Source organism: Gossypium hirsutum, chromosome D12, assembly GCF_007990345.1.
Source record: "Gossypium hirsutum isolate 1008001.06 chromosome D12, Gossypium_hirsutum_v2.1, whole genome shotgun sequence".
Lineage (NCBI taxonomy): Eukaryota > Viridiplantae > Streptophyta > Magnoliopsida > Malvales > Malvaceae > Gossypium > Gossypium hirsutum.
Window position 1 is genome coordinate 44,679,361 of NC_053448.1, and position 66,886 is coordinate 44,746,246.

Genomic DNA, 66,886 nt, shown 5'->3' on the forward strand with positions numbered 1-66,886 from the left:
TAGTTTAATATTTCTAGAGTATTAATCGTGTTTGATGCGCTTAAATCGATGCTTGAATAGGCCATGTTGAATAGTAGATCTTGCGTAGTTGAGTAGAATTGCATGCAATCCTAGAAATATGACAACATAAATCTACCAGATTAGAGTCAAATCCATAGCACAAGTTAATCCGATAATAGGGGTTTTAATTAGAAAGAAATTTCAATTAATCAACCTAAAGTCAGTTGCTTTTATGCTCGAAAGAGATATTTGTATAATTTAGGGATTTCTAAAGATCAAGGTCCTAAGTAAAAAAATTGTGTAACTTAAATTAATAGTGACAGATGAAATCTAGGTGAATTCTTTCCTAGGTATTGTTTCGCTTCTTGGTTGTTACTCGATTATTTTCGTGATTTGTTCTTTGTAGTGGTCGTTAGTTAATTAATTTAATTAATTTTAGTTTTATGCCTCATTCAACATTGACTTTCCAAAAATAAGCAAAAAACAAATATGGTCAACATGGTGTCCATGTCTCCATTCCCTTTTGACCATTTTTAGGTAATGAAGCTAAATCGTCTAATCCCCAAAACCCTAACAACCCCTCATCACTAACTTCATTGCCTCTAAATTGATTTCCCATTACTTGAAATGATTGGTGCTCCTCTATTGTCCATGAAAACCTTTGTGATTATATCATTCGGACCCAACGGCAGGTACGCTGCCACTACGCACCATTTCTCCCCGAATTGTTGAACAACTTGATTGTACTTCTTCAACCAATAAGCATTCGTGGGGACCACTAAATGAGCCATTTGAGGGAAAAGTGAGAGACGGTTAAGAGTTCGCCAAGTAAAAACAGCGTATTGTTTTGCTACTACCTCATACTTATCATACATTTCCTTAGTTGTTGGTCCATACCTGGTGTAAACGTTCCTCGTGATTGACTTAGCTGCGTCTACAACCCTGACTTGTTGGACTTTTGAAGCCACAGTTCGAGCCTGGCTTGAAGCATGTTTCACGACAGATGGCACATGACACTCAAACGGGCTCAATAACTTATCCACCTATAGGCCACATGCACCCAAAGACCCTCATTAACATGCAATTTACGCTAAGATATAGTAAAGAACCTTTTTAATGCTTACTTTGCGATAAAAAATTTTGAAGAGTTCAAACAGTACATTGCGAAATTTGTCGTTAAAAAGACCGATAATAGTCTTGACGATTTCTTCAACGATTTGAACCCTTGATTTAAGTGCACTGGAGTTTTCCTTAGTATACTCATGCATTCTTGAAACACACACAACTGTATAGATTGATGCCACTTGAACAAAATATAGATGCTTAAGTTTCTTCTGAATATTTTCTAGGTTCTACATTCAAAATTAAACAAATTTAGCTTCACATCCATAAAAAGGAAAATAGAAATTATTAAAAGATTCCTAAACTTACAGCCTCTATTTCGGCAGTTAATTTCGCGGTGCTTTCAACCTCCGTCGACTGTTTGAAATTTGCATCGATGATAAACGATAAAAGTAACATATTTTAATCTCATTCTTAATGCATTTTTGGATGATTATTTGTGCAAATTGGTGAATTTGATGCTTCTAATCCTTTAAATTCATGTTTCAATACTTATGAGAGCATTTGGGAGCGAAAGGAGTGAAAAATTAGCCAAAAGTAGACAAATAGAGCTATTTTCAAGAGCCACACGGCCTGGGCCTTTCCACACAGGTTGGGCACAAGCCCGTGTGAGCCACAAGGGCTCTACACAGGGCCATGTGCTAGATTGTGTCGATTTCGCAACTTGAATCACAAACGCGCGAAAAAACGCAATTTTTAGGCTTTCTGGGCATTCTAAAGTCTATAAATACCAATTAAAAGAATAGAAGAGGGAGCCATCAGATAATATCGAAGAAAATAACTCGAAGAACACCGTTGGAGTCAACTCTAAAGCGGATTTCCATCAAGATCGAAGACCTCCTTTTAATTTCTTTTGAAGTTTTTATGAGTTTCTTTATTTCTTGTGGTTATTCTGACTTTGGGATGTTTTCATTCACAATTATGAACTAATTCCTTAGATACCTAGGGAAGATGAAACCAATGATGAATTCTATTATTTAATTTCTGTTTTATGCGATAAATACTTGATTCTTGTTCTCAATTATGTGCGCTTATCTCTTATTTTAATATTTTCGGGATATTAATTCATGTTTAATGTGCTTAATTAGAGGAGCAAAAGTCCCTGTTTAAGAGTAGATCTAGCATAATTGAGTGAAGTTGTATGCAATCTCAGAAATAGGACGACATAAGTCTACCAGATTAGAGTCAAATCTAATAGAGGAATCCATAGATCAAGTTAATGCGATAATAGGGGTTTTAATTAGAAAGAAATTTCAATTAATCAACCTAGAGTCAATTGTTATTACTCTCGAAAGAGATATTAGCATAATTTAGGGATTTCTACGGGTCAAGATACCAAGTGAATAAATCGTTTAAATCAGATTCATAATAATAGAAGAAGTCTAGGTGGATTCTTTCTTAGGTATTGTCTCTCTCATTGGTTATTATTCGATTATTTTCTTGATTCATTCTCTGTTGAGTTCTTAGTTAAATTAGTTTAGTAATTTTAGCTTAAAACACATCACTCCAATTTGTCGGCTACATAGTAAGAAAACAGTAATTACTAATACTTTTAGTCATCGTGGATACGATATCTTTACTCACCGTAACTATATTATTTATCGATAAATACGCTTACTTTTATCGTATTTTTAATTAGTCACGTGACACATCAATCAACCAATATTTTCACCAAACCACTATGAAAACCAACTGCATTAACAAAAGAGACGAGAGATAAAATAGAGCTTCCTTGAATATACCAAAAGGGATGAACTAAAGCGTTGTAACGACTCCCCATTTATATTATCAACATATAACATTGTGGATAAGGAGAATTAAATCTATGAAATTAAAAAAAAAATTTAATGAGTGGAATACTCAAGAAGACTTATTATGCTTAGCTTGATTAGGTTTTAATCATTGGTGTGATTACGTGGATCTAAATGTATAGGGAATAAATAAATAATAATCCAAAATTTTACAAAACCTAATAATATGGATAATATGTCACCAATGTAATAAAATGGGGATAAAGAAAACTTGTACCAAATTACTTTCAAATATATATTTAAAACATTCATTACATAATTATATTTTAACCAAATTCAATTTTATTTATTTTAATAAAGATAGGTACTCTAACTAGATTAAAAAAATATTTAAACATAATTTCAAACATAAAATCTGATTATTTCAAGGCTTGTATTTGAAATGTAAATTTAATTTAACCAGAACTTAAAATCAAACAAAAATTTTAAAAATTGAATACATTGTCAATATAGTGTTGGTTAAGGACTTGGGTACTCAAGTCTTACCATGATTTGAGTAAGTCATGTATGAAATTTATTCGGATTTTTCGATTTTTTCATCCGTTGTGTTTTATACTAATTTGATTATACATTGTATTAATAGAGTACATGTATTTATAATAATAAACATTTTGATATTTTAAATTTCAAAATTATTTAAGATTTTTTCCTCTCGTTTTAAATAAAAAAGCATCATTCAGCATTAAATTTTCAAACATAAGCGAAAAACAAAGAAGGTTGGCAATGGAGTTCATACCTCCATTTTCTCGTGACAGTTTTAGGTACGGAAGCTAAATCGCCTAATCCCCAAAACCCTAACAAAACCCCTATCACTGATTTCATTGCCTTAGAACTGATTCACCATTACTCGAAACGACCGGCGCTCTCCCGTCGTCTATGAAAACCTTTGCAATTCTATTTATCGGAATCAATGGGAGGTACGCTGCCACCACGTAACCATTCTCCCCGAAATGTTGAACAACCTGATTGTACTTCTCCGACCAGTAAGCAGTCGTAGGGAGCACTACCTGTGCCACTTGAGGGAAAAACGGGAGACGACTAAGAGATCGCCAAGCGAAAACAGCGTACTGTTCCGCCACCCGCTCGTACTTGTCATGCATCGCTTTAGCTGTCAGTTTATACTTGGTGTAAATGTCTCTTGTGATTGACTTAGCCACGTCTACGACCCCGACTCGTTGGACCTCTGACGCCACAGTTCGAGCCTGGCTTGAAGATTGCTTCACCATAGATGGAACGTGACGCTCCAGTTGACTCAGTGACTTGTCTACCTACAGACCACATGCAAACAAAGAACCTCATTAACATGCATTTTAAGCTAAGATATAGTAAAGAACCTCATTAATTCTTACCTTGCAATCAACAAATTTGAGGAGTTCAAACGGTACATCGCGAAATTTATCGTAAACGGGACCGATGACAGTCTTAACAGTTTCTTCGACGGTTTGAACCCCCGGTTTAAGTGGACCGGAGTTTTCCTTAGCGTACTCATAGATGCTTGAAACACACACAACCACATAGATTGACACCACTTGAATGAAATCTAGATACTTGAGTTTCTTTTGAATATTTTCTGGGTTCTGCATTCAATTTTTTTTAAACATTTAACTTCACATTCATCAAAAAAGGAAAACAGAAATTATCAAGAGATGCTTACACTTATAGCTTCTATTTGTTTGTGATTTGATTCGACCGTCGATTTCATGGTGCTTTCAGCCTCCACCGGCTGTTTGAAATCTGCATCCACCAACGTTTTCTCCATTTTTGAGACCACTATTTTGAAAAACCAACAACGTTAACAAAAGAGACGAGAGAAGGAATAGAGTTTCTTCGAATATAACGGAGGGGACGAACCAGAGCGTTGTAACAACTCCCCATTTTATAGCGATGGTTTAGTATTACTAATTTGTTACTAACATTTAAATATATATGATACTAGTTTTCGTGAATATCTCTTTTAATAACGTCATTAAATATATATGATACTAATTATATATGATATTAATTTTCGTGATTACCTCATTAAATAACGTTATATTCAAAATTTAAACCTAAATTTATGTTATATCTTAAAACAAATATATGCAGTATAATTGTATCCCATATTAATTGATTAATATGTAAACTGTAAATTTGATTTAATCAAAAATTAAAGTAAACCAAAAAACTTTAAAAATTGAATATATTGTAAATAAAGTGTTGACTTTAATAATTAAAGTGAAAACTTTATGTTCTCGATTACTTAAGTCTCACTATGATAAATTATGATGTGCTGGCCATTTAGTCAACCATTTGAGCATATCATGTGTAAAATTTGTTCGGGTTTTTTGTTTCTTCATCAGATGTTTTTTTATATTAATTTGATTTTGCATTGAACTTGTAGATTACATGTATTTATAAATAATAAAACTTTGGATATTTTAATTTTGGGGAAAAAAACATATTTCAACATTGAATTTCCAAAATAAGCAAAAAAAAAAAAAACAAAGAAGATTGGCAATGGAGTCCGTGTCTCCATTTCCCCGAGACCATTTTTAGGTAAGGAAGCTAAATTGCCTAATTCCTAAAACCCTAACAAAACCTCCTCATTGATTTCATTGCCTTTAAACTCATTGCACATTGCTCGAAATGGTCGATGCTCTTCTGTCATCCGCGAAAACTTTTGCGATTCCATCAGCCAAAATCAACGATAGGTACGGCGCCATCGCGTACCCTTTCTCCTCGGAATGTTGAACAACCTAATTGTTCTTCTCTGACCAGTAAGCAATCGTGGGGACCTCTACCTGAGCCACTTGAGGGAAAAGCAAGAGGTGGTTAAGAGACCGCTAAGCGAAAACAACATAGTGTTCCGCCACGGGCTCGTACTTGTACATCTCCTTAGCTATCGGGTCATACTTGGTGTAAATGTCCCTCGCGATTGACTTATTTGCGTCTGCAACCTCGACTCATTGGACCTCCGAAGCTACGGTTCGAGCTTGCCTCTAAGCTTGCTTCATGACAAATGACACGTTGCACTCCAACCGACTTAGTGACTCATCCACCTATAGATCACATGCGCACAAAGAACCTCATTAACTTGCAATTTAAGCTAAGGTATAGTAAAGAAGCTCATTAATGCTTACCTTGCCATCAACAAATTTGAGGAGCTCAAACGGTATATCATGGAAGTTGTAGTAAATATGAGATCAATGATGATCTAGACTGTTTTGTAGATGCTTGATACACACACAACTGCATAGATTGATGCCACTTGAACAAAATCTAGACACTTGAGTTTCTTTTGAATGTTTTTGGGTTCTACGTTCAAAATTAAACAAATTAATTTTACATGCAAAAATTATCAAGAGATGCTTACACTTACAGCATTTGCTTGTTTGGGATCCGATTGTGCTTTCAGCCTTTGTTAGCTGCTTGAAATCTGCATCAACCAATGTTTTCACCACTTTCGAGATAACCACTTAGAAAATCAACATCATTTGCTATAGAGATGAGAGATAGAATCGAGCTTCTTCCTATATAACGAAAGGGACAAACCAAAGCATTTTAACAACTTCCCCTTTTATAGCGATTTCTCTAGTTCAAACGGAGTAAAACTAAACAATTAGGAGGCTATTTACATTGTATTTTACTAACAACAATTGGGACGACGCTAATGGGGTGATGACGCACTGAGGGAAGGTTACACGTTTTTTAACACGTGGCGTGGTAATCGACAAGTAGGTGTTCTTTTGATGTCGTGAATGACTGACAAATGGTGTCAGGAGATGGGGTTTGCCATATTTACGTGTCGAGATATCATTTTTGCATGGGCATAGACGGATATGTACTCGATTGGCATACATATTAAAGTGATGCATATGTTACTCTTTACTGATTCCCACGATCTCTCCACTTCTTTTTATGGTGGAAGGGGTTCTCTACCACAACGAATATTGTGTTGTGAGTTATGGGCCAATGAGTATTTTTACCTAAATATTATAAAAATAATTTATTTAATTAAATAATATGGGTTTAAAATTATTTACCAGAAATGAACAATAGTTTGACGGAGGCACTAGATTGACACCAAATTGCCACCAATGCTGGTGACTTAGGCTAACATATAGATTAGTTTGTGCAAGAAGTCGCCACCAACTATGCTAATTTGGTTGATTTCTTAAATTTTGTTTAGGGTAAACTATAAAAATAGTCACTTTTGTTTGCCTCAGGTTTCATTTTAGTCACTTATGTTATTATTTAATTACGAAGTGATCACTCTACTATTAAGTTCCGTTATCTCCCTAATGGTAATCCTACATGGCAATCCAAATAGATTTTAAGTGTCAACTTGGATTTTCAAATGGGATAGTTCAAAAAATCGTTCATCCCCTCTATTATTTTTTTTAGTTTTCTTTTTCATTTGACTGAAAAAGCTATTATCATCAAAAAAATTTCTTCACATACAAAAACAAAAGAGGATTCAATGGAGGGTCCAGGTATGTCTTCTTTACCGACAAATTTATGTTCTAAGACTTAAAATCAAGTGGTTGTAGACAAATAAGAAGATGGTAATTGTTTTTGTTCCTAATCATTATTTTTTCCAATTCTTTACGGTTCTTGAATAATTAGTTTCTCAATCCGTTTTTTTATCTGAATCGACTTATTTGTTCAAAATCCCTTTGTGGTATTCCATATTTTTCTTTCTTACTGCTGATTTACCTTGCAACCTTTTTTTTTTAAATAGATGAAACTAATATAAAAAAAATTTACATTCACAATCATCTGTTCTGCATCTGTTTTGGCTTTCTTTGATTAATTTCATTTTAGATGGAATTATTTCACTTATTTTGCTTTTCTTGTATGTGTGAAATCTTGTATGAAAACTCGTAATCTATCACTCTATTGAGTGTACTATTGTTGTTGTTGATATAGAATGGATTCAGGTTGTATACTTTATTCAGAAAATGAAAATCTTTCTTATTAATGAATACGAGTACTATAGAGAGTTGCCAATATGGAAGATTTCATAAGTAGTTTACCAGATAAACTACCTTTCTACATAATTTCTTTACTTCCCTTTGAATCTGCTATCCAAACCATTTTCTTATCAACACGATGAAAATTTCTATGGAACTTGGCATTGGTTCACCATGGCACCAAAGAAGATGTTCCCACTGCAGTTTTTGTGTTCATTGCAAACTTTGATTAGCACAATCCAACAAGGAATACTGGAAGATTTTGGTTCTTTTGCAGCAAATACGGCCTCTTGTCAGCCATAATTGCACCTAACAACAAGCTTCACCTTCATTTCTCAGCTGAAAACATTCAAAATCCAACACATTTTGGTTGGCAAATAGAGTTGAATAACCCCAAAAATCTTAAGTCATCATCAGCCAACTCCCTCTACTTTTTTTGTTAAGACCATTAATTTGATATCAGTAAACGACCTTAGCAATGAAGCAGCTTCGTGTATGGTCTCGAAATTTGGGCTTCTTGAGAACATGAAAATCATTGCATGCTATGGATTGGAATCCATGAGAATTTCTTTTGATGCAAAGCTTTTGAGCTTCACCATCTTTGATCGTCCACACTTAAAATCTCTCCATATTATCCATGGCTTCTTCCTGAGTTTCATTTGTGCTTGTTCTTGTAAATTTGCATATCTTTCTTGTGTTCATATAAATGCATGAATATGAGTACATAAACTTTTATGGATTTAAATTTAAATTTAATATGTGTGTGTCTGTTTACATTGTTGACATGGGTCATATGTTATTTGCAATGTAATACTAGTTCAGGCTAAGATTAAGAAACATAAAAATACATGGTTTACTTAATTACATGTTATTGCTGGTGAAAATGGCCTTATTTTTTATTTTTGTAATAATCATCTTATTTTTAATATAACTTGTATAGCTTAAACTTAATCATTTATAGATATTATGGCAGCCTGATTCCTTCAATAAATTATAAATGTAGGTTTCATTACTTAATTACATGTTATAACCAACTCAGCATTTGACTTTACACCTTTAAGCCGACAGTTAAGTTTTTGAAATCTGCAATCTTCTCAGGCTTGCAGATTGATATTAAGAATTGTGATTGCTCAATTTTTGTCGTTGTCCTAGTAAAACAAACCTTATTCTTTGTCAATCATTTATGCTTGTGTCTATGTTTAGCTTTTCATTTTAACTCGGGTGTAGTTTGATGCAAATGTATAACAAATAATTGATTTAAAGATGTATATAATGTTAACTTCACTCTAATTATCCAAGTAAGGATTAAAGTTTCCCAATTTTGCCACACTGTGTTAACAATTTGCACTTTTAATTTACTGCGGCTGTCATAATGTCTCTTAAAGCACATATTTATGTTGTTAAAATGTGAATAATGACTACTGTTTTCATGTTCTAGATCATGTATTTTAATGTTGTCCAAATGTGAATATCGATTGATGTCCGAATGTTCCAAAATGTTCATGAATTCATTAGTGGTGTTGTTTGAAATTGAACTGGATTTGATATAATGTTTTTTTTAGGTTTGAATTGTTGTGCAATTTATTGATACTAATATAATGTTTTATTTTCCTTTTTTGGTTTAGGTTTTGATGTTGAACAAAATACTTTATGGGAAGATTTTGGAGGAGAAGCGTCTGACTCAGATGATAGTTCATATTATGAGTAAAATATTTCTTATTCGAATTCTTTTGAGTCTGATGGTGATAAGGTAGATGAACCAGAGGTTGAACTAGTAGGTGAAATGATACAGAAGGAGTTAGACCATTTACTGGATTCAGGTTTTTGGGGTTTAGAAGATGATTTTGATAGTAACAGTGATGATGATTTGAATAATGATGTGGATTATCATAAATATGGGAATAAAAAGTACCCTCTATTCAATCCTCAAACTGATATGAGGAACCCTATATTGATAAAGGGTTTGGTTTTCCCTAGTAGAAACATTTTAAAAAATGTAATTAAACAGTATGAGAGGATAAATACGGTAGTAACCAAACTAACTAGGAATGACAAGCTTAGGGTGAAAGCAGACTGTATACCTAGTTTTCCATGGACGTTGTGGGCATCTAAATTAAATCCCAAGGATCCAATAGATAGAAGTTGACAAATTAAGACCTTAGTCAACCACCATAAGTGTGGCAAGGTAATGAAAAATAAGAATATTACTTCAAAGTGGATGGCTAGACATTATTTACACAAATTTCAAGTTGATCCCAATTATTCATTAACATCTTTACAAAATGATATTAGGGAGGATTTTGGAACAATAGTGTCTCGGACTAAATGTATGAGGGCTAAGATTAGGCCTCTGGAACTAGTTCAAGCGAATCACAAAGCCCAATATGCCAATATATACGATTATTTACTTGAGTTAAGGAGAAGCAACCCTGGCACAACAACCATCTGTAAATTAGACTGTAGGCTATTTCAGAGGCTTAATATATGCCTTGAAGCATGCAAATTAGGTTGGTTAACTGGTTGTAGGAGAATTATAGGGTTAAATGGCTGTTGGCTGAAGGGATATTATGGTGGACATTTACTTGTTATTGTTAAGGTTGATGCCAATGATTGTATATATCTAGTGGCTTTTACTGTAGTTGACAGTGAAAACAAACAATTATGGTTTTGGTTCCTCGAGCTGTTGCAGAGGGATTTGCAGATCGACGACTCCTACAATATATGCTTCATGTTTGACAAACAAAAGGTACTATAAAATCATACTATACCCTAAATTGTTTATATAAGAATGATTGTTTATCATGTTGTTTTAATTGTTTTACAGGGTTTAATAGAAGTGATTTCTTTGTTGTTCCCTAATTATGAAGTAAGAAATTGTGCCAGACATCTTTATAACAATTTTAAAAACATGAAAGGATTTAGAGGTCAAGTTATGCGTCTCACTTACTGGAAAGCTGCTAAAGTAACCTTTTTAAGACAATCTGAAGAAGCAATTTGCTAAGGCTTGGCTACGTGACAAGGATCAAAAGACTTGGTCAAGATCCCACTTCTCAACCAGATACAAATCTGATCTACTACTGAACAACAACAGTCAATGTTTCAACAAGGTTAAAATTTATTTTTTTTAATCTGACTATTTATCACTTCATGTTGTATAATTATTGTTGGAGTTATTTAAGGACTTGCTCTCCTTGCAGATAATTTTAGAAGCTAGAGATATAGCCATCCTGACGATGTTGGAAATAATTAGAAGAAAAGTCATAACTAGGTTGGTTTCTATAAGAGAGGCTGCTAAGAAGTATCCTAGACCTTTATGTCCAATGATACAGAAGAAGTTGTCTAAAATTGTTAGTCAGCCCAATAAGTAAGTTTTGCTAACTCTTTTTTACTTAGCTTGAATTTTATTACTTGGATAGAAAAGTTTTTGACTTTAAAATGTCACTTTTTTGTAGTATATAGTCGGTATATGTTGGAAACGAGAAGTATGAAGTAGACTTTGGATTAGGCAACAAGCATGTGGTTGACCTCCTCAACTCCTGTTCATGCAGAAAATGGGACTTGTCAAAAATCTCATGTAAGTATGTTGTTTCTTGCATACAATTACCTGTTGTGAGCTCTGAAACAGATGTCAATACATGTTATACTGTCACTACCTAGTTGAATATTTACAGCCACTTGATTAACACTGTAAAAGGTAATAGCCCTAAAACCCTAAACCTTTATGAAATATTACTTATTTACAAAATGTGTTTGACATCTTTAAATTTTTATGTATAGGTTCTATGAAATGGGAACATGTGAGGGACATGGAACCCATTCTTCCTCTCATGATTAGAAGGCCCCTAGAAAGACCCAAACAAATAAGGAGGAAAAAGTAGATGAAGCAAGAAAAAGCGGACCAAAATTAAGCACAACAAGACAGCAAGCTAATTGCACCAAATGTGGCAAACCAGGCCATAATACAATGACTTGCAAAGGTATTGTTGGGGGTAACCAAATGGCAAGCCAATTATTGAGCCTACAAATTTTGAACCAAGCCACTTCAATGGATAACACATCAAGCCAACCACCCTTAACCCAACAAAGCTCAAACCTGACAGCAAATTTTAGGGCCAAATTACCTTTCAAAAGGAATGCTCCACTTAGTCAACGAACAATAGTCAGATGGATGCCAACTCAACAAATCAATGACTCCACTCCAACACAACTATCACAATCTAAAAAACGCCCAAGGATGGATCAATTACTTTAAATAAATTGGATTTCATTTTGTTGTACAATTAGGAGAATATTTTGTTGAGGGAAATTTGTTTTGTGGACAAAGAATATATGTTTTTGGAAGGGTTGTTGAATCATGTTAACAAGAGTTATATTATAATTTTTGTCTTAATTGAGGGTTTGAAACAATTTTTTTTTTTGAAATGTTAAACTATTGAACAATTACTTAAGAAACGTTAAATTATACATATTCTCTCAAAAGGGAGCAAAATAGTTTAACTCTTCTTACATCTTTTAAGGATATCATCTATCTATCATTTTTTGCCTCACTATGCATTATGTTCAACTCTTTTAAGGATCTCATTTGTATATCTCATAAGTTTATTTTCATCCTCACACTACTATATTTCGATAAACTAAAATATATGTCTTGTGGAGCAAACTTATAGAGTAAAATTTTCATAAATTATGCGTGAGGTATTCATGGTAAAGACAACCGCGTATGAAATTACAATTGATTACTTTCATTTTGCAAACCAAATCAGCAACCAATTGAAGTAAAAAAAAAGTATAAATATAGGATCAACGTGGTGCAATGCTTGTTTATTTCTTTTTCTCCTTTTTACAATGCCAATTGACTGAAATAAATAGTTAACTACGAGACAAAAGATTCTGATTTTTCTAGTATGAAATTGTTCATATTAATTGGTAATTAATTTCAAATTTACATGTCTGTTTCATACTTTATTTACTCCCATGATTCCTCAACATGTCTAACCCCTGTTTTGAAGTTTTTTATTATTATGAATTCAACCGTACTTCTGCCAACTTTGCTGGTTAATTCACTCTAATCAGCTTTAGTTTCATGGTGAAAACATCTACACATTCCAGATTTTTTCCAATGCAACCAAACAGGCAAGCATCAATCAAAGGTTTGATCAGATAAATTCATTACATGCAGACATGCAAATGAAAATAACACAAACTCAGGAATTTACATGGCATAGCATAGAATAGTAGCAAAATCTTTTTCCAAATGAAAAAGAAAGGAAAGTTGTACAAATTATGTGGCACAAATTAAATACATATAACTCTCAAATCATACACAACAATGGAAACATATCAAAATTCAAAAAGTAAAACTATAAAATGGTGATTAGGCTTAGAATTTCCAGTTCTGAGATGAAAGGGTTCGAAAATAAAGTACAAAGAAGTATTTATAAAGTGAAACTATGAAGAAAATGGAGTAGTCATCAGGGATAATAATATAGTATAATCATTTCTTCCAACTTCAACATCAGGATAAATGATCCTTCATTCCACCAACAAGCCATGTCTCTTGGGCTATATTAGATGAAATTTCATAGAAATCAAGGTCGTATTTCATCACTATTAAGCTCTCTTTCACCTTCATGTTTTTTTCTTCCATTAAAGACCTCAATTTTTTCCTTTTTTCCTCATCATTCCTCTTGCACTCTTCTTTTTCTCTTTGATCTTCCTCATCCTCTTCGACCCTGTTAGCTTCTTCTAACCAGCTTTTAGTAGGAGTGGATCGATAATGCATAAGCAAAAGAGCATTTACAGGTGGGACTGCAGCAGCTTGATCATCAACATGATTGAGGGAGCATTTACGAGCAATCACAATTCTTAATATCAATCTGTAAGCCTAACAAGGTTGTAGATTTCAAAAACTTAACTGCCGACTTACAGGTCTAAAGTCAAATGTTGAGTTGGTTATAACATGTAATTAAGTAATGAAACCTACGTTTATAATTTATTGAAGGAATCAAGTTGCCACAATATCTATAAATGATTAAGTTCAAGCTATACAAATTATATTAAAAATAAGATGATCATTATAAAAAATAAAAAGGAAGGCCATTTTCACCAGCACTAACATGTAATTAAGTAAACCATGTATTTTTATGTTTCTTAATCTTAGCCTGAACTAGTATTGCATTGCAAATAACATAATATGACCCATGTCAACAATGTAAACAGACACACACATATTAAATTTAAATTTAAATTTAAATCCATAAAAATTTATGTACTTATATTTATGCATTTATAAGAACATAAGAAAGATATGCAAATTTACAAGAACAAGCACAAATGAAACTCAAGAAGAAACCATAGATAATATGGAGAGATTTTAAGTGTGGACGATGAAATATGGTGAAGCTCAAAAGCTCTGCATCAAAAGCAATGCTCATGGATTCCAATCCATGGCATCCAATGATTTTCAGGTTCTCAAGAAGCCCAAATTTTGAGACCATACGCGAAGCTGCTTCATTGCTAAGGTGGTTTCTTGATATCAAATTAAGGGTCTTAACAAAAAAAGTACAGAGAGTTGGTTGATGATGACTTAAGATTTTTAGGGTTATTCAACTCTATTTTCCAACCAAAATGTGTTGGATTTTGCATGTTTTAAGCTGAGAAATAAAGGTGAATCTTATTGTTAGGTGCAATTATGGCTGATAAGAGGTCGTATTCGCTACAAAAGAACGAAAATCTTCTGATATTCCTTGTTGGATTGTGCTCATCAAAGTTTGCAATGAACCCAAAAACTGCAGTGGGAACATCTTCTTTGTTGCCACGGTGAACCAATGCCAGGTTCCATAGAAATTTCCATCGGGTTGATAAGAAAATGGTTTGGATAGCAGATTCAAAGGGAAGTAAAGAAATTATGTAGAAAAGTAGTTCATCTGGTAAACTACTTATGAAATCTTCCATATTGGCAACTCTCTATAGTACTCGTATTCATTAATAAGAAAGATTTTCATATTTTAAGTAAAGTGCAAAACTTGAATCCATTCTATATCAACAACAACAATAGTACACACAATAGAGTGATAGATTACGAGTTTCCATACAAGATTTCACACATACAAGAAAAGCAAAATAAGTGAAATAATTCCATCTAAAATGAAATTAATCAAAGAAAGCCAAAACAAATGCAGTAGAACAGATGATTCAAAATGTAAAATTTTTTATATTATTTTAATATGTTTTTAAAAAAAGATTGCAAGGTAAATCAGCAGTAAGAAAGAAAATTATGGAATACCCACAAAAGGATTTTGAACAAATAAGTCGATTCAGATAAAAAAATCGGATTGAGAAACCAATTCTTCAAGAACCGTGAAGAATTGGAAAAAATAATGATTACGAAAAAAACAATTACCAACTTCTCATTTGTCGACAACCACTTGATTTTACGTCTTAAAACATAAATTTGTCAGTAAAGAAGACATACTTGGACCCTCTATTGAATCCTCCTTTGTTTTTGCATGTGAATAAAATTTTTTGATGATAATAGCTTTTTTAGTCAAATGAAAAAGAAAACTAAAAAAAAATAGAGCAGATGAACGGTTTTTTCAACTAAGATTTAGGGTTTAAATTTTTTAATTAATTAATTTTATTTAATTAAAATCTATTCTCATCCCATTTGGAAATCCAAGTTGGCACTTAAAATCTAGTTGGATTGCCACGTAGGATTACCGTTAGGGAGATAACGAAACTTAATGGCAAAGTGACCACTTTGTAACAAAATAATAACATAAGTGACTAAGACGTAACATTTCAAACATAAGTGACTAAAATGTAACTTGAGGCAAAAAAAGGGACTATTTTTGTAGTCTATCATTTTCTTTATTAATTAATTAGGCACAGTCATGTTGGGTTAGGGGTAAAGATCTCCACCACCTCTGTACCCTAAGTTATCACCAACTGTAACAATTTAGTAGACAACCTCTGTCCCCTAACCCTGTCATAATCCGTGCCTGCCCCTTTTCCACCCAACACTCCTCCCTACAATATAAACCTCACCAATAAACAGAAATACATCACCAAAAATCCCCACAAATCATGGAAATATCCAAACTCTCAAAATATTTCAAAATTTTCAAAAACCCAAAACCTAAACCATTTACCACTTACAAAATCCAAAAAATCTATTTAAAAATATATTATTTATTAATTTTTAGTAATATTTTATGCGTTTTCTTATGTGCTATTTTGAGTTTATACAAGATGATCAAAAACATAAATTTTTAAGGGAAACATTTATTTTTGTGGAACATCAAGTTAGGCTTGATAAGTTACGGCTATGAGTAACTAGGAGTCATAAGGACGAGGATTGAAAATTAAATATTTTGTTAAGAGTATAGAAAGAGATGGTGTAAAGATAATTGCACAACCTTTTATGGGTAATCGCATCCGTTAAAGTATAAGAAAAATTCTGAGAATTCCATTGTCAAAAAATTTAGTTATTGACGGTTTTTCAAATGATTTTATAAAAATGATACCAATCCTAGTGAAGGAGATCAAGCAGGATATTGTAGAAGCTTAGTGTTTTTTTTCTATTATTTTAATATGTAACATATGGTTTAGAAATGTTGGTTTGTGTTTTTTATGTACAATGAAATAAATGTTAAAAGAATAGCTTTATGTTTGTTTGTAAAGTATTTAACATACATGTGTTCTCATAATTTATTCATTAAAATCCCAAACATAATCCGCAAACAAATATGAAAGATAACATTATAATAATTGATTGAACATTTTTAGGTTTTAGTTTATAAACTATAAAATATATGTTAAGTATGACTCATATTTCAGACAATTTTGAGAAATAATCTTCTACTTAAACTCTGTTTATTTGTTTCAATCAAAATATAATTAGTCTAGATTATTTTATGATTATTTGACATATGAATTTAGCCTATAAATAGGCTCTTTTACAACCATAGAAAACACACCCATTAGAGATTAGAACTCATAACACATTTAGAGAATTTTGTGTTTACATTTTGAGGGTTCTTTGTTTTCAGGTTTCTAAGGTTTAGTTTTTATCTCCATCTTTTGTACTCTTTGTTCATTCGCCACTATAGTAAAATTATCTTTCCCCGTGGTTTTTTATCCTCTTTGAAGGGGTTTTTCCACGTCAAATTTGTGTTTTCAATTTCTCAATTTCTTCTACTATTTTTACTTGTTCCTTGCTTAATCGGGTCGATCCCCAAAAAGTGGTATCAGAAATAGTTTAATTTTCTTAAATCAACCCGTTTAGAGATGGCAGCCATAAGGTTTAAAATTGAGAAGTTCAATGGTAAGACAAATTTCAACCTGTGGCAAGTTCGGATGGTGGCAATTCTAGTTCAATTCAGCTTGAAAAAGAATGTTACCGGGAAAAAGCCTTAGAATCTAGATCAAACAGAATAGGAAGAGCTTGATGAAAAGGCCTTGTCTGTAATCCAGTTATGCCTCGCGGATACAGTATTTCAGGAGGTATTGATGAAGAAGACCTTATCCGTCTTGTGGAAAAGGTTAGAAACTCTTTATGCGACTAAGTCTCTGGCTAACCATTTAGTGTTGAAATAACGTCCATTTACGTTTCGCATTACGAAGGTGAGCTTCTTAGAGATCACATCAATCAATTCATTACTCTTTTAAATAATTTAAAGAATGTTGAGGTTCAGATTGACGATGAAGATCAGGCTATGCTATTATTGTGCTATTTACCCCTTTCATACAAGTCTTTCAGGGAGACCCTGATTTATGGTATAGACAAACTCTCGTTCAAATATGTGAAGGGTCATGTGTTGAGTAGAGACAAACTCGACAATGAGTTTGGTTTGGATAACAAGGCAGATAGACAAGCTTCCATTTTGGTAGCATCAAAGAAACGAGACAAAAGATGTCGCTATTGTAAAAAATTAGGTCACATCAAAGCAGATTGTTATAAACTACAAAATAAAAGAGCTGCTAAGAGTAACGATAAAATTGTAACTGGTGCTAATTCGACCGATAAAAGCGGTGATGATTTCTTTTTAGTGTCAACGAGCGATAACTCCAAGATTACGTCTGATTGGATCCTAGATTCAGGATATTTTTTCCACATGTGTCCTAATAAAGAATGGTTCTCCACATACAGTTCGATTGAAGGTAAAGTTGTGTGCATGAGAAATGATTCATCCAATAAGGTAATTGGTATTGGTACTATTAAAATTAGGATGCGCAATGGGACCATTATGACACTCTCAGATGCTAGGTATGCACTTAATCTACGAAAAAATCTCATCTTCTTGAGTATTTTAGACTTGAAAGGATGCGGAATCAACATCGAGTCGAGCGACATTAAAGTATCTCATAGAGCTCTCATTTTGTTAAAAGGTAAAAGAACCGACAGTCTTTATATTTTGGAAGGTTCTACAATAACCGGTGAAATTAGATGTCCCTCATCCTTTACGGAGTCGAAGTCAACTCGTTTAGAGCAGATGCAACTTGGTCATAGAAGGAAAAAAGGTATGACCATTTTGTTAAAGAGAGATTCTCTTTTGGATGCAGATTTTAAAAAGTTAGGGCACTGTGTTCGTGAAAACCAGACTCGGGTTAGTTTTGATTTGGCACCATACAAGTCAAAGGCTAGAAGTCTTTTAGTTTCTAAGCACAGATTCGACTCAGTTAATTCCCTGCATAGTTCAAGATAGACTCGTGGCAAGCTTTGGCAAAGATGGCGTTATGGAAATATGAGTCAATGTGGAGATTTGTTAAGTATGAATCCTATTTCAGTCAAATTTGATAAATAATCTTCAAGTTAAACTCTGTTTATTTGTTTCAATCAAACTTTGATTAGTCTAGATTAGTTTATTATTATTTTACCTATGAATTTAGCCTATAAATAGGCCCTTTTACAACCTTAGAAAATACACCTATTAGAGATTAGAACCCATAACACATTTAGAGAATTTTGTGTTTACGTTTTGAAGGTTCTTTGTTTTCGGGTTTTCGAGTTTTCGGGGTTTAGTTTTTATCTCGATCTTTTGTACTCTTCGTTCTTTTGCCATTATAGTAAAATTATATTTGCCCGTGGTTTTTTATCCTCTTTGAAGGGTTTTTCCACGTTAATTTTGTGTGTTTAATTTCTCAGTTTCTTCTGCTATTTTTATTTATTCGTTGCTTAATCGGGTTGATCCCCAACAATATGTATCATATATTCTTTGAAATTGATTTTTTTTTGTCCTTTTTAACATCAAATATTCATCCATTAGTGTTCCATGATTGAAATTATGAATACGATAAAAAAACTTTTGAATTGAAATCAATTTAATCAATCTAGTCTATTTAATTTTACTTGAGAAGAGTAATCAAATCACTATTTACATATATTACAATGGGCACATTCACTAGACAAGCTATGGTTGTGTTTTTTAATCAAGGAATCAACTAGGCATGAGGTTTAGTACGAGCGCTACACTTGGGAAATAAAAAGGAAGAACGGTTCAAAAATCACTCAACATTGTAATTGGATATTATCGAAAATATTCTATAGATTTTCATTATCCTCAACTCATCGTACATGGAGCTTATTGAAAATAAATGCATCGAGATAATGCTATCAATACATTACTATTCTAGTAATCTTCATGCCGCAAAATTTTATGGAGTTGGATGGCGATGATCAGGGGACCGTGGTAGCTACCATGTCGTCTTCTTCAAGACATGCTATTTGGAATCCAACCCTATTAAACAAATTGTATGAAGTTCATGCCTCATATATAAGGTGCCAAATATTCTGTGGGTAAATGGTCTTTTGTATGTGGGTATGACTTCTATCTTAATGTTGCATTGTTAGATCTGTAATAGTCTATTTTTCAATGGTGACGGAAATAGTATTTCGGGACCACAATTCTAACGTATGAATCCATAAATATTAATTATTTAATATTTAATATTTACAATGTCATTTGTGTCATATTAAAATTTGATCTAGAAATTTTCTCTTTTGGCTAGTTAATTAAAGAAAAATGATCAACTTGTAAAAGCTGTCGAAGTCAATATCTATTAGTTTAAAGAGACTAATTGAGTGCAAAAGCAAACTTAAATGGATTTATATGGTAATTTAACCATAATAAAGTTGATGTACGGTTGAGCATTAACTTATATTATATTTTATATGTTTTAATTTAATTATTAAATAATTATAATAATAAAACAAAGTAAACCAAACTTCATCTTCTTCGTTTTCTATTTTTTTTCAATTGACCACCATTGTTACAACTTAAGGAAGTTTCGGCCTTGCTTATTTCCTTGCATGTAAGTTCATTTTCACCCATTTTTCATAAATTTTATATTTTTAAGATTATTGTAGCTTAATTTAACTAACCCAAGGACTATTTTGTGAATCTGTCAAAGATTTGAAAACTTGACATTGATATTCTTTAAGTTTTCTTGATGTTCATTCTTTGGTTTGAAGCTTGATGATAGATTTGAACTAATTTATAAAGTAATTTTGGTTAGTTTTGAGTTTAGGGACTAAATTGTTAAATTTTCTAAAATGACATGAATTTCTTATAAATTTTGTGACTTGAAGGTTGCTTTAGGATGATGGTGTTGGGCTTAATTATGAAAAATAAGCTTGTTTCGATTTTAGGGACTAAATGAAATTAAATGAAAAAGTTTAGGGCATTTATGAAAAAATGTCAATAAAGAAGTCATATGCATCAAATGGAATTTTATAATGTCCTTAAGACTAATAATTAAAATAAATTATCATATAGATCAAGAACCGGTAGAAAATCGTGGAAAAGATAAAATTGATGACTAGTCCCTAATATTGCTATTTTTGCAATTTAGCCTTAATAAGTTCATATGGTTTAGTTTGGTATAATTTGTAATGTTATATTGGTTTCTGGGTTGTGATATGTTTTAATATATGTATATTTGAATTGTTACAAATTGGTACAAGGTGAGAAAGTAGACTGAATTGAAAAGTGTTATGCGATCGCCTGTATCGAGCCCGAATAAACATAGGATAGGATACAATTGGCATGTCAATAGGTTATTTTGCGCACTTTACGAGATTGACTTGTGATGAGATGATGATTCTTGACTTGTTATTACACATTAAATATATCGGAGTCCAGCATTTGTTGCAGATTATCAAGTTATATTTACAGTGATTCTAGAGTGTTTCTGGGGGTGGATGTAAAGCCTATGAGCTTGGAACTTGGTGCCCAAGCATGTTACTGGAGGGGTGTTAGCCTACGGGCTAGGCACTTGGTGCCCAAGCCTTGGTTGGACTGGCTCGGTTGAGCATTCTAACGTGTCTTGGGTGGATAACCGCATATCCGTATCTGTTTATACCATTCATCGGGCTGAATTTTAATGGTTAAATGACTTAATGATGATATGTAATTGATGTTTGGTTATGATTCCATGTGAAAAACTTGTACATGTGTTTATGGTTTTTGATATTATATTGTGACTTGATAATGGTTGATATTGTGTATATGAGGTGATTAAATGACTCATAATCACGAAACTCACCAGTTGAATGGTTGTGGCTGACAGGGTACATTTTAGCAATTGATTTTGTTATTTATAAAACTGTGGATATACGGTAAGTTATAACGTTTTAACCTTTGAACTTACTAAGCTCGTAAAAGCTTACTTATGTTGTTTTCCTATTTTTTTGTAGATTTCATTTTTTGGAATCGGGCGATCGAATCAAATTGAAGATCACATTATCCAACTTTATTTTGGTAGACTTTGAAACCATTATATTTTGTTTTTGTTGCATGTAATAGGTGTGTTTGAGATATGTACATATATGTTTGTGAAAGAATATATGTTTACGCTAGTTTAAGTTATGTATATGAGTTGAATGGATAAGTGCCAAAGTTGCTATTAACTAATGCATGAAAGCTTGTATGGGAATTATGAATGGTATGAGGAAGGATGATATGAAATGTGCCTATATACGATTTGTGATAGAATGAATAACTAGTGATTTTTTGAATGGATGATGTGGAATGAAATGGTAATAACTTGTCAATTTGTATTACATGGTTAGGTAAGTTTAAATTGGATAGAAGTTACCTTGAATGTTGAATTTGACTATTGTTTGTGATGGTGTCATATGGCATACTGGTTAGAACTAGGTAATGAAATGTCTTTATGTGTTTGAATAAGTTCATGGAAAAAATTAATGATATTCTTGTTGCATAAGAAAATTTGAGGTTTATAATCTTGTGTTAAAGATGAAATATGTGTATGTTTGTATCTTTAGGAGTGATGTATGCCTTGAACATGTTTTGAACCTTTAAACCTTTGATTTTCGACCATTTTAAGAAAAGTATCGATACAAATGAATCAAGGTATCGATATCAGACTAAATGAACAATTTTAAAATTTGATAGAATGCCAATTTGGTATCGGTATTTTTTATAAGTATCGATAAATCTTTCAAAAATATCAATACCTCCAAAAAGGTATCGATAAAATCTTTTGAACCAAAATTTTTAGATTTAGCAGAATGTCAAAATGGTATCGATATTTTATTTGGTATCGATGCTGAATACAAAAATATTGATACTTATTACAAAGATATCAATACTTTGTTCAAGATTTGAAAAGTTTAAAATTTGGTCATTTTTCATCCTCGAGTCCAACCCTTTGTATCTTAAAGCTCGATTTAAGCCCGTTATTGGGTATGAATTCAATATTTAATGAATAATTGTCCACTAATAATTATTTTTAATTGTATTTTGAATTAAAGTGGCAAATGTTTTTCCTGTTATTTATTGTAGTATCCCGTAACCCTAATTTGATGACGAAGATGAGTGGGAGTGTTACATTTAGTGAAATTAGAGCTACGATTTAGTTGGTTCTCGAATTGAACATAACATTTTTGGAGTTTAGAACTTACATGCCACATAAACCTGTGATAGTGTGATGTATTTAATTTCATCTAAACCTTATTTTTCTTATAGATTTAAAGAATGTCGGCAGAATCTGATCATGCAGACACCAATGAAGTAAATAGTAATGTCCTAACTTTCAAACAGAAAGTAAGTCATAGCCTACCAGTTCTGTAATATCCGATAGTGAAGTCAGAAATGTCTTTTTCGACCTAATCGGTGAGTGATTCTCAAAATTCATGCGAGCCAATCCTAAGGCTCAGTAACCCCCACCCCTTGTTGTGCCTCCTACGAGCGTCCTCGAATGACTAAATTGAGTTGATGACTTCTTATAGATAAAATCAAAAAGTGTGGTGCCAAAGAGTTTAGAAGAAAGACAGATAACGACTTAGCAATGGCTGTGTACTAGCTTGAGAATATTGAGTAAGTTTTCGATGAAATGGCCTATTCACCTGATAATTATCTCAAATGGGTGTATGATGGTATTGGAAGGAGACAACGACATTTTTCCCAAGTAAATCGGGGTTCAGTATTTGTTGCGAACTCTCGTGTTTTACTTTCTTTTTGGCGTATTTGGTTGAATCAGCTCTTACGAGCTTCTGTTTAGCTCTTACAAGCTTCTATTCAGCTCTTACAAGCTTCTATTTAGATTTCGAGCTTCTGTTGGCGTATTTAGGAGGATCAACTCTTATGAGCTTTTGTTAACGATGTACTCTTATCCGTAAGTCGTTCTTTGAATGGAAAAAATTTGGTAAGGTGATTTATTAAATGAATTTGAAAGACATATTATTTATTTTTATATTGGATTGAATACAGATGTATTTATCAATAGAAGTTGTGAACGACAGGAAATTGACAGTGAATTACAATGAATTGACATGAATGATTTTATTTATTTGACTTGTTATAGTAGGTTCGATAAGATTTTGTTTAACTTGTCGAACTTACTAATCTTCATTAAGCTTATATGTGTTGTTTAATGTCTTTGTAGATTTGCAGAAGATTGGACGATCGGATCAGCACTCGAGTCACATTATCCAGCTTGTCTAGATAGTTTTTGAAACGTTCAATACGGTTTATATGGCATGTATAGGCTTTTGTACGGTCTTGGTTAAACTTTAACTTATGTAGATATTATAAATAATATTTTTGTTTATATAACCAACTTACATATTGGTTTAAGATTAAGGTATAATTGTGATGTTAATATGAGTGATATATGTATGTATGTATGTATGTATGTATGTATGTATGTATGTATGTATGTATATATTTGAATTATAGTGAACTTTGGTAACTTGGTTAGGTAAATTAATTAGGTAAGTTTGGATATTTGGTTGTCATGTTTTAAGTTGTCATTTGAGATACCTAAGAGTATATTGGTTGTATGTAGTCATAATACATGTTTAAAACTTGATTTTAGCTTGTTTAGAATGCCTCGTTATGGCTTGTTGATGTGTAAGTTGTGGAGGCTAGGTTGGTATCAATTTGGGTGAGAAATGTTGCTTAGAAAATGGCCTATTTTCGTCCACACGGGCAGAGACACGAGCATGTGTCTTAGTCGTGTGTGACACATGGTCCCTGTATCTTTTAAATTACTCAAGTCAGTATGCTCACACGGCCCAGCACATAGGCATGTGGTTTGGCCGTGTGACCCAAGTCAGAGAGTTACACGGGTACAGACACGAGCTGGACACGGCCATGTGTCCCTATCTTGAATGCCCACACGGCCGTGTGGGCCGTGTGACCCCCGCAGCGTAGAAAATTTTAAATATTTTTGAAAAGCTCTTTGAGTTTCTGCTTTAGTCCCAACTTGTTTCTAATATGTATTTCGGGTCTTGAGGGCTCGTTTAAGGGAAGATATATATGATTTTTATTGGTTTTATTATGAGAATTGATATGCAACGAAATGTTTGAAATTTCTATCTAATTGATCCATAAACCCTGCTAATGCTCTGTAACCCTGTCCCTACAAATCACTTCTTACAAATTTCCCGAGAAAAGCAGGGGACAATGATAAGCGGAGTGATAAACAGTTGTCTACACCTCAGAAAGGTAGACATATTGGTCAGAGCAGTAATACTGTAACTAATCGTAGTAGGACCAAAGGCACAACTGTTTGATCTGAAGCTAGAGCTCCTGCTCAACCATATGCCATCTGATTCGGGGAGGAAGCTACCGCACCTGATGTTATTACTGGTACATTCTATATATTTGATGTTACTATGTAGCACTGATTGACATTGGGTCAACTCACTTGTATATTTGCACTACATTATTAACGGATAAGAATTTACTTATTGAGTCAACTGAGTTTGATGTTCGAGTTACTAATCCACTAAGCTAGAGTGTGATAGCTAACTTAATATGTCGTAAGTGTCCGCTGAGAATACAGGGCTACGACTTTCCTGCTGATTTGATGTTGTTACGTTTTCACGAATTCGGTATCATTCTAGGAATGGATTGGCTAACGTTATATAAAGCTATGGTAAACTTTAGATTGAAACGGATTGATCTGAAATGTCAGACAGGTGAGATGATTACAGTTGTGTCCAATGGATCAAATAGTGTTACCCGAGTTATTTCAACTATCTCGGCACAGAAATTGATTCAAAAAGCCTGTGAAGCATTTTTGGTATATATGTTTGATACTCGAGAATTGGGATCAAAGATTTATCAAGTACCGATTGTTAATGAGTTTATAGACGTGTTTCCTAAAGAGTTATCGGGATTACCTCTAGAACGTGAAGTTAAATTTGTGATTGATTTGATGCTTGGGACTACTTCGATATCGATTGCACCATATAGAATAACATCAACTAAGTTCAAAGAACTTAAAACATAGTTGCAATATTTATCAGATTGAGGTTTTATTTGGTTAAGTGTATCTTCTTGAGGTGCACCTGTGTTGTTTGTGAAAAAGAAAGATAGGTCGATGAGACTATGTATCGATTATAGGCAATTGAATAAAGTTACGATAAAGAATAAATATCCTATGCCCCGTATCGATGATTTGTTTGACTAGTTGAAAGGCACAACAGCATTTTCGCAAATAAATCTCAGATCTGGTTATTACTAGTTATGAGTTAAGGATATTGACGTATCGAAAACTACTTTTTGAACTCATTACAACCATTACAAAGTTTTGGTGATGCCGTTTGAGTTAACTAATACCCCTACTGCTTTTATGGATTTGATTAATCGAATTTTTTAGCCTCACCTGGATAGATTTGTGGTTGTGTTTATTGATGATATACTGATATATTCTGAAACAGAATCCGAGCATACTCAACATTTGAGAATTGTGTTACAGACTCTGCGCAAGAAACAATTAAACGCAAAATTCATTAAATGTGAGTTTTGACTTAGAGAGGTTGGAATTCTTGGCCATGGGATTTATCTACAAAATTTAATTTAATTTAATTTAATTTAATATTAAGATAAATATTAAATTGAATTTAACACTAAATCTATTAAAATAATATTAATTTTGGAATAGTTAATCTGAAATCAAATTCTCTGGTAAAGTCCAGTAGGAGTATAATTCTTCCACTGCTCAACCACCGAAGACCGACCGCCGCCGACCATTTTCTGGCCACCAGAATACCACCGTCGTAGCCTCCGACACCCTAAGCTAGTTCAATTTCTGTTGGTTTGGTCCAGGCCAGTGACAGCCCGACCGGTCCAGTCCAACCATCAGTTTGACCGTCAGCCCGGTTTTACATACCAGGCTCAGTTCAACCAATTTTTGGATTTTGGTATCGATTTTGGGCTCCCGGGCCCAATTCATGATCTTATGTCCAATTTTCAAGTTCAATTACCCATGGGTCAATTGTCTGACTTGAAAATTAATTTCCAAAAATATTATATTAATTTTAATTAATTTGATTAATTTAATTTTACTTTATCAAAATTAATTTTCCCCAAAATCACTTAGATTTTCCAAATTAATTTTTCAAGAAAGGTCTTTAATCAAATTCTCTAGTTGAACAACTCTTATGACCGTCCAATTTAATTCCACATCGAATAAATCGACTCAATTAAATTATTTCCAAAATTATAGAATTTTCTTCTGATTCAAATGCAGTCCGCTCGAGCTTTTGTTGAGCTAGCGGAGGGACCAATCAGACATATACAATTAGGCTCTAGTAATTGCAATTATGTCCACAAGCATCGTTCTGATATTTCATAATTACTTAATCATTGAGTCAGTCCACAATAAGCACTATGATTGAAAACTCATTATTGTATACTCTTTACGAAAGTAAACCATCCAACTGCTTTGTCCAATGACCTCGTCATATGTGTGTTAACCTCATATGATATCCTTGATTCCTTTGAGTTGAATTTGTTCACTCAATACAATCCTATTTTATCTCATTGTCATCATTTTGTCTTCTTAATGATTAATATAATCACTGCCAACAAATGACTGCGATAAATTACTCGTTCAAGAACAAGCAACCCGTGGTCACGTTCCATGTTTATCAATCAACAAAATGCCAATAAGAGGATATTATTAACTCATTAATTGAGCTATGAATTCCACTGTTGCTAGTAAAGTCATGCCAAATACAAGTCATGTACCCAACATACTAGTTATCAACTCGATTATCTTTAGAGTATAAGCCTCCACTTATATCAAAGCATATGAGTTACATACGTATGGTCAATGACTAACTCAGGATTTAGGTAAATCACAACATGAATGTCACAAGTGAATTAATTCATAAACGGATTCAAAATTAATTCATCTTAGGTCCAGTCCAATGTATCATTATGCTAATTAATACATCTATGTCCCTACCCATAGAGTCAATTTCTGCGATAGTCAAGACTAGTCATCTCTTCAATTGGAATTGTAGACAACATAATAATCTTTCTCAGTATTTGAATCAAATGTTCTTGATTCTTTTACGGTATTATGGATTCGTTTAGATTATCTACTAAAGTAAGTTGTCTTTCTTGCAATGTAAATGTTCTTATAATGCCACTTATCATTAGTTTGAACTTAGATAAGCAATGAGTTAATATTTTCTTCTCCCCATTTTGCTATGCATGCAAAATATGAAAGACAGAAATACAAAAGACATAACAGTGAAATGTAAAATTTATTTATTCATCGTTCAAATACATAAAAAATAATTACATGTTTACTACAATATGGACACATTTCCCAATAGTAAGTCATATACAAGGCATAAGTTGCAGCAACCACCCTATTTGCATAAAGTAAGCATTGATTTTTGTTGCTCATATTTAGTTACAACATTATTTTACTGGATAATATTTTTGTTTCGAACATGTGGAACATGTTATTTGGTTGAAAATGTGTGGACAAATTAATGTTATTATTTATTACGATGGTGAAGTGCGTGACACCAAGAACATTATGGTTTTTTTATCAAAGAACACAACGTGGTTGCCTTTTAACCAGAACATACAATTTCCAGAACTCCAAACAAGAATTAGGCTAAAAACCATCGAATCCAACCAAATGAGAGTATCATCCCTTAAATGTCGATTTTGTACTTTGGTCAACCCCACTAGATATGACTTCTTTCGATATTAGAGATACGAGGGGGTTGAAGGTGATGGTGCAGACGCATATTGATAGTGGATCACCATTTCTTGAGTTATACGTAAAGTTTTCAAGGACAGATGAAGGCCCTCGTATGTCAACATATGTTTATGTTCGAGAGGCCAAAATGGAAGAACATGCCAATAGTCCAATGAAACAGTTGTGTGTTGGTTCACCATTTTGTTAGAAAGTTCCCATTATGATATACCAAAATCATCAATGGGAAGACACTTATTTATCTTGATCTTAGATTTTAGTCACGACAGACAGAAAAACAAACAATCAAGTTTTGGTGGTAGGACAGAATACATTACCCCTACACGACACTCGGTTAGTGGCTTTGATTTCAAATTCGTTCAACCAATGTCCAACGCTGGAAACACTTACAAGGGAATTATATCAACTTCCAGCAGTTGGTAATCAATAGGTGATTTTGGACGTTTCGACAACTACATGAGAATGGATGATATACTCCCTACGACGCCTATCGACGAGGGGACATCCAACATAATAGATGTTGGTGGGTCTGATAATGAAGAGGGCACTGAATTCAATGCCAATCCAATCCAATCTGGGAACTAGAATTGATTCCAACTGAACCAGAAGATGGAGGTTCAAATGGTGAAGGTTCTAAAGAAGATTCACAGTTCATAATAGGTTAGAGTTTGTAGAACTATCGATAGAAGATGAGTTGGAGTTTGCAGAACTACCACACAGGAGGCCGGGGCATACAAGTTCTTCATTGTATTCTGGTAATTTGGAAGTAAGGAAGGATTTTTCCAATAAAGATGATTTTTTTGCTGGTATGAAGCGATACAACATCAAGACAAAGGTAAACTTCCATGCGATTAAATCTCAATTTGACAAGTTCGACGCGAAGTGCACAATGCAAGACAATAGATGTGCATGGAAAATCATGGCTTCTGTTAAGAAAAAGACGGGATTGTGGATGATAAAAAAGTTTACTACTCTGCATACGTGTGTTATCATAGGTACTGTATCAATATCAGTATATATTACGACACAATTGAGTTGATAATTTTAACATACTCATGTTGTTGCAAGTATTTCACAAGATCATCCTAAATTAGATTCGGAGATGATCACGGACATAATACTACCTATGGTCAAAGTGAGTCCCGGGATTATTGTGCCAGTTTTATTTGCAAATATTTCATAGCCAGTTCAATTACACATCTTCGTATTGCAATGTGTGGATCGCAAAGAAAAAGATATTTGAGAAGATGCACAATGGGTAGGACGTGTCATACAACAAGGAATGACAATGGTGTCAGGTGCTGGAGAGGTACGTCCTAGGTTGCATAACCAATCCGGAAATGAGGCATGCGTACTACAATGACCAGTTGGTCCATTTCCAACATTTGTTTTGAACTTTCAAGCAATGCCGAGAGGCATTGCAATACTACAAACCACTGGTACAAATCAACGATACATTTATGTATGAGAGATATACCCATCGATTATTTTTTGCTATGGCACAGGACGACAATCGAAAAATCTTGTCGATTGTCTTTACAATAATGTCGAATGAGTTAATAAACTATTGGAATTTCTTCATGTCTAGGTTGAGGAGGCATGTTTGCCCCCAATTTGATATATACATCATCTCCAATCAAGGACCTGGAATACTAACCGCAATTAAACAACAAAGAAGCCTGTGGGACCACACACACCATAGGTATTATCTAAGGCATGTTGCATCGAACTAGTACAGCTAATACACCTCTACTGCTCAGAGAGCATATGTGATCAACATGGGTATGTAATTGCCACTATTAAATATTCTTTGATATTTAGCCGGTCAGCATATGTTAGGAATTATGGATAAACTATTCACTTCTCTCAACAGGGTACGAGCTTGTGAAAAACTGTTTCCATGAAATGTTTGAAAACTTACTAGCAATTAACGATGACGGGGCGGGCTACCTCTCTAACATACCCTTCGATCTGTGGACACAATCCTATGACAGAGGTCTATGATATAGGCACATGAAGACAAACCTGGTGAAATGCATCAATTCCATTTTGAAGGGAATGCATCATTTATCGATAATCTCGGTTGTCAAAGAGACCTTTTCGTTTGGCTAAAATTTTTCCAAAGCGAGCGACGAATTATGTTGGGTAGATGCAGGGCAGCCACATTTGGAGTGAGGACGTACTAAAAAAATTAGGAAGGCTATAGCACAAGCGAACTATACTCATCCAGTGTGTCACTCACACGAAGACCTATGGTTTTGGGTAACAGAGTTTAATAGGTCAGACTAAGGTATTACCGGGGGAGCATAATTTGTACACCTGAGACAAATGACTTACGACTGTGGGAGATTTGACGCACTTCGTTTTCCATGTGCTCATGCAATTGCAGCATGTAAGTATCAACGCTTTGATCCCATGAGCTTTGTGGACGAAGTTTGCAAACTAGAAAACATATACGACATGTGGAGAAACATATACCCACCGGTCCCAGATGAACGTAGCTGGTCACCTATATCCAGCACTCAATTTAAGTTGTTACCCGATAGATCATTGTGTCGCAAACCAAAAGGTTAACTGACATAGACTTGGATACGCAACAATATAGATATTGGGGAAAAGTCAAACCAATTGAGGTTATACGGGTGGTGTAGGAACATGGTCCATACAATATCATCATGTCCACTTCGAAGGGATGATACAAGTACAACACATCATTAACATAAATTTTATTGTAATCTGTAAACGAACATTTTTTCCATACAATACAAATCAATAAATTATACATATTTCTTCTATTTTTCACATACAATCTTGATTTAATATTATGAAATGATAACAAAGTCCAACTTTAGTGAAAAATTATATTTATTTAAAAACATAATGATATACAACATCGATAAAATAAAAGCGTTTGATATTTACTGAAATGTTAACATGAGAAGTACAATAATAAAGTAAATCAATCCAATCCTCAGTTAGAATATGTGACACATCGAGACGGTCGACAATTGCGAGCCAGATTCCTTCTTGGTTCAATCTCCGATACAGGTTGTGGTCTTGGCCTATCATATTCTTTACATTTGTCCATGGTTGATTGCGATTGGCTGCTTCTCGATTGCCATTGTGCATCCTTTGGTTTAGGAATAGGTAGTTCATAAGATGATCCACATTGGTAGAACATTGATCCTGAAGGTGTTTGCGGTACCATCGGCGTAGGGGTATAACTATATTGTGTCCCATACACAGATGACATAACGAGTGGACTCTTAGTTGATGCTCAAATTATAGACGACAAATACGCCGTCGTCAGTATCGTCAAAAATGTCAATGGCATCAGCGTGTAATACGCCAGGGACAAAGGTCCAAAAAAAAACCTGACATTGAGGTAGAAGCAAAAAAAAATGTGGTGGAATATATTGTGCTTGTGTGAAAATGACAAGGTTAGTATACACACCAGAATAAGATGAGACATATTGACCGAGGGGTAGTGTGGCCATCGATGTCGGTTCTTGCGTAGGGGTTGACGATGGACCCATCTCACTAGACCTTGGATGTATAGGCGCCCGTCGTGGCCTTCTCGTATGCGGTTGCCAACTCCTCGCCTCTTCCTCTAACAAATATGGCTTGCTATAAACCCTAAACTATTGCATGTACTCCGGATCGCAGGTTAACTCTGGAGCGACAATGCAATAGCGAGTAGGTAAAAACTCGTACATATTGTTCGACATGTAGATATATTGGGCGTGGAATACCAACCAAATTCTCATCCGTCCTTTCCCGCAAGTCAATAGGATACAGATCATCGAGGTCTTGAAATGCCACTGAAATCGATTGCCTGAACCCAAATTGTTGCAACACTCTATCCGACTTGTGCATCTCTACAGTAGCGTACACTACCAATGGCACCTTCATGTGCCAGATGTTGGGATTCACTAAAAATTTCAACGAGATGCATTCTTGAATTGTCGGATTCTCGTATGGCATCTATTCAAATTGTATTAAATAATAAAAATTTTAGTTATATATATACTACTAAATCTCAAATCAACTACGTTAATATCATATAATTCAAAATTTTTTTTAAAAATACATACCTCCACTTTTGATCATTGGTCCAACAAAAGTCATATATCTCGAAGCTCATTCGGTAGTCCCGCGTAACTCGACTCATGGTTCCACCTATTGAAATAACTTGTTAGTAGAATAATTTAAAGTTTAATTAATTTTATTATGGTAAATATATTATCTAATGAATTTTACTTTGTTATGAGTAGGAATGTATAAGGGTAGTTCACTCAAGGACGTAAAAATGGCAGTCGTACCGCATCCATGATTACAGTAGTAGCATGCAGCCACTAATTTTAATTTTCCGTGGTTGTGTCGCCTGACACGTCTCCCGATACAAGGTCGCCAACACGGCAGACCCCCAACTGAGTTCACCTGCTTTGCTAAAGTTGACGAGTTTCAGCAGTCACCTTAGATGGACGAGATTTCATGACTTATCAGCATTAAGATACCTTCGATGATATGAAGGATGTATGCCCGAGCGTGTTGTTCTCTTTGGACTTCTGTCGAATCCTCATCAAGCCCATCGAGATTTCTTCTTAACCAACCCATGAGAGTTTTTGTAGTAATTATGGGGAGAACTCTATGAGAATTAGGGTTTTGTATTTGGGTTTGCTTTATGAGAGTTAGGGTTTTGTATTCAGGGTTTTGGACAATGTACGTTTAATGCATTTAAATTTATTTTTTCCATATTATACTCTGGTTTTGTTTACTCGTTTAGTGAAAAGTCGATACATCATTTACCCGTGTGTATTCAATGTTTTCTATTTTTCTCTTTTGTTGTTTATTCGGATCTATCCTCAACAATACAAATATTTAAATTACCACAACATTAAGTAGGTATAAAATTAACTTGACATTCCCAAAGTCAAAACTTTAATTTCTCAATGCTCATGGTTATCGCAATTTTGCAAATTTGGAGAAGTAGATGAGGGGGTTAGGTCGACTTTGTTTGCAATTGAATAATGTGCTAATTTTCGAACTGAGGTACATATAGCTATGCTTTGTTTCATGAATCCATCTATTAACCAATATTTCACACCAAAATTTTCAATAAAATAATGAAAAAGGAAAATCATATTTTTAAAAATTAAAAAGAAAAAAAATCTGATGGGATCAGATCGGTTGCGTGTTAATGGCTTAATGCTTCCTCACCCATACTGTTGTTTGAAGTTGACAAAATTGTGGTTAAATAAATAAATAAATCGCTTAAATTATATGTAAACTCGTTTTACATCCCTTCTTATGCATCACATTTTATTTATACCTTTTTTTACAATGTTTTAATCTTTTATAATATCCACAAAATTGTAAATAAGTAAATAAAAGACCAAAATTAATAATTACTATTCTCGATACAATCATAAACATTCATTGCAGTAAATTTAAATATTTAAATTCAATTCCTTAATCTTATGATACCTATCCAACATCATTTTTTTCTAAAATTTTACTCCATTTAATATCGAATTTTATATCATGTCTACATTTGTGAATGATTATAAAAAATATAGAGATTCAAAAATTTCCAAACTCGTTTTCAACCCTAAAAACCTCTCCTCTCCCCTTTTTTTCTTAACCTGGCCATCCGTTTGTCAACCGGCAGAGCTGGTCATCCCTCCTTTTTTTCTTTCCCCCTCTTTTCCTCTCCTTTTGTTTTTCCCTTCTCTCTGAAAAATAGCCTTCCCTTCCTATGGTGTTTGTGGTGGTGACTATGCCGAGCGAACCTTGTGGTGGCAACTTCAGGGTTCTGATTAAGATATCATCCATAGTCGTCTCTCGCTATATGCATATGTTTCTACCAAGCCCGTTCTAGCTTATTTTCCGTTCCCTTGTTGCAAGGTTTTCGCCAAGTAGGGTCCAACATCCAGTACGGTAGCTTGTAGCCTCTCTCGCAACGCGTGGATTTTTGGCGTCAGTGGAGTGGTCTAGTTGCTGGTCTGGTGGAGCCTCTCCTTCCATGCATCCCTTTTGTTTGTGCTTAATGTTATCATCTTCACCATTTGCTCTTAGGGTCCATTAGTAAGTAGAATTAGATCCTTGAGGTAACGCATTTATACTCTCTATATGAATAACTAAAGCCTCCATACACGGTGATGATCTCTCTCACAATGTCACTTTTAGAAGGATGAATAGGACTCCTGGTGATGTTGCTGTTTGTTTCTACCCAGTTAGGCTGGGATGATGTTGTAATGGTTCTGTTTTGAACATTTTCAAAATGAACTCTTCCAAGTGACCAAAAATAATAATAATAATAATACAAAGATTCAAACAGCCTGTACATATTCTAAGGACAAACTTGGTTAATCAAACATTATCGGGCCAAAACTCCCTAAAAAATGCACGCTCAAATTCCTTCTCTTGCATTTGCTTGTCGCGTTCTTGCATCTTCCGCATCCTTTTGGAAAGTGCCTTGGTCTTCTTTGTTGTTTTCTGTTCCTGAAATTCATCGCAATTATCAATCAAAAAATGCAGCATACAGAGTTACAGACCCATCAAAACATGAATACATCACATCCACGGTTAAGGCTAATATTACGGGGTTTTGCTTGCTTAATAGCAAATAATGCTTTCTTTTTCTTTTCAATAGTTAGTATCATATCCCATTTGGTAAAGCTGGCAATCCCATGCAAGCATATGAAATAAACATAAAGACAAATTATGAAATGTATCAGCCAATGTGGGTTGATTCGGTTAGTAGAGCACTCATTAGCGCCCGGAAAAGCGCTAAGGTTCACATCTCCCCAGGATTACCATTTGGCGGGTGATCTCATACCATTTAGCCCTGATCCTGGACTAGATAATCTTTTTTAAAACTAATAAATGCAATGTACCAAAAATCTTAAGCACAAGCAAAATACGTGTATTAATCGTATTGAGTTACTCAAACTTCAAAATGGTGTATTCTGCTCATTGCACTGATTGCATGGATGTATTCCATTTTTTTATCATAGCCAAAATTTCCAAATTTACCATTTAGCTATTTTTTTATACAATACAAGTTCTAAACCCCCCCCCCCCAACTACACTACCACACAGGCAAACCTGCAAACCGAACCCTGGTCTCAAGCATAGATGAACTCACTTCAGCAAATGGGCCTACTGCTCGAGTTCATTTATCATTTAGTTAATACTACAGAAAACATTCTGAGCATATTTCCAACAAGTCATTTTTCCTATTCCTATTAAGACATAGAAGCAAAGTATGATCCTTTAAATATATAAAAAAGAACTTTAAAAAAATCATGTGGATCGTATACTTGTATTAATTCTACTAGCAACATAGCTTAAAGATAGTGGTAGTAAAAAGAATGAAGGTTACCTCATCATTTTTAGGCTTGGAATCAGGAGGATCACTGGGCTTTGGTGTCTTTCTCTTCTTCTCTGCTCCAAGGCCTTTCTTATTGTTCTTCACATATGCTTGTACGGGTTCTAATCTACCCTAATAACATAAAATAAACCAATCTAAAAAAATTCAGATGAAAACAACATTCTAAAAGAGGGCATGGAAATTTGAAAGGAAATTTCATCTTAGAATTAGGGCTTCAAAGAAGAACCTAACCTGCTCAGAAACACCAAGACCACTGCCTTCTTTCCATCCATGCTTCTTCAATAGCTGCCAAAAACACAAATCGATAACCATTAAAACACGATTATAGAAGAAAAAAGAAGTTGCAATAAAAAGCCAAGAGTTGGAGGAGATGAGAGAGATTGAATACCTGGAAGCCGATATTGGAGGAATCAATGGCGGTTGATGAACCCAACGCCTCTCCCATTGCTTTCCTCCCAAAACCAGCGAATTTGGCCTCTTTTCTCTTTCCCCCTTTTACTTCCCAATTCCTTCCGAGGTCGAGATTTGCCTAAGGCTTCCGAAGAAGAAGAAGAAGAATAGCTGAGGATTCAACGAATTCGATTTTATATTATTTTGGTTTGAGAACAAATTGTTATTTAAAAAACGCTTCTTTTTTTGTTTTCTGTTTTTTTGTCGGCGGTTTATCGAGCTTTTATTTAGCCCAACCGACAAGCCAGAGTCCACTTAACAATCACATTTGCAGCTTCTCGGCCCAAACAGTGAATTTCTTTTTAAAATAATACACTATTAATAATAAAATACATTATTTGAAATTAATTAATCAAATAGGGATGGTATTAAAATAAAAAATAGATTAAATTATAAGTAGAACAATATCATATTAAGAATATTAAATAAATACAATTACATTTTTATAATTTCTCTAATTAAATTGGTGCACAGATGACTTGTGAGATCAACTTAATCAAGGACTTAAATAGAAGTATAGATGTATCTATTATATCAATTTAGAACACTGTTTATATAAATATTTACTGAACAGTTAAAATTTTTAACCTAAATAGTTAAAAAAATTTAATATACGTTAAAGTTTACCTGCATAATCTATATAAAAAAGAATATAAAATATTACAATTAGATTATTAAAATACTAAAAATACAAAAATATACACGCCAATATGAGTACAAAAAATATATTTAAAATCCAAAACTAATATAATAACACGTTACATTCATGTATTTATTACTGGGGCTCCATGTGTAGAACAGATATCATATTAGACATTTTCTTTACACAGGTGCCATATTGTACATTAAATGAAAGTTGAGGGGCTAATTGTCATATTAACCCTTTTATTTTATAATATCAATCGAACAAGAAGTTCTAAAGGTGAAACATTGAATGTGTGTAATGAAAGCCTTCCATAAAATAAAACCGATTCGACAAGCCCAGACAGCAGTTTACAGCTTCCACTCACATATCCATTGACAATCCTTCACTTCCCACGCTCCATCGATCTGGTTTGTCTCTTTTGCTCTTTTGAAGAATCTCTGTTGTTCTGTAAAGTAAGTAATTTTTAGGATAAGTTAAGATTGAAATTCAAGAGAGAAGGGGAAACATTATTTGTAATATCAATTGCCCAGTTTTTGCTATTTCTATGAATAAAACCTTTCAATTGACAGAATGTTGATGGTAAAAATAGTCGCAGTGAATGGATTTTACATTTTTCGTTTTTCCGGTGATTAATGGTCAAATTATATACAAGGTCTGAACTATGCTTCTTTTTTTTTCTTTTTCTTTTTTTTTTTTGCAGATTTAGTTATTCTATTGTAATTTGATCAATTCTAGTCCTTCTATTTAGGCCAACTCTTTTAGTTAATTTCGACGAATAATTTGACAGTGGCTTATTCTTTTAAACATGGAATTAATGACAAGTTTACTTCTGCACATTTCAAAAAGTAGAAGATTAGAATTGATGAAATTATAGTAAATGGATAAAAGGTATCATACAGGGACCATCTATAGAATTTGACCGTGCCATTCATAAATCATCTCTGGGAATATGTTGTGACTCCACTTTCGGTGCTGCAAATGCCTAGCTCTATATCTTTTGCAGGTCTAAACTAAACTTTAGAACACTGCTTCATCAGAGTTCTTCACCGAGATCGGACTCAGGGACACAAATTGACTTCTTTTTTTTTTTGGTAACAAAATGACAGAAATTTTAAGTTATACGGCTTGCAGACAGTTATCTCAGATGTTCTTGGCCGTTGTCTTCTTTCATAGTTCAGAATACATACTGGCAGTTGCCATTCATGGGAGATCAAATGTGACTCTCAAGTCACTTCTAATCAGCAAAAATTATCTCCTTGCAATGATCTTCTCCTTGCTGGAGTACATCGTTGAAATTGTTCTATTTCCCGGGTTGAAAGAACACTGGTGGATAAGTGACACAGGTCTTGCATTGGTGGTAATAGGGGAGTTTACACGAAAATTGGCTATAATAACTGCTGGTCGAGCCTTCACGCATCTTATCAAGGTTTACCACGACGAGCATCATCTATTAATTACTCACGGCATCTATAGATTCGTCCGTCATCCCGGGTACTCTGGTTTCTTCATTTGGTCAGTTGGCACTCAAATAATGCTTTGTAATCCCATATCCACAGTTGGTTTTGCAATTGTTGTTTGGAAATTCTTTGCTGAAAGAATACCTCATGAAGAGTATTTCTTAAAGCGATTCTTTGGGTCGGAGTATGAGGAGTATGCACATCGAGTACCTTCAGGGGTGCCATTTGTAAAATGAGGATTTATGTTTTCATAGTTAGCTAGCTTTTTATCTTCCTGAAGGTCTTTTGGGCAGGGATTTGGTTTAACTTTTATGATTGAAAAGATTAGGTGCTACTGAGTACTGACTGAAGTGAGCTTTTGTTGTAGATTTTTATCTTGGTTAGGATGATAATATTAAGTTATGGTAGAAAAAGCATCCAAGAGTTAGGTGTGAATTGGTTCTTAAATACTAATTGAACTTTTTATTTTTAATTATCGAGCAAAAATTATGAGTTTGAAGTCAAGCATAGGAATCTGGCTCAACTTTACTAAGAAAATGAGCTTAATCAAGCGAATTCAAGCTTCAAGGTGCAATTCAAATGAGCTTGAACTGAATGCCTTGGATTCCAAGTTGAGCTTTAGGTTTTTACGGTTTGAACACTCTACCAACACTCCAATCTAAATGCTTGCTTAGTTACAAGCTAGCACTGGGAAAACAATATTAAACACCTAGGAAGCCTTAAGTTGTTGGTCCATCTTAAATTTATAAAACAAGATAATGCCGCATGGGATTTCAGTCATCATACAACAACACATAAGATAATGGGTTGACAACTATTTTTCTAATGCAAACCATGCAATGCACTCCATTTCCAATTCTACTCATCAAACTAGTTCCAACAGTCTATATATAGGGTTCATATGAAAAGTAAGGGATGACCCAAGTGATAAGTGTGGATGAATGCAATACTGTGCAACAAGGCAACTACATAATTTAAGAAAATATATTGGCACTTACTATTTTCTTTTTGAGAATATAAGATGAATGGTTCCGGTGAAAGTTTGTGAATTTAGAGATGAAGATAGATGAAGATAAGGCCAGGTAGAAGAAAATATCAAAGTTTTCAAGTAGTTTTGGTTGAAGTTACTGAGAAAATTAGTAATAGTAATATTTATGAAAAATTAATTAACATAGATAATTTATATATAGACACAGAGAGAGGATGTTCAAAATTTTAAGTCATTCAACGTCTTAACTTATCAATCAAGATAAATATCTCATAATTTTTTTTGTTGCATGACCCATGGGCATATAACTCCATTCGTTACATAAAATTTTTTTTAAAAAAAATCTATAATTTGAAAAAAGCAATGTCCAGTGCAAATCTACTCTTGTTTCAAGTTAATTTCCAATTGATTTTGAGACTTTCAAGTACCTGTGATCTATATTTGGGGGGGAGAGAGTTGGAAATATATTGAGATTGTAAAAAAATCAAAGGAGCGTGTAGGACGGAGATGGAGAGCAACGGTGTGATATGCAAGACAAAAGTCTCATGCACTCTCCCTAAGGCCTTCACCTACCACACTGCATGGAATGGCATGCCATGCCATGTTGAAGGAGAAGCCCTTGAGGGAGAGTGAATGTGAAACGCCTTGTTTAATTATACGTATATGTTGCTTGCCTAGCTGGAGATACACCACTTCCTTATACAGCCTCCATCAGATTCTGGGATAGATTAAAGAATAAGTTCTCTGCTTGCTTTGGTAAGTTAGGATATATATATATATATAATTAAATCATCAAGCATCTTTCTTTCTCTACTCTCTGTGAAAACTTGTTCATCACAAACTAACATCCTTTCACGTCACTTGGCTAACTGATATGCCTTTCTATTCCTATATATATAGATGCTCTACTCATTAGTCAACTGTGAATATTCCAATAATCACCACCATGAACTGAAACTAGTTATAATTAATAATGCATGCTCATATATGTTTATATCAAATAAATAATTCATTTACTTGATTTGCGAATTTCAAGTACTTAATCAGCTGGCTGTAACCCATATATCTAGTGTGATCTAAGATTTGGAAATCAAATCATCGATAAAGTAATATACCCCACTAACCAAGTAGCTAAGCTGATATTGCAAAGCTACTAGTAGCAGTCTGGGTTGTCTCTTGAATGAGTTTAAGAGCTAGGCCATGACAGAGATAGCAAAGGGAGAGGAATATATATCGGGAGGAGGTGATATAAGAATCTTTAATCCTTGGATCCTCAGTTGACATTCCATTGTACCTACAAACCATGTATATAATATAATTGAGAAATTTCCAAGGCATTGGCAATATTATGGAAGGAAAGCAACACATCTTAGCCATTGAAGGAACTATATAGTCGGACTAATCTCACCATTACTCCACATTCTACTCGTTTTGGTAAGAGCCTGGCCAAAGTAATTAAAGAGAAGATCTGTTCATCTCTAGCCATAATTGATTTTGCCTATAGCTATTAGTATTACCACGACATCTGCACAAGATGCTGCCCCACAGCACTGCAAAACCAGAGACAGAGAATGTGATGAACATTGAGATGATATTAGGTGAACTTTTATGCATAATAATATGGGATGAACTTCTTCTTTCTAAGAAAAAGTAGCAGGCACTACTACATAAGTGAGCACAAATATGGAAATGAAAATTCAAATCCGAATAATGTGATTAAGTGCATAATTTGCTAGTATCTTTGTATGAAAATTCAAATCCGAAAACTTTGAGGCGGACTAGATAAGGTTTTCATGTTATATGATGATATTAAAAATTCTGATTTCCCAGGGTCTGAAATGACCCGTAAATGTCCCATGGGTGATCTGTATCATGACTCATGGTTCCCCCAACATTGTCATTCGCCAATATTTATTAATGTCAGTATGCCGCATTATAGTAATAGGAAACAGTTTGATTCATTTATTAAAAGAAGAGGTATGAAAATGAGAACTCAATTGCTTTGATGAAGCCGTGTTGTTTCTGTTTCCAAAAGATAAAACGTGCATTTCCCATTTTGTCAGCAGGGTGCGGTCAGAGTGTGGGAAAATTGAATCAGTTGGAGCTCAGAGTCCCAGTACTTGCTATTCATAGAAACCCTTTGATTTAAAGGACCCCTGGCCAATAAAGGAGGGCAAATGGGCAATGACAGTTAGGCCTGAACCCCCATTATTAGAAACCTTTAATAAAATCGAAACCAACTTTTTTAAGATCACAAATCAGTTGGGACCCATGGATTTCCTTTTTTGCCTTTTGGCATATACTACATGAATTAGCTTAGCTAGCTAGATGGATACATGTATAGGCATTAGTCCAAATCTCCACATTTCGTAGGCCATATAGTTTCTTTTAGGTGCCATCTTTCGAAATTTCCAAAGTGACCAGAATTTCAATGGAAGGCAAGTCTATTTAGTCTTTACCATATTCCGTACGGGCACTTGGTACTCTTAAGTCCTGAACCTTGGAAAGAGTTGGGCTGGATGCAGAGTTTGAACTTCAAGTGATCTGCTAGGGGGAAAGTAATCTATAAGGGAGGCATCAAAACTTATGTTTTAGGACGGTACTTAAGTTAAATGGTGGAATTAAAGGTTTAAGCTGAGATTTATAGAGTAATTGTAAAATGCAAAGAGGACATGCATGGGTATTTATGTTGCCTTTTGCTTGAGAGTGCATGGATTGGCAGAGGCAGGCATCCTTGGCCCTATAACACTGTACCTAAAGCCTTTGGGTATTAAAGGGGGATGAAATTCGACATTTCCATGGAACATGAATTTACAAAGTTATCTCCTTCAATTATTGGAATAGATTTTATGAGACAATGGTAGTTTCATCAACATATTTAGAATATTCAAATTTAGTAGTTATTGATGACATGTCCATGTTGAAAAAAAAGGTGAAATTTTTTTTTTAGGTTTTCATGAAAGATTTCACATATACTATTTTCTCTACTTGAAAATTAGGTCTTTGTAAATCTTTGATATAAAAAAAGTAAAACTCAAATTAATTGTTTTGTTATAGTTTAAATTGAGCGCAGTATGAAAGGTGTTGAATGTTTTTCTTGTTGAGTGTGGTTTAGAGATATGTTAAGGAATATTTAAAAAATATTTTTTTTATTTTTTTAAAAATTTTTAGAATTAAAATTAAATTGACAAATTTTGTAAATGTTGCGGGCTAATTTTATTTTTTTTAGAACTTGAACTAAAATATCAAATTTTGTAAACATTGAGGACTAAATTTGTTGAATTTTTTAAGTTTATTAATAGAATGTATTGGAGGACTAAATTTATTATTAGGTCGATAAAAAACTCATCTCAGCTTTCCATCACTAGTCTAATATCTATACTAAAGGGGGAGATTAAAATATTTAACTTTGAAAAATTAAGTGATTAAATTAAAAAATTAATAATTAAATCACTAAAATAAAACCAAAAACATATTTAATAAATACTTTTATAATTTACCTTAAAAACTATTTACACAACTAAATGATGCATTGTTGTCAATATTCTCCATCATCCTTTATTGAAATTCTTTTGATTGTAATTTCTATTTTTCATATAAACTCTTAATTCTTTTTACTTTATTTTATTTTTCATATAAACTTTGTTTATGTATTTATCTATAATGTTGTTTTAAGCAACATACTCATCCTCGTATACCATATCAAAAATAAAATAAGAACACGATACAAATATTTAATTTTCTAACTTCATCTTATCAAACAAAATAAAATATTCAATATAATTGTTGTGCCTCTCAATCACTTGGACACATGTTAGCAAGATAAATATTGTTGACCTCTCCTTTGACTCTACTTGAGGCAATATCTTGATTGACCATCTGTCCTGATCAGTGGAATGACATCCTTCTGTGAACCACCATTCGGATAAGCATTCTTGACAAGCCCTCTTACTCTTTGATGATGAGATAAGCACTCGCTTCTTAGACACCCGTTTTTTAAGTGTGAACACTCTCCAAGTGCAAATAGCTCTCAAGGCAATAAAGGGTCTACTTGACCATAACACCTTGTGCTAATCAAAAGAATAACAAAATAGGTCCACCATGAATATCATTCACGTTCATAAATATCATTTACACACTTGGTGGGGCTAGATACCTATCCTACAACGGCACGCTAACGGACAAAAGGACCTCTCCTATAAATGCCTTCCCAACAATGAAAAGGGGATTGATTTCCTAACCCTTAAAGTTACTCTGAGCAATTATACTCTCTTCCAGCAACCAACTTGTCCTCTTATTCTTTTTCGATTCACCACCTAGTTAATTGAGTCAACCTCCACAAAACCGCCACTTACTCTTCCTTACTTTCCTCTTATGTTATACTTTGTATCAACAATAATTTAGAAGTATCCAAAATAACCTAACATTGATCCTCCAAAACAATTTTAATGACAAATCAAATGTGTCTTAAAATTAATTATTCATGATGTTAAATTATTTATTGTGTAATCTTTTATGTCTTATCTCTAAATATATAAAAATATTTCCTCCCATTCCTTTATATTTATTTTCTTTTTTGTTAATAGAAAAAATGAACACCACCATTAATTCTTCAATAAAATTATGGATTAAGGGTAGGTGTCATAAATCTCAAATCTTTCACTTGGAGACAGCTTTTATATACGGTATACATCTTCTTCATTTATTTAAGAATTACCTGTTGCATAAATATCTTAATTATGTTATTTTAATTAACTGGCATGTAGAGGTGCTCATGGGCCGGGCGGCTCGGCCCAGCCCGACGGTCCGTCCGAAATATGGGAGGGTTTGGGTAAAAATATAGGCCTGAAATATGGGCTTGGGTAAAAAAACGAGGCCCGTTTACAAAACGGGCCGGGCCTCGAGCACTACTTTTTTGGCCCGAGTCTGGCCCGGCCTGATATAATAAATATATTTATTTTTTAAATTTTTTTAATTTTAAAATATTTTTAAAATGCTTTTTTTATTTTTTAATTTTAAAATATTTTTAAAATACTTTTTAAAATTTTTTTAATTTTAAAATTTTTTTTAATTTTTTTTTAATTTTTAAAATAAAATTTTAGTATTTATTAAAAAATGGGCTGGGCCGGGCTTATAATTTTTTTCGGGCCGGGTCGAAATTTTTTTTATAAGCCCGGCCTGACCCATGAACACCTCTACTGGCATGTGTCATAAAAGTAAAAGTGCATACGTGTATGTATTTATTATGCAACCTTAATAATATATACATCCATGAGATTGAAAATGATGATTTTGGTACTCCACATGTTATCCATCGATCGATTTCATTAAAATTTCACTTTATTTTAAGAAATAAATATTTTTATATTCTCCAAATATTAAAAAATTTGACAATGCATGTTTTTTCTGAGTCTGAAAACAATGTAATTTATTTTACATTACTTGTAGTCTATAATGTTGTATTAAGCAATATTTATTTAATTAGAAAATAATATAAAAGTAACAAATGATTAAGAATTTCAATATTTAAAACGATATTTTTGTCAATTTGATTCTTATTTTTCTTTTAACTAAATTTGATCAGTAACCTTTCAAAATGGGTCAATTTGTTATTTTTAATGAAAATGTTGACCACAATATTAATTTTTTATGCCAACCCGCATGGCGGTCAATGTATATTTCATGCCGACATATCACTATTTATCTTATATGCCATGTCAACAAATAATTTTAAAATTATAAAATATTTAGAAAATAAAAATTTTAAAATTATAAAAGATGCCACTTCTTGTTAACATGGATCACTATACGAGTTGCCATGTTTAAAATTTTAATATTTTAGTCAACATTTTCATTTAAAGAACCATCAATATGTTAAATCAAACAATTATTTAATCGCTTATAAAATAGAGTACTTGAATAGAAATGCTTGACTGTAGTGGCCACTTCAATTACTGCTACGATAAAATAAAGAAAAACAACACAATAGATTGTTTATGCATTTCGATTTTCTTACGTCCACAAAGCCTAACTTAGTGATAATAATCCACAATCTTTAATCCCAATACAACAAGTGATCTAAGTTCTATCACAATCAGATATATCAACCTCATTTTTTTTATCTAAAAACTAGATCTCTCACTTCTAAGTTGTAAAACAAAACAACAAATTAGTTTTACTCTATCAAATGTACTCTCACAAAAATGTTCCTTGATGAACAAATAAGTGTTCTCTTAGCTTAGTTACAAAACCTAACAAGTTCTATCAATATATAAGAGTTTTCGAGACTTACTAACATACTAGATATCAATTACAACCCAACCCTATTAAACAACTAAAATAGCAAGATGCGATATACTAATAAATACCAATGTACATTGGACTATTGAAGATATGTCTTCAAGGCTATCTCGACGTATACTCCACAATTCAAGGGATTTAATATAAATGATCCCATTTGATTCGATCCTTAAGAGCGGTTTCCAAATGGATTGATTTTCATAGATGAATTTGAATACTTCCACAATATCAACAACAATTATTAACTCAAACATTTTGTTTAAAAAATTACCAACTTTCAAATATGGCAAGTAAGGCTGACGACCATAGTGACCACTTCCATTAGCACACAGTCACTTCAAAATTTTGTCTCAATAAATTCAAATATTTTTTAAATGTTGTTTTAACTCAAAATAAAACATTGGACAAAATGTCTCGAGACATAGCCTACCAATGACTATATAACGTTTATTTTTCAGCCATATCTCAAGACACCTTCCCAAGTCTCAAGACATATGTTGCAAAGACAATTTTTAAACTCGAAATTAATGTTTCCAACGGTTAGAATTCATCTTTAACAATCATAAATGTCCACAGATTTATTCATTGATATAAATACACTTCAAAAAGACTTCAAAACAGAAGAGAGAGAGAGATCCAAGCATCAAGATCAAGAGAAAAGTATTCAAATATTTATTCTTTTATTTCTCTTATAAATATTCTTTATGCTCTCATTTCATTTCTTCGAGAGCTTAATTTTTTGTAAACTCATACCTTTTAGAGGTTTCTTTGTTTACTTTCTTTCATATCATCAATTCTAAATTGGGAGGGGTTTAATTGAGCCATAAAAACTAAGAAAGGTTCTAGTTTAGCCATAAAAGCTATAGGGAAATGTTTTATCTAACCCTTAAGAAAAAGATGTTGTAAATGTTATACTTCTCATTGAAAGATATTAATTTTGATATTGAATTGAGAATTCCTTAGTGGTGGAAAGCTAATGTAATAGAAGTAGGTAATTGGGACTGAACGACTATAAACTGAAGTGTTCAAGCTTTTCTTTCATTTTCTTAGCATTCGGAACCGTTTGTAGAAATATTGAAATTACAAATTTACCCTTTTTTAGTATTTTTAGACCTAACATTTTGTTTTAGTTAAAAAAGTCGGTGTGATTCATTATTAATGTTGCTTCTCAATAGAAAAAGGTTAGCTTTCATTTAGTAAAGTGATTTGACTTGAATCCCTTTTATCTTCATTCCCATGGTTTGATTGTTTAAGGAGGAGTTTGTTCTCTACAACATTGTTATTTGGGTGGGTATGATCAAATTGTCTCCTATTATGACCAACGTACTGGCACATCCCATTGAATCTCTTGTTTGCTCCCTTGGGACCTATGAATCACTTTTTCTTCTTACTTTTAACCCATTAACGAATAGTTAGGATAAATTAAAAAAATTAATGATGGATAACACGTAAAACTTCTCAATAGTTGGGACCATGTCTTGCCAATGGTCGTGGACATGAAGATGGAAAGAATTAGGGGGAAAAAACAGAGAAATTGAAACTGTCTGCCGCCAATATTTCGGAAATAAAAGTGGCAAAATCGTCTTTTCAGCTTATAATCCTAAAACGTTAACTTATACGGTGGAATTAAAAACCTCCAAAATTCAAAATTTAAAATTTTGAGGGAAGCGTAAATTAAATTTAAGAAAACAGAGAAAAATTCCATAATTCCAAAGGATATTATTTTATTTTAATCTTTAAATCAGAGGGGAAAAAAAGAGATAGACAAGCAAAAAGCTGCATCCTTCTCCTGACACATTTGATTTTCTCTTTCCCTCTGTACTTTCTTAGAAACCAAACACGATACACCATCATTCTACTCTTTTGATAGATAAGAGTATATACATTGAGCTTCCTTTTATGGCTTTAACTTAAAAAGAGAATACTTAGCTTTTGCCCGCATTTTCATCTGCTTCTTCCCTAGTAACTTAATTATTTGGAATCTCGTACCTTTTTCTAGGGTTTTGAGATCCATTGAGGCTTCGAAGTAGTTAATTTTTTAACAAAATTTTCTTGAGGTAAGTGAAGAATGTTGATATTTCTACTTTCTTTTTCTCTTTCTTATTTGCTATTTTATTGCTTGCTTGGTTCGGCTTAGATTTGGCATATATATACATATATATATTATACATATATTCTCATGCCAATGCTTGTCTGTTTCCTGAGAAAACTGAGAAATTGATGAAAAGTTTCGAATTTATGACAATTCTTTGCTGCTACTATGAGTAGTTTTAATTATTTATTTCCTTATTATTCACATTATTTTTTTTAAGTAGCCAAATGGTAAGGTCCGTTTATGAAGAAAAAAAATATGAAATTAAATGAAGCTTGAAGGTTTGATTTAAGATTTTAAAGAAATTCTTAAGTTAATATTAGATTGTTGATTTGAAATTGCTCAAGGTTTATAGGAAGCTGTCGTGTAACGTATAGTAAATTCTAGCTGTGATAGTAAACCGTTAACCATCTTTATGCTTTGAGCTTGTTAATGGCGGCCGAGGATTGAAGAGCACTGGGGTCTGTATCTTAAATAATGGTCCCCGCCATTTGCATTGCCTGGATAAGTCTTCAAGTGGGGTCTTTTGTTAAAGTTGGATGAAACTTTTGGTGAAATCTGAAACAAAGTGTACCTTTTGATCTCACCCTTTTATATGATTACATCCTCTTAAAGCTCAAATCTCAGGGTTGATGATTGTGAAATACTTAGGAGAAAATGTCTAAGAAAACTGGGATTCCTCCTTCCCACCGGTTTACTAAATCTTTGCCGGTTGATTTTAGGTTCATGGGTTCTCCGACTCCCAATCCCATCAGATTTGCTGATGTAAATTCTGGAAATAATGGCATAGCCAGCTTGAGCGCCCCTGAAAATGGTGATTCGGGGGCAAAGGTTGTTGGGAGAGTTGAAAATGGTGTTGCTGATACTGATCAGGCACATGAGGATTCACCATATAGTGGGAACACTTTGGTAGTTGAGGACAGGCCTTCTGTGGGTGATGAGGACTTGGTCTCTGCAGCTGCACCATTGCCTTCAGTGTCAAAATCTAACATTGAGCACAGGTGGAGTGACATAACTTCCTACACTACAAAAAAGGTAATTTGTTGCTCTTGGTTTGATAATAGGTTAGCTGTTTAAGGCTTTGGAAGGATCTAGTCTTTGTCATGTTAATGGTAAACCTCTTGTTCAACTACTGAATTACGTAATCTTGATATTTCAGAAGGTTCAGTCTTGGTTTCAACTTCCAAATGGGAATTGGGAGCTGGCAAGGATAGTGAAAACTGCAGGAAGCGAGTCTGTTATTTCTCTTCCTGATGGGAAAGTAAGGAATATAAGAAATCTTGAAGTATAAGTTCTTGCATTAAGTAGACATTTGATTCATTTACTTGCATTCCAATTGTAGGTTTTAAAGGTAAATTCTGATAGTTTGATACCTGCAAATCCTGATATCCTTGATGGCGTGGATGATCTCATGCAACTTAGTTATTTAAACGAGCCATCAGTCTTGTTTGATCTCCAATATAGATACAATCGAGATATGATATATGTAAGAGCTCATACTTATTTCTATTAATTTTGAACCAGCACTGAAGTTTGGTGTTCACTAAGGCTGTTATTGTTATAATCATATTTATTTTAGACGAAGGCAGGACCAGTTTTGGTTGCTATCAATCCTTTTAAAAAGGTTCCTTTATATGGAAATAACTACATTGAAGCATACAAGAATAAATCCATTGAGAGCCCACATGTCTATGCAATTGCAGACACAGCTATCCGAGAAATGACACAAGGTACTTTCAATTTCTTGAAGTTGTTATATTGGTTTTTATTTTTATTAATTTTGATATTATAATAATTTGCGGTTGTAATATGTTTCTTTTTTTTCTTTTCTGCAGATGAAGTAAATCAGTCTATCATCATAAGGTTGCTATTTGTTCACTTTCCTTCTCTGAGTGTAATTTTACATGGATTCTACTTTTATTGAGTTAGGATGCACAACAATGAAGATGAAAAGGGGGGAGGGGGCTAGAGTTTTTGAAGGATGACCTCTAACTTTGTGCCTATTTGTAGGATGTCTAAGGTTGTTCCTAAATTAGTAAAGTATTTTTTTTTACAGTTTCATTTAACCAATTCCATCTTAATTTTGGGTGGTTCCTCTTTTTCTTCTTTAGTAAGTTTTCTAAGAGATTCTCTTTATTTCTCCTACTTTCAGTAGTCCTATTTATCTTTGAGTAAACACTTCTCTGCATGTTTTTTATAACTGGACCAGTGGTCGAACCGGTCAGACCACTGGTTCGCTGGTCCAACGGGTCTGACTGGTTCAACCGGTCCAATTAAAAATTATTAAAAATTCAAAATAAAAAAATAAAAAATCTGGTTCCCGGGTCAACTGGTTCAAAGCCCCTTTCTAGACCGGTACCCCGGCTGGTTCCCAGTCCGTCCGGCTGGTCTGGTTCGAACATCATTGGTTTTCTGTGGATGTGTAATATTTTATTCTCCGACTAGCATCCATATGTTGACTTTTGAGTAGTTGTGGTGGTGCTGCTTTGATGCAGTTCGGATTATAAGTGGTGTGGAATGTAGTCTTAAAATTCAACACTTCATATTACATTTGTAATAATTTGTATCATGAAATATCTGATTATAATCAATGAAGCGCATCTTGGGCATTTATAACTGCTGGTTTTGTTTTCATCCCATGTGTCTATGTGTGTAATGGTTGTTCTGCTATTTTCATTTTCTAGTGGTGAGAGTGGAGCAGGGAAAACTGAGACAGCAAAGATAGCAATGCAATATTTGGCAGCTCTTGGTGGTGGTAGTGGAATAGAGTATGAAATATTGAAGACCAATCCTATCTTAGAAGCATTTGGTAATGCAAAAACATTAAGAAATGACAACTCAAGCCGCTTTGTAAGTCTCCTGCCTCTCAAAAAGTTTTTCCTTGATGAGATGGCATTCTAAGAAGAATAATTTGGGTGTATATTTCTCAGGGAAAGTTGATTGAAATCCATTTTAGTGAAACTGGAAAAATATCCGGGGCCAAGATTCAAACTTGTAAGCTCATTTTTGCTACTGATGTCCTGTATTGAAATTCATTTCTTTGAGCATATTTAATTTTCCTTCTTAAAATTTGTAACTAACATCAAGTTTGAATATGTTTTCTCCTCCAAATGGGCAGTTTTACTAGAGAAGGTAGTTCTTGTAACACCTTTTTTCATTGTTTTGTGCCATTTGGTCTTCTATTTTACTATGTATGAGTTGATAATTTAATCTATTATATGAACAGTCTAGAGTGGTCCAATGTGCGGAGGGAGAAAGGTCTTACCATATTTTTTATCAGCTTTGTGCTGGTGCTCCTCGTACTCTTTGAGGTATATTTTCTCTTTGGTCTAATATGCTTTGTTTCAATAACATCTAGGGATACAAATGTGTTCTTTTTTGCTAGGTTGCATATTCTTCTCATCTTTGAGCTTAAGAGTATTTTTTTTTCTATCAATAGCAAATGTTTTCCACAATGAATGCCTCAATACATATTTTGAGTTTGACTCTCCCAAATATGGTAGTAGAAAAGTATCCATGAGATGAATAGCTTACTCTGTTTCCTTCCCTTTTATGCTGTTAATTTCTTGGAATAATCTCCTAATTATGTTATTCTAAAGAATAGTGTTCAACTTTTTGCAATATTCAATTATGCCTTTTGCCTTTGTTCATTCATTTTGGGCCTACAGAGAAGCTAAATTTGAAGGATGTGAATGAGTATAAATATTTAAATCAGAGTAATTGCTATGCTATTAGTGGGGTGGATGATGCTGAACAATTTCACATTGTTAAGGTACTTGCTTGTTTCTCATTAATTATATCTCTTCCATTCATAGTCATTTGCCACAATACATGATTTAAAATGAGAAAGTAAATGGTATATACTGTTTTATGGTCTAATTTCAGGAAGCTTTGGATATTGTCCATGTTAGTGAAGAAGACCAAGAGAGTGTCTTTGCAATGCTTGCTGCAGTACTATGGCTGGGAAATATCTCATTCAACATGATTGATAATGAAAACCATGTTGAAGCTGTGGCAGATGAAAGTGAGAAATTTCCAAAAACCACTTTGAAAAAATTCTTACTAATTGGATTACCCTCATGCTTTTCTGTTCTATTATTGTTGTTTTATACCTTGTGACCCTTCATAGATGTTAGAAAACTCTTCCATATAGCTTTTCCCGTATCCTTCCCCTTCAAATTCCTCTTCTTGGAAAGGGAAAAAGTGAAATGGAGGCTCAAGATAAATTCAAATTAAACACCATTAAGTGGTCCTACCCTGATATGAATCTTTGGAGAACCATAACCCAAAAGCTAGCTTTTGAGGTTGGAGAGCCTAGGTCCATATAAACCCCACTAGGAAATCCCATACTTTCTATGTGAGGTCCACGTCCCATACCTAACAATTGTGCACATAATGGTCCACCACGCTCTGCAGTCCCAATGCCCATGCGGGCTGGGTTTGTGTTAGCTTAATCTAGCCCTGGGCAAACACTGCAATACTGATATCACCACCCATGTTGCACGATTGCAACAGAGAGAGATGATGACTGGCTTTGATACCAACTGATATTGACTTGGAGAACCACACCCCAAAAGCCAGCTATAGAGGTTGGAGAGCCTAAGTCCATTAAACTCCACCAGGAATCCCATACTTCCAAGTCCCATACCTTTTGCAATTGTGCACATAACATTCCCCCATCGGTTAAGTTTAGAATTTTCTGTGGCCTTACACTTAAGTTATATATCTATACTTATTGCCAATTAATTTTAGGTTGGATGCCTAGAAAATGGTATTAAAGGCTAGTTTGTTAGTTAGACCCGTTTGTTGTTTTAGTGATTTTACTGGCAGATTTTTTATGGGTGAGAATACTTTGTGCCAGAGCCAAGATTCCATTATACTAGGTCTTCTTGTTTTTTAGTTTTTATTTATTTTCCTTTGTATTAGGCAGTTGCACTCTTCTTTCTTTTTAATGCTGCTGATATGCCTTCTTAAATTTCTTCCTTGGCATGATATGTAACTTGTTTTGCTTGAAAAGGGTCTTCTTACTATTTTACTTCTGCTGCTTTGCTTGAGCTTATCTGATCTCTGAAGACTATAATATTACTTCAGGTCTAATCAATGTTGCTCAGTTGATTGGCTGTGAAACTGTGGACCTGAATCTGGCTTTATCTACTCGCAAAATGAGAGTTGGTCATGATAATATTATCCAAAAACTAACACTATCACAGGTAAGAATCCTTCATTGCACAAATATTGTACTGTCTAGTTGGTCTTTAAAAGTGTAAGTGTGGTATCTAGGTTTAAGGTAGAGCATGTAAAAGATGGTTTCTTTTGATAAAAATTTTTCTATGTGGAAACATTGGTTAACATTCCTGGGACTTATTTTTCTCCCTCATGGCTTTTCCGCGTCATGTTTGAAGGTTTGCCCGTTTACTGAAGCTGGTTGGAAGAAGGCTTGAGTTGCTTTGATCTCAATATTGTTCTAGTTTTATGCTACCTGATATCCGTATCTCTCCTCTTAACCTGGAGGATATCTCTAAGATTCCATGATTATGGAAATATGTATATGACTGCTCTGCCACGTTTTGAATAATCAAATTAGAGAACTAAATATGAAAGTATTTGATGATATAACATTTTTGGGTTCACATGACTGAAGATTTGATGATACAACATCTTTGGGTTCATGTGACTGCTGCAGCGTTGTCTATGCTTATCTAAATGAAAATGGGATTTATAATTGCAAGGTTTTACTCTCTTTCGTTCAAACGGGATGAGTTAAATTATCTTATTATTACGTTTTGCTGTGTGTTTCATGCATGACACTTCAGCTTCACTAAATCTCTAAACTGCTTACTCTGACCGACTCCTATAGTCTAACCTGTTACTGTTGGAAGCATTTTTCTTGATATTCTCATTTTAAGACTTCTGACATAATAAATATACTCTTTTCATTTTTCAGGCGATCGACACAAGAGATGCGTTGGCAAAATCAATTTATGCATGTTTGTTTGAGTGGCTGGTAGAACAAATTAACAAATCACTTGCTGTTGGCAAGAGGCGAACTGGCAGATCTATCAGCATTCTTGATATTTATGGCTTTGAATCATTTGGTGTATGTTTCGCTTATGTCACACTTGTGTGTGTGTGGCTTCCTGTGTGTCCAAATTCACATTTGACATTTTTTTTTGTTATCCCTCCCTCCCTGTGTGTGTGGCCCTAATTCACATTTGACATTTTCTTGTGTTATTCATTCAACATCATATGTTTATACAGAGGAATAGTTTTGAGCAGTTCTGCATTAATTATGCAAATGAGAGATTGCAGCAGCACTTTAATCGTCATTTATTCAAGTTGGAGCAGGAGGTACCTTCTTTCTGCTTCATATGATTGGATTAAGAGTTTGATTGATTTGAATTGTCATGGCATTTATAGAATCTGACTGAAACTTGATAGATATCTGTAATGGAAAATATCTATTCACTTTCTTTGGCTGGGAGAGTTAGCGTAGTGATGAATCATTGAGTATTCAAGATAATTATTGATGATTGAAGTTATGCAGTTGAAGTGAGGGCATGTAAAAACTTTCTCCATCATGAACTAATGACAAATGCTGAAAGATAACCTTGCTCAAGAAAAGTTTTAACTCTTGAATTAATCTTTTTATAAAAGATAATAATACATTGATTTGCTTTTTCTTTGGTCAGTTAGTGTTGGTTGAGAAGTAATTTGAATTAATCCTAAGAAGACCTGTGAATTTTACAATGATTTTTGATCCTTTTTCTCCCTTTTAGGAATACATCCAAGATGGCATTGACTGGGCAAAGGTTGATTTTGATGACAACCAAGATTGTCTTAATCTTTTTGAAAAGGTAAGGAGTTCTTTTTTAATGCTTCAGCTTAACGGTATGCTTTCCATGTATGTGCTTGGTGTAGGAAACATACTTTCAAGCAAATGTTGTTACTTGAGGGTCCCGCAAAAGCATGCCTGCTTTGGTGTCATTTTGATCTTGCTATTCTTCATGTCTCATAACCTCTTCAGTTTGGTTGTATAAAAAGGGAAAAAGTTAATTTATAATTTTGAAATGAAAAAGTAGCTTTCATGGTATGTTTCCTGCACTCCTGTTATTTGGTTCAACAAAAGTTGCTTGTGTCGTACACATGATATGCTAATTATCATATTACATGGTACTAAAGCAAAGAATGTACATAAACATATTGTACATTCTACATTTCTAGTATGAAAAGCATGTATATTTCTTTCCCTATCTTTTTCATTGAGTTGAAGGTAGAAATTGTGGGAATGACAACAATAGTTGATCTGAAATTTTGAAGCTTGCCTCTATTGTTTTTATCTTTTATTCTTTGCAGCATCTAGTTATGAACTGTGCTTCTTCAAATCTTATCTTTTTTAAAAGTTATATGCAGAAACCTTTGGGATTATTGTCTCTGTTAGATGAGGAATCCACTTTTCCAAATGGCACTGACATCACGTTTGCCAACAAGCTCAAGCAGCATCTGAATTCTAATCCTTGTTTTAGGGGAGAGCGAGAAAAAGCTTTTACTGTCTCTCATTTTGCAGGAGAGGTATTTACCTTTCTAATTCATTGGTTGTTAATTCTAGTGTTCCTCCTTTTGTGTTTCAAAGGGGCTTGCATCTAGTTTCTCCTTCTCCATTTCCTCTTTGTATAAATATTGGTGGTGGATGAAAGATGTGTCACTTGCGGTTTTTATTTATTCTTGCTACGTGACCATTTGACATTTCTTCCTGGTCCCCAACTCAGGTTACATATGACACAACTGGATTTCTTGAGAAGAACAGAGACTTGCTACACCTGGATTCAATTCAACTACTGTCCTTGTGTTTGTGCCACCTTCCTCAGATATTTGCATCAAATATGCTTAACCAATCTGAAAAGACTGTAGTTGGTCCTTTACATAAAGCTGGTGGTGCAGATTCCCAGAAGCTAAGTGTTGCAACAAAATTTAAGGTTAATTCCTTTCCAAATTTCAAGTGCACCCTTGGTTCAGAATGTATATCTATCATATAATTAATAAGCATGAATATGTGAAAGAAGCTTCTATGGAATTACAAGCACAAGTATGTACATGTTAAAATTTGTATCTTCTCATTCTTTCTATTTAATAAAGGAAACAGATATTTTTGATTTTCTTATTTGTATATCAATTCAACACTTTTTCTTGGCATTTTATGAAACTCTTTAGCTTTTAGCAGAATTTGTTACTGATCAAATTGGGATGGGTGGTTCATCTCCAATGTAACTGGATCTGGTTGATCCGGTCTATATTTAGATCGTTACCACATTTTACTGTGCAGCATTTACAACCTTTTCAATTAAAATAAATCTCTTATTTTTCTGATTCATGGAAAAGACTAGTTTCATTGCTTATTGGCTGATCTTCTTTTGCTTTTGATGACTGTTTAATTATTTGTATGAGGTCCACTTGCTGTGTAGAGTGAAGAAAGTTATGCATGTTATTAATAATCATCAATAGTGGTTGGTTTGGTTTGGTTTGATTTGATTTGCCATGAAACCATTGTGCATCAATGGACAATCCCAGTGATTAGTGAAGTACTTAAGATTCAATACATGTGGAGGTTGTCATCCTAGTAGGTTAGCACTATTTCTCATGCCGTGTCCTTTGATATTATTTTCTGTGAACTTAATATAGTCTCCGTTGAATTATTGATTCAACTTTTTTATGTGCTTGGCTTTCTTGTAAAAGTAGTTCAGCCTTTTTGTGAATATGGAATATGGTTGAAGGAGTATGAAAGAGACTAGATTTCTGTCCTTAGAATGGAAATCATAGTGTTAATATAAACTCTGCTACTTTTTGAATGGTACTCTTTTGGATATCATAGTTACTTTTTTCCCCCTATAACGCAGAGTCAACTCTTCCAACTAATGCAACGTCTAGAGAGCACTACTCCACATTTCATACGGTGTATAAAGCCCAATAACTTACAGTCTCCTGGATCATATGAGCAAGGACTTGTTTTGCAGCAACTGAGATGTTGTGGAGTCCTAGAGGTGGTTCGTATTTCACGGTCTGGCTTTCCCAGCAGAATGTCTCACCAAAAGTTTGCAAGAAGGTAACGAAGAGGAAATTATTTAATATTTGTTGAAGTGAGATGCATTTACCTTCTCTTTTCTTTCTTCTCGTTTTGACTTTTAAGAGTTTGTCCATAACTGTTCAGGATTGATTCATTTTCACTTTTTCTTTGGGTTTTTAGCTGTTAATGTTTGTTTTGTACCTTTCCTCAGGTATGGTTTTCTTCTATTGGAAAATGTTGCCTCCCAAGATCCACTTAGCGTTTCAGTTGCTATTCTTCATCAGTTCAACATTTTGCCAGAGATGTACCAAGTTGGCTACACAAAATTGTTTTTCCGTACTGGGCAGGTCAGTAAAAGGATCATGATTGGTTCATCTTGTGTGGTTTACCCACTTTTTGCTCCCCCTCTTTTATGGGGCTCTTTTTAGGAAAAGGGGGAGTGGGCTTTGTGGCTTTAAACTCCCTTGGCTGCTGAATAATGCTGAGCCGGTTAAATAGAATGCATATGGTGAAAATAGTCCTTGACTGTGATTATGCACTAAAAAGTTTAAGTAGTTACCCTTTGGCATGAGTCCTTTGTTGAAACTATTTATGTAAAAGAAGATTATTGTAAGCATACTTTCATTTTGGCATTGTCTATACAAAAATAGAACAAAATAATATGGATTTCTTAAATAGAAAAATACATTCTCTTTATAATGCTGATATTGTTATTTGACTCGAGTCAAACTCAATCCCAATACCTTGGTGCTGTAACTCTTTGCCTCAGAAGATTTGAAAGGCAGGTGAATTTTGAAAACATTGATGTCAATGCTTGTAACTCAAAATAGAAATGCTTAAGAATGTCTATCTACTTCATAACCTTGAGTTTGATTGATATAAACAAGGACATTCTGAGCAGACTGAGGTTCTATCTCTTGATTGTCACAATTGTAAAATATCCCGCAGTATGTTTTATTGTGTTTTCTTGATAAGATGAACTGATATAAGATTAATAATCGATGTAGATTGGGATTCTCGAGGATACAAGGAATCATACTCTTCATGGCATTTTACGTGTTCAAAGCTGCTTCAGAGGGCATCAAGCTCAGCGCCACTTCAAGGAGCTTCAAAGAGGGATTGCTACCTTGCAGTCATGTATTCACATTTTCTGATTTTTATTGCTTTTAAGTTATATTATACAAAATAAGAAACTGTCAAGACGTGATTTTTTTATTTCTCTCACTACAGTTGTCAGAGGAGAGAAAGCCAGGCAAGAATTTGCAGTCTTACTGCAAAGACATAGAGCTGCTGTTGTTATACAAAAGTGGATTAAAGGCAGGAATGTGAAGAAAACATTCAAGAAAATTAACGATGCATCAATTGTGATACAATCAGGTTATTTTTCTCACCTTGAATTTGAAGTACAAACATGCAAAGCAATGTAATGCCTCTTTTTGTTTCCTGGCTGCCATGGTATGGCCAGTTTGAGGATAGAGATGTTTCTCTGTTTTAACCATGAGTTTATGTTAAAGATTTTCAAATACATCCAAGTGCATTTCTTATGTAATTTCCAGGAAATTTAAAAAGGATAGTTGGCAAGCATTTAATATGTATGAAATTGATGGCCCTCCATAAGAGAATTTTGATAAATTAGGTTTTGGCTGCCAAGACTAGAAAGATATATGCCAACGCAGGTTTAAGTTGGACATTTTCTTCTATTAAGTCTGTGTTTGAAAATCATGTCACTTAAAATTTCACTATTATGTCGTCTCTATGCTGTAGTTATTCGTGGCTGGTTGGTCAGAAGATGCTCTCAAGATATAGGACTAGTCAAACCTGGGGGCTCTAAGGTACATTGACCAACTTATTGTGTTCAACTCAAATTTTACTTTGTTTTGAGTTTTCATGTGATTCATTATTACTAAGATTTATCAAATACCTTAATTTATCTGGGGAATGATGCTAAATTTTCTTTTGTAACAATGCATCTTTGATCCATATATTTTTTTGAAGATGGTTCTCCATATTTTATTTACTGAAGCTTGGGGATATTATTATATTAAACACCAACACTTTTGAAAATTGGCCTTGACTCTCGCAGATCCTCCTGTCTTCTTTGGTCTCCTTGCATTTTTCTCAACTTTTCTTAGTTCAATATAGACTTGTTCGATAGTCACACTGCTTGGAAAATATGTTTGTATTGCAAAAGAACATAAAAAAATGTTCCTGAAACTGTTTGGGGGTCAGTGTGTTCTGTGATCGCTTTTTGGTTTTTGAATCTTTCTTTTGACTGTTATACAGACTAATTTTTTAGTATTCTTCTTACTGGTGGTATTTGCACTTGGCACCTTAAGTAATAATAGATTTTGATGCAGGAAAATGAATCAGATGAGGTGCTGGTCAAGTCATCATTTCTCTCTGAAGTACAGCGCCGAGTTCTCAAAGCCGAGGCTGCTCTGAGGGAGAAGGAAGAGGAAAATGATATCCTCCATCAACAGCTCCAACAATACGAAAGCCGTTGGTCTGAGTGTGAGGTAAAAATGAAGTCCATGGAAGAAGTATGGCAGAAACAAATGAGGTCCCTACAATCCAGTCTCTCGATAGCAAAGAAAAGCCTAGCAGTTGACGAGTCGGAGAGAAATTCAGATGCATCAGTTAATACAAGTGATGAAAGAGAATATTGCTGGGATACTGGAAGCAACCATAAGGGTCCGGAGAGCAACGGGTTGAGACCAATGAGTGCAGGTTTGAGTGTTATAAGTCGGCTGGCAGAGGAGTTCGAGCAGAGGAGTCAAGTTTTCGGTGATGATGCCAAGTTCTTAGTGGAAGTGAAATCAGGGCAGGGCGAAGCAAGCCTGAATCCGGATCGTGAACTTAGAAGATTGAAGCAGATGTTTGAAACATGGAAGAAGGATTATGCAGTAAGGCTACGAGAAACAAAAGTGGTGTTAAATAAACTTGGAAATGAAGAAGGTGCACTTGACAGGGTGAAAAAGAAGTGGTGGGGCAGGAGGAACAGCACAAGGGATACTTGAACAAAATATATGTTATAATATGTTTGATGTGTTGCTGCTCGCTGCATGTTGTAGGTAAGGAATTATTATTGCGATGTTAAGTGTTGGATGCAAAAATATGTCCCACATAGGAACGAGTTTTGTTATTCTAAATCAAAGTGCATACATACCCAAAGTTTAAAATATGTATATCATCATCATCATCATCATCATCATCATTATTATGTCCACGAAGTTTTAAATAAGTATTCGTGTTATTACCTAATTATTTTGCAAATATCTATCTACTAAAAAATTGAGTACTATTTTTTTATGCTTAAAAACATTGTACCAAGAAGATAAAAGATGTAGAGGGACCAATAAGCTGGTTTTTGTTTTTTGGGTAAATGTACATATGTGAAGTGTTTTTATTATAGAGATTGAATTAAATTAAATGTGTAATTTAAAATAATTAAATTAGAAGAAAATTAACATTTATTATTTTAAAAATAAATGAAAGTTATTTTTTTATTTACATTCAACTTTAAATAAAATATTTTAATTTCGAAATCATAAAAAAGTTTTAAAATATAGTTTTGTTAAATAGTAAATGGTATTTTGGAATAGTAAATATTAATTAGGTTGAAAATCAGTTTTATTGAATTCTATGGGATTAAATTGATTCATTTAACAATAAATAAAATAATTTAATTCGATCTCTATCTATAAGGTATTTTCACTTTCTTTTCTCAAGGCAGGCAGATCCTTTTATTATAACGAGAGTATAATTTTTTTTAAAATTAAATAATTATTTTTATAAGAAATAGAGGTAGAGGTACTTTAAAAGAAAAATAATAAAAAGGTGTTGGGGTTCATCCAATTGATCTGTCTTTAGTAATTTAATTATATTTAGTCCCGGGACATGTTAATTAATCTTTAAATCTAAAATACAGATAAAATCAAATTCAAGTAATAAAATACATGTAACAGCAAATATAATATTAATATATATGAACCCATAATTTTTTATTCTGAAAATAAAGTTGGAAAATAGAATCTCAATCATTACAAATAATTCTTAAGAAGATTTTGAAGTGTGGTTTTATAAATAAATAAATAAAATCAAGTAAAAAAACCTAAATGATATTCTAAATGTTGGAAAACCTACACATATAATTAAAGTTATTGAGGTTCAACCATTTGTTTGTAACAATGAATAAAAATAAAATAGTTAAAGTTTTAAATGTGGAAACTTAATATTTTTTTATTGTAAAAAAGTACTCATAAATAAAAATTTCAATACTTTCAATATAAAATTAATAATAAAATTTATTTAAAATCATTCATATCTTTTTATATCCTTAATTATTATAATAACTAGAACTTTTTGCTCACTTTCGGTGGGTTCAATTTTTTAATTTTATTTATTTATTAAATGTTTATTAAAATAAAAAAATAGTATAGTAAAGTAGAGAGATTAATACTAAAATTTTACCCTTATTTTATAGGGAAAAAGAAAAAGAAGAAAAAGGACATGTGTGATGACAAAATTGCTTGAGACTTTTTCTTTGTATAAATAATTAATGAAATTATAAACATTGAGGTACAAAATTATGTAAAAATAAAGTACGAAGATTAAATCTTAAATTCGATCGTTGTATAAGGACTAAAATTAAATTTTGATTATTTAGTAATATAAATAAAATAAAGAGATCAAAATTAAAATTTAACCATTTATACGTATAATGAAAAAAAAAACCTTGGACATGTGTCAAATAGCACCTTCCTTTGAATCCAACATTTGATCTATTGGTCAAGGGAGTGTTCATCAAATTCCTAAGGTCGTAAGATTGATCTTTAGGTCTTGTTTATGTGATAATTTAAATGAGTGCACATGTGGATGCGTGAGTTTAAGATTCTATAATTTAAATGAGTGCACATGTAGATGCGTGAGTTTAAAATTCTATCATATAAAAAGACACTTTTCTTTTATTTATATTGATTAAATAAAATTTTTATTAATATTTTATATAAATTTAAACTCTAAATAACTTTTGATATAATGCTTACAAGTAAAAGAATTTTTTGTTAACAATATTATATAAATTTAACATTTTTCCTCATGCACATACTTACTAAATTTTCCTATTTCTTTACCATATAATATTACATTCAATTATATTAAACTAGTGTTTTTATTCATGTGATGCACATGATTATTATATTTAACAATTAAAAATTATTATCGATTGAGTCAGTGATAGAGTCAAAAAAATTTTTGGGGACGGAATTAAATTGTATATTGTACGATAGTAAAAATGCAATTTCACCATTTTAATAGTCTATATCTTTATAATTTTTAAAGGATTAAATCAAAATTTTATCATTTTTGGGGGCTAAAATGAAATTTTATCATTACTAATTTAAAAATTTATAAATTATAAAGGGCATAAATGGAAAATTTTCCATTTTAAGGGGGGGCGGAGCCCTGCTTGTAACAGCCCGATTTTAGGCCTAGTCGGAACGGTGGTTTCGGGACCACAAATTCGACGAGGAAAAATATAATTATTATATTTTTATGGTCTACAATTTCACGGAAAAATTTTCTGAAAATTTCGTTCAAAAATTTCGACGTTTGGGCACTCAATTTAGCCAAAAGGACTAAATTGTAAAAAGTGAAAAAGTTGAGTTCTACATGTTAGAAGTGTCCAATTGTTATGAAATTTTAAATTGGAAGTCCTTAAATGGTAATTAGACCATTGGTTAAATTGTGGACAAAAATGGACATAAGATAAGTGAAATAGGAAATTTTTAAGTTAGGGGCATTTTGGTAATTTGGTAATTAAAAAGTATTAAAAAGAAAAAATAGGCCAAAACTCATCATCTTCAACCTCATGGCCGACATTAGCATGGGAGAAGCCATGGTTAGGGTTTTCAAGCTTCTAAGCTCGATTATTAAGAAATACGAGAAGTCAGCATTAATCGGGGAAAAGAGAAGATTGGGGATTAAATTCCAAAATCTTTACATTTTGTATCGAGGTAAGTTGTATGTAATTAATACATTTTTATAATTATTTTTGTTATATTTCGTGACAATATATGCGAAAGGGTTGGATATGAAATAATTATATTAAAGTTAGAAATTTGAAATTGATAGTTGATTTGTTTAAAATTAGCTTGGTTTATGGATATACCAACTGCAAGTAATGGTTGAAGTGATTTAAATTGAATTATTAAATTGGTTATGGAGTTGAGTGGAAAGATTGATATTATAATGTGCTATGGAGAAATTGTAAATGATTGGAAAGTAAGAATCTTTGTGGAATTGTCGGAATGGTAAAGATTTGAATAAGGTATCGATGAACACGTGTGTAGTACTGTGTGAAGGCTACTACGTGAATCGATAAATGATGGTCACATGTGTAGTACTAAGTGAAGGCTACAATGTGTATCGAGAAGCTTTGGTCACATGTGTAGTACAGTGTAAAGGCTACTACGTGAATCGATAAATGATGGTCACATGTGTAGTACTAAGTGAAGGCTACTATGTGTATCGAAAAGCTTTGGTCACGTATGTAGTACTATGTGAAGGCTACTACGTGTATCGAATGATAAAAGTAACATGGGTAGTACTGTGTGAAAAACCCCAAATATTTGTTGTTATACCGGCATGTTCAATGAGATATGAGTATGTGATTGGAACGTGATAAGTTGCGAAACATTGACTGAAGTGATGAAGTCTTGTATTGTGTTATAAAATAAATGGTTATAGTGCTATGTGAATGAGGGATGTGTGGAATTGAATTGAATATTGACTTGAAAATGGCAAAGTGAATTTTGAATTGAATAGTGATTGAAAGTGAAAAAGTGAAATTATGAAAAAGTTGAATTAGCAACAAAACAGTTTTGGACAGCAACAATCATGTGAATTTGAAAAATCACCAAAAATTGTGGAAATAGAATTAGAGAGTGAATAAGATATGAAGTGAAATATTAGTGAGTCTATTTTTACATAAAAGAAACGGAGTAAGCAAAAGAGTTATATATTTTGAGATATTTGAATTTTAGTGAGACAGGGACAAATTGATTTCAGAATCCCCTGTTCTGATTTTGGAAAATTGTTAAAAACTGTACAAAAATAATTATGAGTTATAATTTATATTATTAGAATCCTTAATTATTCTATTTTCAATAGAAACAAACGATAACACCATTTGAATTCTGTACAATTAGATAATTCATTTTTAGTGAAGAGTGGTCAGAACTATCAGACTGCGTAACAGGGTAAACTTTAAAGAATAAAATATACTAATTGGCCAAGTAAAAAATTCTGAAAATTTTATGATAAAAATATATATGAGTCTAGTTTCTAGGAAAATTAACGGATCTTAATTTTAAGCTCTGTAGCTTCGGATAAAAATTATTTAGTGACTCTAACTCAAATAGACAGCTTTGAATTTAAATATAAGTGAATAGTGAAATTATGTATAATGCTATTTAAGCATGTTTTATACATAAAGGATGTGGAATGGAGAGGAGGAGGAGGAGGAGGAGGAAAATTAATTATATATATGAATGATTTGTGTATAATTGGTTATATGCTCGATTATAATCGATAAACGTTAAAATAGAAATGATGCTTACATTTGCGTATTATTGATCATGATTTAAGCTCATATGGGAAAATAAAGTTTCATAGTATGTGAGTGTGGTATATTTGGTATATGATTTGGTATGAAGTAAGGCCATGAATGGTTTATGGATTAACTCATGTTGGTAAGTTTGATACATGAATAAATGTTGAACTCGGCCATACTTATAATGCTTACGCTATATGTTTATTTGGCTAACATGTGTAGTGTACACACTTAAGCTTTGGCCAAGTGGTGGTTGAATTATGCCACGTTAAATTTACAAGTTATGCATTGAAATGGTAAGTGCCTAGATGAGAATATGCTTGTGACCATGGAAAGGGTGGTAATGTTTAAATTATGTAAACTTACTTGAAATGGTTTATCATGTGGTTAATTCCAAAAAGAATTATGTTTAAATGTACTAGATTGTGACTATGGTTGAATGATATGTTATTGTTTTGTGTGATATTCGTAGGAAATGGTGTGGAAAGGAAATGAAATACTAAGTTCATACTTGAAGAATAAAATGACGAAAAAGGGGATGATGAGTTGATTTGATGTTGTTATTTAAGCTTAAGTGATGTTTTCATTGTAATACTATGAATTTTATAAATGTGTTAATGAATGGTATAATCGATAAATGTTGAGTTAAATGGTGAATACGTATTAGTATTGAACTTAACGATATTGAAGTGTACATGAATTAAATGGAAGTTTCTAGTGATATGATTTGAATTAAAAGAATTATTGTGGTATTGAAATATATATATTGGATTGAGAAATTGATTTGAATTGTGAACATGAAAGATTGTGAATTGAATAAAATGGAAATGAAGCATTGAATTACATGAGTAAGTATCGGGTCTCATAGGCCCTATTTGTTATGAATATAATATTTTGAGGATATGTTGTAAAGAATTATAAAAGCATGTTAAAAATTTGAAGAGTTTAAATTTGAATGAAATTTTGTAACTCGGTTTAATACATTTACATGTGTAAGTGTTCTAGTAATGCCTCATACCCTATTCTGGATTTGAATATGGGTAAGGGGTGTTACACTGCCAGCCCCCTTGGCTCTGCCACTGGATTGAGTCTTAGCTCGATTGGCATATGTGGGTTCGAGTGCGCTGAAGCGTATTATTCTTCTATTTATGGGTTCGAGAGGGGCTATAAGTATCGTCTCGAAGAGAGAAAATTAAATTAGAACCTATAATAAAATTGTTCAAAATAATTTTTAAAAATGATAAATTGACAGTAGGATAATATAATATTATTTAGAAATTAGAACCTTATTACGAATTTTAATATGAAAAATAAAAACATACATATTATTGTGAAAATAGGATTTGCTATTTCTTTTAAAAAGGAATTGTATTGTGAATTGTTTTTTAAAAAAATAAATATTTTTTAAAAATTTAAATACAATTTTTCTAAAAATTAATGAATTTATATTATTGTAAATAAATCAACGTGTATGATTTGTTTTAGAAAAAGAAATTATACCATTTTTCTCGTATATTCATCATTATTCTCTTAATTCTCGTAATGCATAAATTTGTTTTAATATATGTAGTTTTGGTAATTATTTTTTCAATGTTTATTTTAGTTGTATTATAGAAAGTTGAGGTTTAGAGATTAATCAATTTCTTTACCCTTTGTCACGCGCCATAACATATGGCCCCATTTGGGGCGGATTATTAAAAACATGAAGTCTAGTCGCACAACGTCTAACCCATTTAGTCATCGCATCAACAATCATATTCGTCGTTCTTGGCACTTGTCTTATTTCTACTTTCCAGTTCCTCTCTATCCAATATCTAGTCTCAATTTCGGTAACCCCACCCTCTTAGTCCAAGTATTAAGCATTATTTTTCACCAGATGTAGTTATGAAATTATTTAAAAATCAGTTTAACATATCTAACTATTGGTTAAAAAATGATTGAATTGTACTAAATATAAGAATTGTTTTTTAATAGCTTATTTAAGGCCTTTTTTTAAACAATATAGGTTATAAATTATGCTAAATATAGTTGTTTTGAACCACACGTTTAATATTGTTATACTTCTTTCCAACCTATACACGTGTCAGTAAGATAGACGACATTGACCTTCTTTTTGACTTCACCTGAGAAAGCGCCCTACTTGACCACCCGTCCTGACCAGAGAAGTACCAACCTTCTGTGTTCATGACTACCTGCTTGATGGACCTTCCTGCTCCTCTAAGATGAAACAAGCATCCACTTTTTGAGTGTGAACGCTCCTCAAGTGTAAACACATCCTTAAGGTAATAAGAAACTACTTGGGCATAATGTCACGGGCCAAAGTGCAAAGCCCATGACCATGGCACAAGATACGCTCGATGGAGGTCTATCGATTAGATGGGGAACATTTAGCCCACGAGAACTGGCTCGATTCAAAGAACTGTTGGAGAAACCTATCAGATTGAAGCCTGGTTGGCTCGATAATGAAGATATGGCAACTTAGGCTAATTTGGTAACTAATCTTAGA

The 66,886-nt window shown here is 33.3% G+C and overlaps 4 protein-coding genes and 1 pseudogene across 9 annotated transcripts; 2 read left to right on the forward strand and 3 right to left on the reverse strand.

Moving 5' to 3' along the window:
* Nucleotides 1–602: 602 nt before the first annotated feature.
* On the reverse strand, nt 603–1,521 carry LOC107943251 (stress-related protein). Its single transcript, XM_041108005.1, has 3 exons — nt 1,432–1,521; nt 1,125–1,352; nt 603–1,043 (listed from the first exon to the last, which is right to left on the reverse strand). The coding sequence occupies exons 1-3, from the start codon at nt 1,519–1,521 to the stop codon at nt 603–605; spliced, it is 759 nt and encodes a 252-aa protein (XP_040963939.1).
* A 2,067-nt stretch (nt 1,522–3,588) lies between these two features.
* On the reverse strand, nt 3,589–4,782 carry LOC107947556 (stress-related protein). The gene is made up of 3 exons (XM_016882174.2): nt 4,588–4,782; nt 4,283–4,510; nt 3,589–4,201 (listed from the first exon to the last, which is right to left on the reverse strand). Exons 1-3 carry the CDS (start codon nt 4,690–4,692, stop codon nt 3,752–3,754), a joined length of 783 nt encoding a protein of 260 aa, XP_016737663.1. The 5' UTR covers nt 4,693–4,782; the 3' UTR covers nt 3,589–3,751.
* A 29,897-nt stretch (nt 4,783–34,679) lies between these two features.
* On the reverse strand, nt 34,680–36,421 carry LOC107946089 (G patch domain-containing protein 11). The gene is made up of 4 exons (XM_016880282.2): nt 36,166–36,421; nt 36,009–36,062; nt 35,769–35,888; nt 34,680–34,885 (listed from the first exon to the last, which is right to left on the reverse strand). Exons 1-4 carry the CDS (start codon nt 36,220–36,222, stop codon nt 34,754–34,756), a joined length of 363 nt encoding a protein of 120 aa, XP_016735771.1. The 5' UTR covers nt 36,223–36,421; the 3' UTR covers nt 34,680–34,753.
* Nucleotides 36,422–37,146: 725 nt separating this feature from the next.
* Nucleotides 37,147–38,802, forward strand: LOC107946091 (protein-S-isoprenylcysteine O-methyltransferase B). Of its 6 annotated transcripts, none has more exons than XM_016880283.2 (3): nt 37,147–37,280; nt 37,574–37,876; nt 37,980–38,802. In XM_016880283.2, the coding sequence occupies exons 2-3, from the start codon at nt 37,852–37,854 to the stop codon at nt 38,564–38,566; spliced, it is 612 nt and encodes a 203-aa protein (XP_016735772.1). In that variant the 5' UTR covers nt 37,147–37,280; nt 37,574–37,851; the 3' UTR covers nt 38,567–38,802. The 6 variants fall into 6 exon arrangements, with proteins under 6 accessions (XP_016735772.1, XP_016735773.1, XP_016735775.1 ...); XM_016880284.2 differs by having other exon boundaries at nt 37,152–37,280; nt 37,773–37,876; XM_016880285.2 differs by having other exon boundaries at nt 37,157–37,280; nt 37,762–37,876.
* A 9,499-nt stretch (nt 38,803–48,301) lies between these two features.
* On the forward strand, nt 48,302–60,029 carry LOC107946092 (myosin-1-like; annotated as a pseudogene).
* Nucleotides 60,030–66,886: the final 6,857 nt, after the last annotated feature.

Coding starts and splice junctions, on each gene's coding strand:
- LOC107943251 (XM_041108005.1), bottom strand. CDS start 1,521: ATGTTACTTTTATCGTTTATCATCGATGCAAATTTCAAACAGTCGACG. Junction 1,353..1,431: donor TAACTGCCGAAATAGAGGCT/GTAAGTTTAGGA, acceptor TTTTGAATGTAG/AACCTAGAAAATATTCAGAA. Junction 1,044..1,124: donor TCAAAATTTTTTATCGCAAA/GTAAGCATTAAA, acceptor TGTGGCCTATAG/GTGGATAAGTTATTGAGCCC.
- LOC107947556 (XM_016882174.2), bottom strand. CDS start 4,692: ATGGAGAAAACGTTGGTGGATGCAGATTTCAAACAGCCGGTGGAGGCT. Junction 4,511..4,587: donor AACAAATAGAAGCTATAAGT/GTAAGCATCTCT, acceptor AATTGAATGCAG/AACCCAGAAAATATTCAAAA. Junction 4,202..4,282: donor TCAAATTTGTTGATTGCAAG/GTAAGAATTAAT, acceptor TGTGGTCTGTAG/GTAGACAAGTCACTGAGTCA.
- LOC107946089 (XM_016880282.2), bottom strand. CDS start 36,222: ATGGGAGAGGCGTTGGGTTCATCAACCGCCATTGATTCCTCCAATATC. Junction 36,063..36,165: donor CCTCCAATATCGGCTTCCAG/GTATTCAATCTC, acceptor TGTTTTTGGCAG/CTATTGAAGAAGCATGGATG. Junction 35,889..36,008: donor GTCTTGGTGTTTCTGAGCAG/GTTAGGTTCTTC, acceptor TTATGTTATTAG/GGTAGATTAGAACCCGTACA.
- LOC107946091 (XM_016880283.2), top strand. CDS start 37,852: ATGCCTAGCTCTATATCTTTTGCAG. Junction 37,877..37,979: donor TAGCTCTATATCTTTTGCAG/GTCTAAACTAAA, acceptor ACAAAATGACAG/AAATTTTAAGTTATACGGCT.